At 33.3% G+C, this 72,089-nt stretch overlaps 2 protein-coding genes and 2 pseudogenes across 2 annotated transcripts; 1 reads left to right on the forward strand and 3 right to left on the reverse strand.

Annotated features, from left to right (window-relative positions):
- Nucleotides 1-19,600: 19,600 nt before the first annotated feature.
- Nucleotides 19,601-20,549, reverse strand: LOC110646153 (LOB domain-containing protein 11-like). Its single transcript, XM_058133453.1, has 2 exons — nt 20,151-20,549; nt 19,601-20,041 (listed from the first exon to the last, which is right to left on the reverse strand). Exons 1-2 carry the CDS (start codon nt 20,493-20,495, stop codon nt 19,964-19,966), a joined length of 423 nt encoding a protein of 140 aa, XP_057989436.1. The 5' UTR covers nt 20,496-20,549; the 3' UTR covers nt 19,601-19,963.
- Nucleotides 20,550-29,121: 8,572 nt separating this feature from the next.
- LOC131173006 (NAD(P)H-quinone oxidoreductase subunit H, chloroplastic-like) lies at nt 29,122-30,717 on the forward strand (annotated as a pseudogene).
- Nucleotides 30,718-46,174: 15,457 nt separating this feature from the next.
- Nucleotides 46,175-47,899, reverse strand: LOC110664918 (LOB domain-containing protein 1). Its single transcript, XM_021824804.2, has 2 exons — nt 47,492-47,899; nt 46,175-46,888 (listed from the first exon to the last, which is right to left on the reverse strand). The coding sequence occupies exons 1-2, from the start codon at nt 47,825-47,827 to the stop codon at nt 46,556-46,558; spliced, it is 669 nt and encodes a 222-aa protein (XP_021680496.1). The 5' UTR covers nt 47,828-47,899; the 3' UTR covers nt 46,175-46,555.
- A 23,590-nt stretch (nt 47,900-71,489) lies between these two features.
- LOC131173368 (uncharacterized) overlaps nt 71,490-72,089 on the reverse strand; it is a 3,233-nt pseudogene continuing 2,633 nt past the window's right edge.

The raw sequence follows: 72,089 nt of genomic DNA on the forward strand, positions 1-72,089 counted from the left end.
TACTTGGGATCGGAGGTTTGACGGAAGATGGGAAAGATGAAAGTAGTCGAGAATCACGGAGATCTTCACCAAACCGGTCATTCAACATCCGCAAATACGGAAGAATCACCCGATGATCCATCCATCGATGTCATCCAAGCTGGACTCCTTGTATGAGGCCCTAGTCTCGCCGATGGTTGAGGCGGGAGGTGAACAAGCTGGACAACGGAGGATATCCACATGCTCAATCTCGAGTAAAGTACCTCTTGTTATCTACACTTGATCACTTTGTCCATGGTGACAAGTGTAATACTGTAAATGGACCTTTTCTTATGGCATTAATATTAATGAATTGATAGCACATTTTAAATCCAATACTCTCTTTCTTTCTTTTTTTAATTCCATCCTTATAACATATTCTATTCTTTATTCGTCCAGGACCATTCATCAATTAACACCTAATAATCCAATAGACTCAGAAAATCCTCTGGTTAATTTTGAAATCCCCATAAGCGCCATTACTTCAAGTGATTACGAGGAAGACCTTACGGAAGAAAGCGATGAAAAGATGAACCCTCCCTCTTTGCTTGTGAAAATGAAACGCGCACAATTATCTTAGGCACGGTGGAAGTATAAATGGAACTTAAGGTAGTGGAGAGTGAGGAATTGGGAGATATGATCGATGCAGCAAAGAATTCCTCGGCGTGTTTTCTGGAGCTATGATGATATGGTGGGTTTGGACCCTCGGATAGTAACGCACAAAATTCCCTTAATCCGGGAACAATTAGGTGAAGCGAAACTAAGGAGAATGAATCGACACTGCTGCTTAAGGTTGGGATGAAGTCAAGAAAGCGATATGGCCGGATTCTTGGAAGTGGTCAAATATCCCCAATGGGTGGCTAACGTCGTTCGGTAATGAAGAAAGGCGGGAGAGTCGAGTGTGCGTTGACTACGGGGACCTTAATAAAGCTAGCTTGAAAGGCGATTTCCCTCTCCCCACATTGATGTGCTAGTTGACAATCTTTGCGGGATTGGGTAGGTGTTCGTGTATTGATGGGGCTTGAGGTACAATCAGATCCCAATGGGCGAAGAAGACAAGGATAAAGCGCTTTCATCACTCAATGGGAGTGTTACGCTGTCGGGTCATGCCCTTGGGTTGAAAAATGCGGGGCTACTTACGGTAGCGCAATGGTCACATTATTCCATGACATGATGCATAAAGAAGTGGAGGTGTGCGTGGATGATATGATCATTAAATCCGGGGAGAAGAGAGCCACGTTCGGTGATGAGGAGGGTATTGAAAGGCTCGGAAGTACCACTTGAAGTGAACCTGCTAAATGCATATTCGAGCTAAATCGGGAAAGTTGTTGGGATTCATAGTAGCGAGAAAGGGATAGAAGTAGATCCGGACAAGGTTGAGCTATTCAAGAAATGCCATCCCCAAAAGCGAGAAGGGAGGTGCGATTTTAGGGAAAGTGAACTACATTTCGAGGTTTATTTCTAATCTCATGCCAAAGTGAGCCTATTTTGATTACTCGGAAAAACAACTCTACTCAATGGGATTCGATTTGTCAAGAGGCTTTTGAGAAAATCAAGCGATATCTGTCAAATCCACGATATTGGTCCACTTTGTGGCGGCGGGCCTTCGATCTGTACATGGCGATCCAGTGAGAATTCAATGGGATGTGTTTTGGGACAACATGATGATACCGCGAAGAGAGAGGGCCATTTATTACCTAAGCAAGAAATTCAACGATTGTGAGTCAAGGTATTCTTCCTTAGAAAAGACTTGCTGCAGCGTTAGCACAGACTGACAAATCGCCTCAAGCACTACATGTTGAATCACAAGACATGGCTCATCTCCGGGATGGATCCTATCAAGTATGTATTTGAAAGCCCATTCGTGCGGGAAGGATAGCCAAGTGGCGGGTTATACTCTCGATGCGACATAGTCTACATGACCGGAAGCGGTGAAAGGTAGCGTGATCGACCTCTAGCGGAAAATCCTATCGAGATTATGAAGCTCTGGATTTTGAGTTCACGATGAGCATATTAATGAAGTAGGCTGCGAAGAAGAGGCCGCCGATGTATGGGAAATGTATTTTGATGGAGCGATCAATTTATCAGGAAGCGGAATCGGGTATCTTGGTATCCGGACGGAAAGCACTTTCCGATAGGCATCAAGTTGAGGTTTGGTATGTACCAACAATGTCGCGAGAATATGAAGCTTGTGTGATGGGTCTACAAGCTGCTATCAAAATGAAAATCGAGAAAGTTGGAGGTGTCACGGAGACTCGGCTCGATAATTTATCAAGTCAAGGGAGAATGGCAAACTAAGGATCCCAAGTTGATCCCATATCGAAGTACTTACTGGGTGATCAAGGAATTCGAGAAATCTCTTTCACTCATCTTAGCGAGGACAAGAATCAATTTGCGATGCTTTAGCTACTCTAGCCGTTATGGCCCAAATGGAAGAAGAGCGGACAACTCAAGCATTGAGGGTTAAAGCAAGGATGAGCGACTTATTGCTTTATGATTGAAGAAGAGCCGATGGAAAGCCACAGTATCATGACATCACAGTCTCTTGTAAAACGGAGAATTCCCTTTGGGGGCAAGCGAGAAATGAAAAGAAGATGATTCGGAGATTAGCATTGGGATACTTCCCGGTGGAGAAACCCTATACAAGAGGAGCTCCAACGGCGTGCTTGAGATGTGTAGATGCAAAAGAAGCAAAGAGAATCCTCTTTGAGACACATGAGAAATTGTGCGACCCATGCCAATGGACACATGATGGCTAAGCAAATCATGCGGCGTGGGTATTTTGGACCACAATGGAAAGGATTGCATCGAGTACTTAGAAAGTGCCATAAGTGTCGATTTATGCGGATCAATAAATGTGCCACCTCACAAGTTATTCAACCTCGTCTCACCTTGGCCTTTCGCAATGTGGGGCATCGATGTGATTGGTCCCATCAATCCTAAGGCATCAATGAGCGCAGATTCATCCTGGTGGCCATCGACTATTTCTCCAAATGGGTGAAACAGCGTCGTATGCTCACATCACGCGAGAACACGTTCCTTAAATTCTTCAAAAGCAACATCATCTGCGGCATGGTCTCGAATGAAATTATTCGCGATAATGCCAAGAACTTGAATGGTCCAAAGATTCGGGAATTATGTGATCGGTACAAAATCCGGCATCTCAATTCCTCCGTCACCGTCCCGGATGAATGGGCGATGGAAGCTGCAAACAAAAATTTAAAGAGGATAATCAGGAAAATGACGGTCACATATAGGGATTGGCATGATATGCTCCTTACGCTCTTCACGCATCTGGGACTTAGTGAGGACTTCAGCCAGGGCAACTCCATACTCATTTGGTCTATGGTATGGAGGCGATGTGCCCATTGAAGTTGAAATCCCTTCCCTAAGAATCTGAAGAGTCGAGAATTGATGAGTCGAGAATGGATTCGATCAAGGTTGGATCGATTAAACTTGCTTGATGAGAAAAGGTTAGCGGCGACATGTCATGGGCAATTATATCGGAGGAGAATGGCTAGGGCATTTGATAAAGGCGTTCGCCTCGTGAATTCCAACCGGGGACTTAGTGTTGAAGAAAGTCTTTGTCGAACCAAAAGCGATCCACGGGGCAAATGGTCACCAACATACGAGGACCCTATGTGGTTAAAGGGCATTTTCGGAGGAGCCTTGATCTTGACCCAAATGGGCGAAGAGTTTGAGAGACACAGTGAATGCCGACCTTTGTCAAGAGGTATTATGCATAAGCAGTGAAGGATGAAAACCGAAGAGCGTCCAAAAAAAAAAAAAAAAAAAAAAAACTTGGGGTGAAAACCGAAAGGGCATCCCAAGAACCAAAGCGGAGAAATAAGGAAGGGGTATGAAACCAAGGATGGAGACCGTTCTGACGGGAGGCTTGAGAGAACTGAAATAATGGCGATTAAAGACTTCAAAACCAACTATAAGGATTATGTGAAATCTATCCTTGTACCTTCCCTTTCAAAGTCTATCCATGTTTCTCTTGAAGCCATAATAAAGTCATACTTTATTCATACCTTTTGTTTTCCTATTTACTCACCTTTTAATACTATCCTTGTTTAATGTGCTATTAATTAGTTAAATTTTTGCCATAAGATTTGAATTCAAAAATTGATAACCTCACGTACTTTATTATGAGATTTGCAGGGAATCGTCCGTTAAAAAAAAAAAAAAAAAAAAAAAAAAAACTAGAGGTGAAAACCGAAGAGCGCTTAGTTAAATGGGCGGAAAGAAAGTGAAAACCATGAGCGCTTTCCATAGAATAAGAAGAAAATCGGGAACAGAAGAGGGGCATTTGAAGAAAATGAGGTTATAGGTCAAGTCTTGCAACTTCTTTTCCGTTAATCGTCGGCCTTCGGTATCTTGTTAAGTACACTTCGTCAGGGAAAGAACTTCATGTGTCAGGGTTAGACTTGCCTTGTAAGTTGATTTTAATTTCTTGCAATTCACATTTCTGCTATCAACCTCTGGTTCCTTGATCTAAGTTGATTTTAATTTCCTGTTATCAACCTCTGGTTCCTTGATCTAAGTTGATTTTAATTTCATGCAATTTACATTTCTGCTATCAACCTCTGGTTCCTTGATCTAAGTTGATTTTAATTTCATGCAATTTACATTTCTGCTATCAACCTCTGGTTCCTTGATCTAAGTTGATTTTAATTTCATGCAATTTACATTTCTGCTATCAACCTCTGGTTCCTTGATCTAAGTTGATTTTAATTTCATGCAATTTACATTTCTGCTATCAACCTCTGGTTCCTTGATCTAAGTTGATTTTAATTTCATGCAATTTACATTTCTACCATCAACCTCTGGTTCCTTGATCTAAGTTGATTTTAATTTCATGCAATTTACATTTCTGTTATCAACCTCTGGTTCCTTGATCTAAGTTGATTTTAATTTCTTGCAATTCACATTTCCACCATCAACCTCTGGTTCCTTGATCTAAGTTGATTTTAATTTCATGCAATTTAATTTCCTGTTATCAACCTCTGGTTCCTTGATCTAAGTTGATTTTAATTTCTTGCAATTCACATTTCCACCATCAACCTCTGGTTCCTTGATCTAAGTTGATTTTAATTTCATGCAATTTACATTTCTGTTATCAACCTCTGGTTCCTTGATCTAAGTTGATTTTAATTTCATGCAATTTACATTCCTGTTATCAACCTCTGGTTCCTTGATCTAAGTTGATTTTAATTTCATGCAATCTACATTATCTGGTTTTAAATTTTATGCAATTTACATTTCTGTTATCAACCTCTGGTTCCTCGATCTAAGTTGATTTTAATTTCCTGCAATTTACGTTTTCTGTCATCAACCTCTGGATCCTTGATCTAAGTTGACTTTAATTTTTATTCCCCGATTCTTTGATCCAAGTTAATTTGGGTCTAACCACATTGCCTATTTCTAGGTCATTAACTTAGGTGTGCTTTAGTTCCTTAACTTCAAACACCTAATCGTCCAAAATATGAGTCGGAATCTTTACATAATTCCTATCGGAAAATTTTCCTTTAATAGAAATTATGTAAGAGAGCGGCATTGTCGACACCATATTTTGGCGACCCTAGAATCAATAAAAATTCTTCTTTGAATAGCTAATCACGTTTAGATCCCTCTTTGATAGGCGGTCACATTTCCGATCTCTCCTCACAAAGTTGAATCAATGCTAAGTCCTCATATTCATTAAAGCCTTGCCGATCTCTCAAATCATTTACCGACCTCCCAAACCCGTTGTCGAATTTAGGACACATCAAGTATATTCCTGATCTCTGTTGATAAATAAAATGAACTGGCACTAGATCTTTTCCTACCAGTTTTATTGCCGACCTCCTTTCCGAAGGTTTAAGAGCTAAAGTTTTAGTTCGATTTAATGAGGATTCCGATCTTAAGTGTTCAATCAAGTTCCGTTCAGCATTTCTTCCCTACCGATCTCATGCTTAAAGTGCTTTCCGATCTCTCATACTTAGATTAATAATCACATTTAGTTTTTGTTTTGCTGTGCTCATACAATCAAATACTCAGACAAACAATGGTTTAAAATTTTCCGATCACAATCATTCATTGAACAAAGAGGCATTTCATTTCATGTCATAATCTGTACAAGTTATTGGTGAGGATCACCCCGGCTGATCTATTTGGATCACTCTCCCTCTCTCCCTCACCTTGGCTTCCTCCTCACTATCTTCGCAGTCGCCCTCGGGAGCCAGTCATCCATCCGGGAGAAGTCCTCTTGAGTAGCGCTTTTGGAGTTCGGCCAAGAGATCCTTATGAGCATTCACATAGGCTCGGCTATTCGACACCATCTCTTCATCTTTTCCTTAAGCTCTTTGCCTTTCTCTGTAAGCTCCTTATCCTTCGCGTTAAGCTCCTCTATAAGTTGAGCGACTGGCGGCTTCGTTGGCTGAAGTGCACGGACTTCTCACGAGCCCGTTCTCTTTCGGCCAGTCACGAGACTTCTCGGCCAGTGGTCTTCATGGTACTTCGCCCGTCCCTCGACTTGAGATATATAATCCGGCGGATGAGAGTTGGGATCGGAGGAAGCCAATTCCTGATTTTCTTCCCGACCTCCTTACCGGACGTTGAATCTTTTCCCGAACCATGATGCGGTTCACGGACACTCCACATTCAAGCTCATGGTTGAGTCAAGATATCATCGAGACCATTCGGGATAACTTTGTCGATCCTCTTGAAAGAAGATGGTAGATCCGGGACTTTGGCAAAATCGGAGTTCTCCCTAACGATCCGGTTATTCTTCAAGCGATCGATCGATGTCGGCGCCACGAGAAGAGGTCCTCGAGAAGATTGAGAAGGCTCCCTTTCCGTGCTTGGAATAAGCGAGAGAGGCGGGGCTGCTCTTCCGATCTAGGAGGAGATCGGCGGCCGACTTGGTGGTGGCGGACCGAAGGTTGAGGTGGGTCTCTTTGTATCTCCCGAGGTTCGTGGCCGGGTGTTTGAAAACGTTCGACGCTTCATCTCCTTTATCTTCAGAGATCTCTCTTTCCTTCTTTCGCTTCCTAGAACCCTCACCACCCGCCATACACTTGCAGAAAAAGAGGTTAGTGAGATCGCTAAGGTCCACGAAGCGAGATATAGAAAATACCAATGCAGAGTCGAGAGCGGAAGTTCGCGATCTTGGCGGTGATCGATTGCATGGTCAATGGTGCGATTCAGCGATCACGCATTTGGGCGAGAATATTTTAGAGTGGCGGCGACTTTTGGCTCCATCACTATTAAGCTTTCCTCTTGACTCGAGGTAATGTGCTTGAGCGAGGGCCCCTGGTACCACCGGCTACGAGGAAAGTCCTCAAAGCGGCTCGGATCTTTACTCCTCGGAATGAAGAACCAGGTTCTTCCAATTCTTAAGGGATGAGGGCGGTCGGAAAAGAGTCCATAATGAGGCTTCGCTGAAAGAACCGATGTTCGTCATCCTTTTGGCGAGTTAGTGCATGCGGCTCGGCGAACACCTTAGCCGTAGAGTCTGATTCCCTTAGCTCGGCATAGACCTCGGAAAGCTACCAAGATCGCCACGAGTTGGGGTGGATTTGAACAATGGATGCTCGGTGAAGTTTTAGGACCTCCTTATAGAAATCGGCTAGAGGAACCTCAAACCGGCCTTTAAGCGTTCCTCGTACACCATGACCATGTCATTCTCTTCAAAAGAGTGATCGACACGAAGATCGCCATGGCACTGATCGGCTCATATGAATCAAGACAAATATTGTATTCTTGAACAAGCGATTGCAGATCAGTTCTCGAAGAAGCAAGCGGAAGCTCGTCTATAGGAAGGGTCTCTCTCCTTGAAGAAGGTGCGAGCCTCGATGGTATGACCCGCCCCAGAGTTGGAGCGGAGGCCACAGGAGGTTCTTGTTGAGCAGCTTGGCCCGTGCCTCTTCTTGAGACGATGACCACGAGGCTGAATCGAAGGAGGGCTCGCCGCTCTCTGACCTTCGGCACCGTTCATTTTCAAAAGAAACAAAGAATTTAAATTAAAAAGAGGATCAAAGCCCTTACAGGAGTCTGATCGGCGTCGGAAGAACTTGAGAAAATGAGAGAACTTCGAAGTTGTGAGCAGGGGATTGAAAATGGAATGAGAGAACAACTGGCTAACCCTCCCACCCCTATTTATACTAGTCAGAGCATTTAATGCTCGCGAGGTTCTAAGCGCGCATCGATTGGTGGAACTCGGCGGTACATTACGACACTTCTCTCAAATATCAGAATGTTCGGAGATCGGTTAATTAGAGATCGGCATAATGAGTTAAATATTTTGAATAAAGGATCGGTTAAGTGTCATTCGGGTAAAGAACGGATCGGATAACCACATTAGAGATCGGAAAATAATCAATGCAAAAATAATAAGATGATAAGCGACAAAATAAAGTCTTTATTTTCAAAAGTTCGGATTACATCATTTGGGCGATCTCTAGGGATCGGATTACACTAACATTGGATCACATCATTTCTGTGATCTCTAGAGATCGGATTGCATTGAAAATAAAATACATCATTTGGGCGATCTCTAGGATCGGACTACAATAAAGGTCTAACTACATCATTTGGGCAATCTCTAGAGATCGATTACATTTCAGGATTACATCATTTGGGCGATCTCTAGAGGCAGGTGGAACATCCTATCTAAAAGGCCTATGTCAAAGCCTAGTCTTGTGGTGAATCAAAAGATGTGTTTGACCGGAGGCCATTTGTTGGCATCGGATAGATGTGCGGCTCGGATGGGGTGACTATGACTCCCATGAAGATGAGAGACATAATCGTCCGATGTTACCACTCGAAACCGACCATTGTCGGAACACCCAATGTGGAGGAAAGCGGCTGCCGGACACCCAATGCGATGAGAAGCGAATGAACTTCGGTTGAGCGACTCGAGATCGGTACAACCAAAGTCCGCAATACTGGTCGGTCAAATCCGGTCCTCTCACCATCATCGATAAAGGTCATTCGATCAAGGATCGTGAATTTTCGATCGGTAAGTAAAGAAGTTCATCGGAAAAGATCAAAGCCACGATTATAGCGAACTTCCACCGGGCGGCTAGAAAGGAAAGTAAGAAAAGAAGAGAGGAAAGTCGGATGAAGAAAATGTCTCGTCAGCGGTATATATAGGAAATGGGCATTTAATGCTTTGGCGGAAAAGCAGCGGGCCTTGAGAATCGAGATGTAATTAATGCTTGGACCGAATCAGGTGATTAAGGGATAATAGAGATCGGAGATAGGAGATCGGCATGAGAGATCGGAATAGGAGCTAGGGAGGATCGGAAGACAAAAAGAATAAGACAAATCCCAATAACCGTCGTCGAGAATCGGAGAGGTAGTTAAAGCGTGGCGACGAGATCTCCACATACGCCTAAGAATCGCCTTAATCTTGTGCAGTGCGAGGTATGTCATGACAGTCCTGTACATCCCAATCTCCACCGTTGATCCCACTTGTAAGGACAAACCCGGAACCCTTAGATCAAGAGAGAAGACGACAATACCAGCGTCTTTCACTCTTAGCCCTCGGATCGTTCCGGACAAGGAAATTTGAGACCGTCAGATGGAAAGAAGAAAAGGACAAATATTATGAAGAGTGATCTCAACCATTCATTTTGATTCTCTTTAATTCCTGAACCTCCGATCATGTCCTTCGAGATCTCGACCCTCCATCTCCCTCAAATAAATCCTGACCCTTCACGAAGAGCACCCGATTCCTATAAATACCGGCATAAAAACTGTTCAAGGGACGGACGGAAAAATAGACGAGAGGCTGTTATTATAGCAAGAGGAACTCTGAAAGTTCATTTAGTTTGTTACTCTGCTATTTAGAAGTGTTGATTAAAAAGACTTTGGAAACTAGTTTTCTGAAGTGTTTTCTTGAAGAGATTTTGAATACTGGAACTCTATATTTCCAGTTTGTTCATTATCTGGTCATACTCTCACTTTCTGTCTTTTATCATCTCTGTTTTCATTGCCCAAGATCAACTTCATATCACTCATTTCTTTAGTTAAGTGCCCTCCAGTTCACGAAGAACACCACCCTCAGGCTAATCAGTCTACTGTCTCATCCCTGTTTGCCACCCCGTAACTATTTTAGTAGACCCGGCTCCTCACAGGTAAGAGTTCATACTGCTGTTTACGTTTATTTTCTGCACTTCCTTTGTTCTTCATACATCTGCAACTTTCTTCAAGATTATTTTGTACGAGAGAACCCAAGAAAAATGTTGTTGTAAGAATTCATGCTACTGTTTTATTAAGTGTCTACGTTTATTTCCCGCATTTTCCTTGTTCTTCTCACATCTGCGATTTTCTTCAAGATCATTTCTGCACAAGCAATCCCAAAGAAAGTCACTCTCAAATCATCTTTTATTTGATCAGTTCATTTTATTGATCTCCGTCATTTCCGAAAGCAAGTTTTCTAACTCCTATGTAGTACGTAAATGGTTGGGTAAACGTAGGTAACTGCAACTTAGGGGTCTCTTTTAAAAGAGAGAACATGAATAACACGTCAGGAAGATAGCCAAACTATTAGGCTGACGTAAACAGCAATTCGGCAAGATGTCATAAAGCGAAATAGAACCAAAGTAAACATAACTGAATAGATCGGATGTTAATAGATATTGGTAAAATGAATACATGGAAGGTCGGTAAATCAAGTCTAGTTTTCCCCATCTAGCCAAAAGGTATCGAGAAATCTTATCCCCAACCTCTTTAAATTTAAGGATCCTTATCCTTAGGTTCTTAGGACACCAAAATTCGGGAGATCGGAAAAATCCCTTTCAGGCTCCTTTCTAATTTAAAAGAGATCGGAGGAGAGTTCTTATCCGGTCTCAACTCAAAATTCTAATTTAAAAGAGATCGGAGGAGAGTTCTTATCCGGTCTCAATCCAAAATTTTAATAACTATTAAATAGAGATCGGAGGAGAGTTCTTATCCGGTCTCAACTCAAAATTCTAATAAACATTAAATAGGGATCGGAGGAGAGTTCTTATCCGGTCTCAATTCGGAATATTAATAAATAACTCTAAAGGAGATCGGAGGAGGGTTCTTATCCGGTCTCCCCTCAAAATTTTAATCAATAACTATTAAATAGAGATCGGAGGAGAGTTCTTATCCGGTCTCCCCTCAAAATTTTAATAAATAACTTAAAAGAGATTGGAGGAGAGTTCTTATCCGATTCTCACACCCATTCACTAAGGTTGTCTCATTTACTTATGCATCTGAGTGATCCAAATTTAGTGAAAAATCAAATATTCCTTCTACCAAAAGGATTAACATTGCCGCCTAAGCCCTCCTAACTAATTTATAAAGGACGCAGAATTAAATCTACTTACCCTTATTAAGGGACGAGGTGGGGTGCCTAACACCTTCCCCACCCGTTTACGGACCCCGAACTTAGAATCTCTGTTTTGAAGTGGTTTCATTTTTAATTTAACTTCTCAAATGGTTTTCTTTAGTTTCCCTCAAAACTAAGGTGGCGACTCCTCACTTTTTCCCACTTCGGTGAGTGATCGTCCAGGCGACCGCAAAATCCATTGCGACAAGAAGGTTCGACTAATTCGTGATCGACTTTTGACTGCTCAAAGTCGACAGAGAAGTTATGATGACCCTAAGCGTAAAGATGTAGAATTTATGATTTGTGATCATGTATTTCTTAGAGTTTCCCCTATGAAAGGAATCATGAGGTTTGGGAAGAAAGGGAAGCTCAGCCCTCGTTTTGTTGGTCCATTTGAAATTTTGGAGAGAATTGGAGCAATTGCTTATCGTTTAGCCCTTCTACCTGGTTTTGCACATGTACATCCAGTTTTCCATATTTCTATGCTTAGGAAGTATGTACCAGATTCATCTCATGTTTTACAACCTCAAACCATGCAATTTAGGGATGATATGTCATATGAGGAGCAACCAGTAAAGATTTTAGATCGACAAATTAGGAAACTCCGGTCTAAGGAAGTGGCCTTGATCAAAGTCTTGTGGCATAATCACTCAAGTAGTGAGGCCACATGGGAGGCAGAATCTGAAATGCGAGCCAAATATCCTCACTTATTTGATTCGTCAGGTTAGAATTTTGTCTATTCAAATTCGGGGACCGAATTTTTTTTAAGGGGAGAAGTATGTGGAAGCCCATATACATTTATTATTTATTATTATTTTATTTTAATTAGCTTACAATAATTTAATATATTTATAAAAAATATATATTTTATTGGATGGTTTCCTTATTTATTTTTTAGATATATATATATATATATATATATATATATATATATATATATATATATATATATATATTATTTTTGAAATTAAATATATATCTGCAATCTGAACAACCCAGTTCAATAATAACTCTTATTCCATTCTACACCTAATAGAACTCTTGAAATATATATATACCCTAATCATCTCTTCTGCTAAACTTTGCTCTCAAAACCTGTTTGTCACCTCCTTTTTCTATCAAATACTCTCAACAGAGAATCCCTAAATTTTTACTTCTCTATTCATCACCTTCGATTCTGTTTTCAAGGTAAAAATTCTCATTCTTTATTCAATAATGGGTGAATTTGATTTTATTTTCTTTCCTCGATTTATTACAACTACTCTAGAAATTTATTTCTTCTCTTTGACTATTGGTACTGAATTGGGTTGATCATAATTACTGTGAAACGATAACTTTGAATTTAGATTTTATATATATATGTGTGTGTGTGTGTGTGTGTGTATTATTTTATTTTATTATTGTTTGATTTTTTTTTAATATTTTGGGTGTGTAGGAGATTTGAATATTCAATCAGTCAATTGAAATTGTCTCTCTTTCATTGAAAATAACTATTGTCTTAGAGGTTCCAGGTGAGTGATAATTATAGTACATGGCACCGTTTTAATCCCTTTCAAAATTTCTTAGCATTAAGTTTGTTATTAAATGAAATTTTAAATTAATATTTTAACAATTATTTTATGTGATTTTCTAGAGTTTTATTTTATTATTGAATTTTATTTCGATTTTGATTAAATAATTGACTTTGTCAACTATCTCTGCATTAGACCCATTAGGATTCCGAGAATAGGCCTTTAGTATATTTATATTGATTGATATTTGACTATAAAATTTACCGATGTGTTACTGAATTGATTTGAGATTGATTTAATTTTATTAACTCTCTGAAACTATTGAAATATACTATTGGAATTGCACTATCAGTTATTATTTGCTATCTGAAATTTTTTTTATTGATTTTGATTGATTTGTACAAATTGATTTTCTATTTTGAATTGGTACCTGTGCCCAGTATCTGTTTCTGTTATTTGGCCCCGCCGTGTGGACTATCACGGTATTAGGTTGCATTGTTGAGTCATGCATCATTGCAGTTTATGGTTTGCATTAGTATCATATGCATTGATATCTGTGAAGGAGGAGGAAGGTATCTGATATCTGGTAGCGCGCTTACCATCTGGCCTTTGGTGATGTGGGGTATTATCACCCTGGTGCACTGTACCATAAAATTTTTATTGAATGAATTTCTTTTATATATATGTTTTATGAAGTTATTTTATTAATGATTTTTGACAGCATGAGCATGATTTTATTGAATAGAAAATTTATTGTGAAATTAATCAAGCGTCTGCCTGTTCCTATTCCGTTGTGTGCTATAATTATCATTCATTGAGCATCTAACTCAAACCACGTTTTCTCTGTCTGTTATCTGTTTCAGATCAGTAGAATTCTGCATCTGATCCAAATATTCAGTCTATTTTCTGGAGAGGGACAACTTTGATTTGTTCTCATGGTATGCCCAAATTCATGTTTTCTCGGGCTAATAATTAGTTTAGTTTATTGAATAGTTTGAGTTTTTATTGAAATCTGTGGAGACTCTGCAGTTTACCTATGGGATATTTATGATGTTTATTTAGCATTTTGTTTATTTGGATTCTGTCTATTTTTGGGATTAGTAAGTGACAATATATTCATTCAAGATACTCTGATAAGGCTTGCATGATTTAAGAATACTTAAATTATGCGCCGGTCATGGTTCAAAATTTTGGGTCGTGACATTATCGGACTTAAATCGAGCTTGATCTTATCAAGCTTGTGTTCGAGTTCGTTTTAATGAGTTTATCGAATTTGACACTAGCCGAGCTCGAGTTTGGCTCGTTAATATAATAAAAGAACTTAAAATGAGCTGAGCTCGAATTCAACATACTTCAAACGAGCTAAACTCAAACCTCAATGTTAAAGCTCAAACCGAGCTTAAGCTCGAGCTTGAGCCTGGATCAATATTAACGAACCAAACCTGAACAAGCCAAAGCTCAGCTCAGCTCAATTCGTTTAAACCCTTACAAATGGATGTCATTTTCATCACCGATGAAAAAATCTCATCAAAATCAATCCCCTTTCTGTGGTTAAATCCTTTAACAGCCAACCTGGCTTTGAATCGAGGATGGAGACTGTGTTCTTCATATTTGATCCTAAACACCCATCTATTTTTCAAAGCTCTATTGCCTTTTGACAACTTCACCAACTTAATGTTCCATTACCATGCAAGCATTTCATCTCATCTTGCATGGCCTCAAGCCATTTCAGCTTGTGTTCATCATTCATAGCTTCTTCAAAGCTTTCAAGTTCTCCCCCATTGATTGGCAACACATACTCATCACTAGGGTATTTGGTAGAATGTTGTCTAGTCCTATAAGATCTCAGTGGAACTGGAGAAACCACAAGTGCTAATGGTTAAATGTGAACACCTTCATCATTAATGGAAGCATCATCAGCATCAGCTGGAATATCTTGAATGTCATCTCTAACCTCTCTTAGCATCGTTGTTGGAGGGATCAAATCTAAGTCTGTAGAGTTATCATCTGATTCTGAAATGGCCTTTTGAACCTTATCGACATCCTTAATGGTCTGATCTTCGATAAACACAGCATTACGACTCCTTATAAGCTTTTTCTGGACAGGATCATAAAACCTATAGCTAAATTGATCTTGGCCATAGCCAGTGAATACACACTGTCATGTCTTGACATTAAGTTTGGATCTCTCATCCTTAGGAATATGCACGAATGCCTTGCATCCAAAGACTCGCAGGAATATGCACAAATGCCTTGCATCCAAAGACTCGCAAATGATCATAGGAAATATTCTTTTCCAACCATACCTTTTTTGGAGCTTCATATTATAGAGGAATACATGGTGAAAGGTTCAACACATGTATAGCTGTAAATAATGCTTCACCCCAGAAAGTCTTAAGCAACTTTACATGTGAGAGTAAGCACCTCACTCTCTCCACCAAAGTCCTATTCAACCTCTTAGCCAAGCCATTTAATTGAGGTGTCTTTGGAGGTGTTGTATGATGTCGAATACCATGACTTTTGCAATAGTCATCAAATGGTCCAATGTATTCACTACCATTGTCTATCCAAATGCACTTAAGCTTCTTCCTAGTTTATCTCTCAACTGATGCTAGAAATTGTTTGAAGACATCTAGCACTTGATCTTTTGACTTTAGAGTGTAAGCTTATGTCTTCCTAGAATGGTCATCAATAAAAGTCACAAAGTATTGAGCACTACCAAGTGAATTTGGTATTGGCCTACACAAGTCTTAGTGTACCAGATCTAACATGTTCTTCATTCCGGAAGGAGGGGAACTCCTGAAGGCAACTTTGTTCTGCTTTCCTGCCAGGTAATCAACACACTTCTTTAAGTGCACTTGATTTACTCCGGATAACACGTTCTTTTTCACTAACTGTGTCATCTTTTTATCGCTTATGTGCTTGAGTCGTTTGTGCCATAATTTAGTTGCATTATCATTCTCCACTATACTCACAACATCATTGGACAGCTTTGCCTGCATCACATAAACTATTGAATACTTTATGCCTCTGGCCACCACTAAGGATCCTTTGGTCAGCTTCTACTTGCCATTCATGAAGGTGTTGCAGAAACCTTCATCATCAAGCCTACCTATAGAGATCAAATTCAGTCGCATATATGGAATATGCCTAACATCTCTCAAGACCAATCTTGTGCCATCCTCCATCATCAGGCATACATCTCTTTTACCAACAACTTTTAATAGATTGTCATTTCCCATTTTAATGACACCATAATCTCTTAGTATGTAAGATGAGAAAAACTCTTTCTACAATGTAGCATGGATGGTTGCACCACTGTCAATCACCCAACTGGTTTGATGGTCATCAAATTAACTGTATCATCATCATAGACAACACTGAACTCGTCATTAATGACATTTGATCATTCATCATCACTACTGTCATCTTTGCTTTTGTTCATTTCCTGTTCTTTTACGACCTTATGGCAAAACCTTTTGATGTGTCCCTTCTTCTTGCAGTGATGGCAACATTTGTTTGACTTTTCTCTACTTTTGCTTCTGGGACTTGGACCCCTCCACTAGCTCCTTCCTCTAAAATCTGTAATCAAGACATCTGATTGTGATGAAGATGCTGAATTCTGTGATCTCTGTCTCATCTCTTTATTCAGAACACCACTCTTGATAGATTCCATACTTACTACACCATTTAGTGCAGAATTTGTAAGTGACACCTTCTGAGTCTCCCAAGACTCTGGTAAAGAAGCGAGCACTTCATTGTCAAACTTTATGCCCATTTTTAACAACTGATCCATGAACCTTTGCATTTTATTCAAATGATCTACTACACAAGAACCTTCCCTGTATATTACTTGCATCAATTTTGTCAAGTAAAATAATTTTTGGTTGTCGGTTTTTAAGGCGTACAGTTTCCGGTTTTTAAGGCGTACAGCTCCTTGAGTTTACTCCACAATGTCTAGGCATGAGTCTCGTTGCAAATGTGGTTATACACATTATCTTCAAAAATTGTTGAATGAAACCGCACACTTGCTCATGCTCAAATGCCCATTCATCATCTGTTTTGTCTTCAAGTTTAATTGTACTAAACATCGTTAAATGCAATTTCATCCCAAACAGGAGATCCTTCATCTTGTTTCTCCAGATGTGGTAATTTATGTTATTAAAATTAATCATCTTGGTTGTCTTTGCCTCATACTCCAGGCACGAACCAACGACTCTGATACCAGTTGTTGGGAACAAAACTCTGATACCCCTTATTGGGTCAACACTTTGATACCCTTGTAGCGGAAATTAAATACTATAGCAATAATTAATAAAAATGGCACACAAAAATTTAACATGGTTAACCCTGAATTTGGGCGATGTCCATGGGCCAAGCTCCAAATAAATCTTCCATTATTACAAATAGTAGGTATAAAGAGAGTTGTACAAATGAGATTAGCCCAAAAATAGTGGTACTCAAAGTGTTTCTCAAAATACCCCTAATAATTTTCTCATCATTTTTGTCACTCTCCCTTTTAGGAAACTTTTCTAAAATTCACATAAACTCTCTCTCAAATTTTCTTGAAAGCTATAAGTTTTGAATTACCTTTCAAGAATTTGAGCTATTGAAGATGGTTGAGCTACTACCTATTTATAAGCGAAGGAGTACAATTTCAAATTGAATTCTTATCTCAAACTACGTACCACTAATTCTTTAAATTTCTAAAAATATGTGCAATTACGAATTGCTTGTCATTGATTTGCGTGCTATCGAACTTCTGGTAACAATAAACTTTTACTTTTACATTTTAATAAGTTTTTTTTTTCTAATTGATGGCCGCAATTTGTATGGTGGACGCCCTCCATATGGAGTAGGGGTGAGCATTCGGTTCAAACCGAACCGAACTGAAATGGATGAAAATTTGAATAAAAACGAACCACTCTATTTCGGTTCGAAATTTTTATAAAACTGAAATTTTTATAATATAAAACCGAACCGAACCGATTAAATTTTAAAACCGAACCAATTAAACCAAATTGACTCAGTTCGGTTCCATTTTTTGGTTTGAACAGAAATCTACTCACTCCTAATGAGGAGAGACCCACCTAACTCGACAATTTATTCATCATTAACTATTAAAAAAAGATAAATGCTATAAATCAATAATATGTTTAAGTGTTAAAAGTGATTGTTATTAGAAATGGTCACTAGCATCCTCATGGTTGATTGGCAGGTCCCTCCTAAATAGGTAGTCTTCATTGATTCAAAATATGTCTTTAAGTGAGAGAATTGATATGGTAAGAGATAAAGCAGATGACACCACATCCTCATTGATCTCTATCATGAAAAGTCACCTTATTATCTTACAATTATCACTATCAATTTATAATTATCATCATCATCATTATTATTATTTTAATAATAATTATCTTCATCTATGTATAAAGCCCATAATAGAGTTGGCATGAGGGATTGATAGTATGTCATTTTAGTGACTGAAACACAAAAGTTGAGAGTTGATAGATTTAGGGTATCTTTGAGAGTGTTTCTAATAATTCCTATTATATATATTTTTCATCCTTAATCAATAAAGTGAGTTGTGGAGTAGTCTTACTTCTAAAGTTAAGCCTATAAACCAAATCACACACACACACACATATATATATATATATATATATATTCTCTTTTACTTCTATTTTTTTAATAATTATGTAAACTTTTGATCTACCAACCATCCATTTTCGTATCAAATATCTCTGTCAAATTTGCACGGCTACCGTGCAGAATTAACAGTGGATCGGAGAAATTTTGATTTCTCTATCGACTATTTTATATATGCTGGTGATTTCCATTAAAAAGATTTGCTTTATATAGGCTTCATTTATAATACATCATTTGTAGGCTTCATTTATAATACATCATTTGTAAGAAAAAATTTAATTAAAATTTCACATAATTATATTTAATTTTTATTTTTTAAAATAATTTTTTATTTTTAATTATAAAAAATTAAATTCTTTTATTACAAATACGATAATTGATAAAAAAAGAAATCAATTGAATTAAATTATTATAAAATTTTAGTTTTTAAACAGGGAATAGGGATTGGAGTTTACAATCTTATGACTTTGATATAATGCTTCAATTCAATAACTTGGGCTCTGTTTGTCTCATAAAAAATATTTTTTAAAAAAATATTTTTATATTTTCTTATGTTTGGAGTATTTAGAAAAATGAGTTAACAAAAAATATTTTTGCAGTAAAAAGGAAAAATTAAGTAAAATTAAGTCATTTTTTTAAAAAATGGCTGTCTTTTTTCAAAAAAAAAAAATATTTTTTATTTTTTAAATTTTGATAATCTTATTAATAAAAACACTTATACATACATTACATAAAAACATACTATTAGTTTAACATTGCGACCAAATAAAAAAAAAATAAAGTCTTGATATTAAAAAAAAATCACAAAAACAAATGATATGGTAATAATTATGGCAATTCCGAAATTGAAGTATTTGGGGTTTGAATTCTCTACAAAGTCTATGTGCTTTTGAGTTTGAACTCATTAAAGCAAAAAAAAATATAATTTATTAGTTAAACTCATTGAAGGAAAAAAAATTAAGATATCATTAATTAGTTAATAAATCTTATTAAGACTTAATCTTTCAAATTAAATTAATTAGTTGATGGGTGGACTGATACTCTTATATAAAAAAAATTAATTCTTGGGGAGATTACTAACTTAATAATTTCGAGACCTTTCTTTTGTTTCATTCAGGTGATTATTCCATATTGGAGTGCTCAAATCTTGACCATCTCTCCTGGGATACAATTCCTATCCCTTGCGTACCTGATGAGTTGCTTTTAATTAGGAGGCTGAGGCTTTGGATGGTTGTGTTCACCCCCGTAGACAATTTCTGCAATATACCCATCCAATGATCTTACAACCTTCTTTGTCACTAAACAATTTGGATGTGTGCACCTGTAGTAGCTAAGCGGATACACACTTCCTTTTACTTGCTTTTGCCCATGTTTTCTCCAATTATAAAAAGCTCGGTCCCCATTAGAAGCAGCAGATAAGACTTTCAGATGCTCGAGTACTTGTCTACTTCAGTTCTCCATCTTGATTATTTGTGTCTCTCAACAATAATAACAGTGGAACATATGACGATGAACTGTTATTCTGCAGCAAAATAATATCACTATATAATTCAGTCCCGACTATTTGATAAATCAAATAAAAATAACTCTTCACTGTAGCATTATTTGAAAGAATATATTTTATGGCGTACCTGCAAGAAGCTGATGATATTGGTAGTTCCAAATATTCCATTAACGACGGTGAATTTGTGTGAATCAGTGGGTGGTATGCAGGAAGCTACATAACACCTGTCAGTGCATATCTGACCATGGACTTTGCAGGCAGCGCATGGCCGAAGATTAGCAGCAGAAGGATGGAAAGAAATTGAAGAAGATTGGCCAGTATGTAGGGGAAGACTTGAGGAAGATTCAAAAGGTGAATCTGGACTTGGAGATAACGGAGGAGACGATGACAGTGAATAAGGAGGAGAGGACAATGGAAAATAAGGTGGAGAGGAAAATAAGAAAGGACTGCAGTCATGGTTGTTATTCCCCATTGAAGGGGAGAGAGATCATCTAATGAAAATTGATAAGGGAGAAGCAAAGTGAATAAAAAATTTACATGAAAAGCATTTAATTAAATTTTTATATAATAAATTAAATTTTTATATAATTATATTTTTATTTTAAATATAAAAATTAATAAAAAAAATTAATTGAATTAAACTTTTGTGAAATTCTATATGGGGATTGTAGTCTGCAAATTTGACTTTCTATAAAAGATTCCATATCTGCTCACTAACTTCTAACTTGTCCTCCTTTTGTGATGAAGCTTCATGCTTGGCTTGCATGTGTTAACAGATTCTTCCGTAAGTGGCTTACTAGTGCTTCCTTTCTATTCCTTACAAGAATCACATTCCCAACAAATTACTAAAGAGTGGGAATCACATTCCTCTCTATCCTTTCTTTGTTTCTTGCTTTTAATGCAATATATTGCTGTTAAAAAAAAAAAGAAAAAATAAATAAAAGCATGAGAGTCATGAGAGAATTCAACTTTGGAATACCGATTTTTGAAAATCATAATTTCTAGCCTACTAAAACCCATTTCTAAGCATCTGGGTTTTAATGGGTCCTCTTTATTCTTTAATTTGAACAGTGTTGGCGCTTCAATGGGCCTAGAAAAAATTTATATTGGTGGACACTAAATGGGCAAAGGGCATAGGTATATAGCCCAATATTTGCTATTATATATGGTATTAATAATCGTTACTTTTCGGAACATTTTCTTTTCTATTTTTCTCTCTTTTTTTTTTTCTTTTCTCATTGGTCACTAAGTATTTTTAATGGTAGTTATTCTTTCCCTTTCTTTTCTACTGGTCTTTTTTTTAAATAACTTTCCGATTTATGTCCATTTGAAACAAATTTTGGGCATATATCTCCCAATCTATTATCGTTGATAGATTTTAAGTGAATAAATCTTTATATCCATCCTTACTCATAGATATTGAATTTTTGTGGTGTTTTCTCTTCTTTAATAGAGTTATTTTATATTTTTATTGTAAGATATTTTAGTTTATAAAGATGAGTATTGCACAAGATGCAAATCTTTCTTTTAATAGGATATTTAAGATATCTAAATTTAAAGGTTATCTAATGGGCTTTCTTTTCTATTGGTCTTTTTTTAAATAACTTTCTAATCTACGTCCATTTAAAATAAATTTTGGGCATATCTCCTCTAATCTATTATTGTTGACAGATTTTGAGTAAATAAATCCTTATTCCATCTTTGCTGATAGATATTGAGTTTTTATGGTATTTTCTCTCATTTAATAGAGTTATTTTATATTTTTATTGTCACATATTTTAGTTTATAAAGATGAATATTGTACAAGATGCAAATCTTTCTTTTAATAGGATATCTAATATATCTAAATTTGAAAGTTATCTAATAGGCTTTCTTTTCTGTTGGTCTTTTTTTAAATAACTTTCCAATCTATGTCCATTTAAAATAAATTTTGGGCATATGTCCTCTAATCTATTATTGTTAATAGATTTTGAGTAAATAAATCCTTATATCTATCCTTGCTGATAGATATTGAGTTTTTGTAGTGTTTTCTCTCTTTTAATAAAGTTATTTTATATTCTTATTGTAAGATATTTTAGTTTATAAAGATGAGTATTGTCCATGATGCAAATCTTTCTTTTAATAGGATATCTAAGATATCTAAATTTGAAGGTTATCTAATGGGCTTTCTTTTCTGTTGGTCTTTTTTTAAATAACTTTTCGATCTACGTCCATTTAAAATAAATTTTGGCATATCTCCTCTAATCTATTGTTGTTGATAGATTTTGAGTAAATAAATACTTATATCCATCCTTGCTGATAGATATTGAGTTTTTGTGGTGTTTTCTCTCCTTTAACAGAGTTATTTTATTTTTTTATTATAAGATATTTTGGTTTATAAAGATGAATATTGTACAAGATGCAGATCTTTCATTTAATGGGATATCTAAGATATCTAAATTTGGAGGTTATCTAATGAGATTGTAAAAGGATCGTAGAGTTGAAAAGTAAAGTACGTAGGCCGCCTATAAAACAATTGATATATAGGGGTGTGCATTATTCAATTATAACATAATCGAATCAATGAAATTCAATTGTCTTAGTAAGAGTAAAGTTCGGTTCAATTTTCGATTAGTTTTTATAAAAATTTTTTATTTTTGATTATCGGTTTAGTTATCTTTTACTTGGTAACTAAAATAACCAACTTGTTATTTATTTATATAATTAATAATATAACATATATTTTTTATTTTTTTAGGTTAATTTGGTTAAGACCGATAACTCACCAAATATTTTCAGTTTCAGTTAATTTCAATTTTCTCTCAATTTTAGTTCAATTTGATTACTATTTTTAAATTCGGATAACAATTCAGTTAGTTAAAAGTTTAGTCTAATTCGATTAATCGAATACTTATCCATATTTATATACTCTATCAACATTATCAGACTTTTTAAATTCTTTATATTATTTTTTGTGTAAATAGTTAGATTTAAATATGTAAGATTTTTATTTTATTTTGTACTATATTTGTGATTAATGAAATATTGTTATATTTCAATCAAACCAAATTACTTCTCCAAGAAAAGAAATCTTAATTAATTGCTTGTACGATGAGAATGCATTCAATCATTGAACTAGGCCTGGCGATAAGACCAGTTTGGATTTACAATTCGCGATTCTCGTTTAATAGTTTGAGGGATTGAGACCATACCATATAGGTCATTCGATTTGAATTAATTTAGTTTAATTTTAATTAAATCTATCGATTGAATTTTTTTTCTTTTTTTTTAAATTTAATTTTAATTTCAAATCAAATTAGACTGATTGATTCTAATTGGGTTTAGTTTAGAGTCTATTTAAGTTAAACATATTTCAATTTAATTAATGTGACCAGATTTACATTGAACTATTCAAACTCCTTTATTCATTTAAGAAAAAGATAATTTTCTTTTAAAATTTATCTTTTAAATTTACAATAATAAAATAAATTTATTTTACTTCATCACTAATAAATTCAAATTGACCCCATTTTGGAGATATTGATTGTATCCAACCACTCAATTAATCAAACCAATTTTGGATCTTATTCATAACGTTATAGTTTTTAATGTCTATCAATTGATTTTGTAATTTTTTTTTTTACCTTAAAAAAAAATGAAAATAGATTCTGCTTGTGAGCATAATGGTACAACGTATAAGCTTGTTTCATGATGAGACTAATTATTTATTTTGTATGATGAGAAAGATAATTCATTTTTAAATTTTTATTTGATTATATCACATTGAATGACTGGTTCATTATAAAAACATCGCACAATGTGTAGTGGTAAGAATAATTTAGTAGTAGCTATATATATGTTGAACATGGAAGATCTTTCTATTTTCTTAAACCAAATCGAAAATATGACAGCTAAAAATAAAGAACTTGTCCCTCTAAGGTTTCTTCAGCCTAGGGTTAAATCCTTTTTTCTGCCGCTCTGTTGGTCTTTTCCTGCCCCTCCGAGTAGAGGAAGGCCCTCCCTCTCCTTTCGCTGGATTAGGATGTATATAGTTTTGGGTTGTCTTTGTAGCTGGGTCTTCACTTTTGGATGGTCTTTGTATGCTGCTTGGGTCCTCTTTTTCTCATTTTCTTATTTTGCATGTTGTTGTAGTTGTTGATGGGGAATACTCGATAGTCGCTTGAGCTTCCTCGCATGACATGGGAATCAGCCTGTCCAATGGTAGCTTATGGGGTCATGAATCGGAAGGCGCAAGTGGGACATTGAAGAGCCCCACCACAACTGTCCTATGCCAATTTTAGTGTTGCCTCTATGCTCCAATGGTCCTTTGATGGTGTTAAAGCAGCTTGTCCTTATGTGTTTGATGGTGCCAACATGGTGGTTCTTCTCCTTCTACTTTCTTTAGGCTTGTGTGAACAATGATCTCTCTGAAGAAAGTCTTGGTTTTCCTGGTGCTTCTCTCCCACGAGGAGAGGTGAAGGTCGTGGTGGCACTAGATGAACAAAAGAGTTGCATGTTCCTTGCCTTTGTTACCAAGGGTTTCATTGGGTGCTTGGTCTTTTTCTTCGAGAGAGTAGAGTAGGCTGCTGTTTTTGTTAGGTCAAATTTGAGCCTGTTTGTTGTTCTCTGTTGGGTCGGCCTAGGAGCTAGCCATGCTTGTATTTCTCTAGACACAGGTCCCTTCTAATGAATTAATCTAGATCTTTGATAACCGAAAAAAAAAAAAAAGAATTAAATCGCAATGAAAAGAATTATTATAGAAATATAATTGCATTAAATATAATTTATTTTACTATTGTAGTATTTTAATTTTCATCAATAAGCAAATTAAAATCATATTGAATTTGTATTAAATTGCATCAAATTGAAAAAGTTATATAAAAACTATACACAACTTAATAATATCTTTCATTTTCTAAACTGTTTTTAACAATTTTATTTATAAATATGTTAAATTATTATAGCCGTTAATTATAAGTATGTTAATAAATTACAAAATATTTTTTAATCTTTATATATATATAAAATTAAAAAATAGTCACAAATTGATAAATTTAAATGGTTCAGGAATTGAAACTTGAACCTGAAAGCATACTGTATCAATCAAAACTAAAGCATTGAAAAAGAATTAAATTAAAATTGCAGTATCAAGGAAACGAATTGAATCACAACAGCAAATTCAATTTGATTTGATTTGATTCTGGTTTCTTTTTAAGAACTGAATTGTATACACCATTACTAGTATTAGAAAAGGTGAAAATTACAAACAAAAGCGCGAATAGCAAATATATAAATTGTTTTATTTGAATTTGAGACCCCATTGCCTTATAAATGACTTCATTGATTATTCTACATATTTATCTAATTTATGATCACAATGAACGTACATCTCAATACGTTAGTTAACTTCTGGGCATTAATTAAGGGTATAGTGCTCTTGGTGTTTGGCAGGAGGTTAATAAGAGGTAATTATTATCCTTATGTTATGTTTGGTAGAGCGTAATATAATATAATGTAATCAATTATATAATACAATTAAAATTGTAATGTAATGTAATGTAATTGTCATTATATTTCTCTGTTTGGTTGTAAAAAAAAAATATAAGTAGTAGAATATAATGATAATTTTTATTTTAATATTTAATTTATTTATAATGTTAATAATAAGTGGTAATAGTTGTAGTGATTGGCAGTCGAGTTATAGTGGTAGCTAAGTGGTGATGGTGATAGCGACATTGATAGTTAGATGGTAGTGGCAAGATGAGATAATGATGGTGGTAGTGGTCAGGTAGTGGTAGAGGTGACAATAGCTAAAGGGTGATAACAGTAGTGGTAACAAGATGATAATGATGATAGCGGTTGTGATGGTTATAGTGGTGGTGATGGTGGTGACAGAATAGGAGTAGTAGTGATAATAAAAGTGGTAGCAAAGTAATGGTAGTAGTAATAGTATTGGCAATAAATAAAAAAATCAAAACAAGTAATCATGATCACATTCATTTTTGTTTGTGATGACCATTACATTACTCTTAATCAATTACCTTACGTAATTATCATTCCATTACATCAATTTTTTTTGTGTTATTAAACAACATAATTAAATATGTATTGTAATTGATGCATACATTTTGCATAATCATTTAGGTTTAATTTCATAGCCATTTTATTTGATTATTAGTCACTTTTAGCTAATTTCATTAGTTATTTAGTTAGTTTTTCATAATTGTCAATTTTGGATTAATTTGTAATTTTTACTTTGTTTTATAGGAAAAATAGTGTTTTTGAAGGACTGAAAAGAAATTTTGCCATTGAGGAGTGACTTCTACAGCCAAAGATGTCAAAAACAAGTTTTCAAGTGGAAATATGCATTGACAAAATTGCGCATAACTTGCCGCATAAGCTATGCAGATCCGCATGAGGAGAAGAAACACTGTTCCAACACCTGCCGAATTGTGCATAAGGAGAGTGCATAGCTTATGCAGATTCACGCCTCCCTTATGCAATCTCACGGAAATGTACATAACCTATGCGCCAAGTCATGCAGTTTTGCATAAGTGAACCAGAAACAGCCGAAAACTGCATAAGGGACTGTATAACTTATGCAGTCCACTTATGCAGTCCCACAAAGGTTTCATTAATGAGCTGACAGAAGATTCCCTCAGAAAATTCCTCCTAAAACACACCATTTTAGGGCTCCATGTCAGAAAAATGCTATAAATAGTTCATTTTCCCATTTTAGAAAGGAGGGAAGCAAGTAGAGGAAGAAAAGGAATAGGGGAGGCAGCAGCTGAAGAGTCACAATCATCTCCCACTCCATTTCCAACCAGATTTGGAGATTTCTTTCTTTTCTTATATTTTTCCTACATTTCTAGTGTTTAGTTTCTTGTTTTCTTAGCTTAGATTAAAGCTTTATTTCCTTATCAACTCAAAATTTCTTGTAAACATTATGGATAGTGAGTAGTTTTACTTTGATTCTGGAGTAAGGGATGTAATATTTTAGTTATTTTTGTGGATTTGAACTGGGTTAGTCCCAATTTAATGAATTTATGAGGTTTAATCCATTTCTTGTGTGCTTATTCACATGCTTAATGAAGGGCCCCATTAAGTTATGTTCTTAATCCTTGGTTGAAGCACCGAAAGGAGAAAACCAAGTGATAGTTAATCAAGAAATTGGACTTAATTAACTTAGATCTAGAAATAGACTAAGGGTTAAGAGGGTTTTAATAGATTGATTAAAGAACCTAATGGGTCTTGATTAATTTTAACTCCACAAAAGTAGGATTAAGTTAATTAAGGCACTCTTTGTCTCACTCGAAAGAGTTTTCAAAGGATTTTAGAATTAATCTCCTTTAAACTCATGAATTTCATGGATTGGGCTAGCTAGGAAAAATCCCAAAATGACTTAAATATGAACCCTTAACTCCAGAATCGTCTTTCATCAATTATTGCTTAGAATTTTACTTTTGAGTGTTTAGTTTAATCTCATTTTATTAATTTTCATTATTATCAATTTCTTTATTTTGCGAATTATTAAATTAGTCATTGTTTGAATTTAGTTTTGTATTTTCATACCTTATGCTTCAAATTTCTAAATTTCTTTTATTAATTTGATTAAAATACAATTTTAACATATTTTATTTTACATCAAAAATTCAATCATTAACACAACTCCTCGTGGGAACGATATCTTTTTCTATACTACTTGAATGACCCGTGCACTTGCGGTTGGGACACATCAGTAATCGCAATTACATTACAACTTTAATTATATCATACCAAATATGGCCTTACTTCATTAATATTGTTTGAATATTTAAAAAGACTTGATTAATTTTTGACCTAATTAATATTTAAACCTTCTTGAAAGATTAAATATTAACCTTAGTAAACTAGAATAATAATTATTCTCTTTAAAAATTAAAATTTATATTGGTAATTTTTTAACCTTCTACCAAATATTTTCTTTCCCTTTTCTTTACTACTTCCCTTTTCAATCTGTTAATGAAGAATTTTTTTTTTTTAATTTTTCAATTAAAAGCATCCTAGAATGTTACTCTAATTACATTTTTACAAACATAGATAAAATTTCAACTATACTTAAATTTGGAGTCAAAATTTAACATATTTCACAAACAGTTTCATATAACATATTTTTTTTTTGTATGGTTACGTTATTATTGAATCATTTATGTATATCTAAATTAAATTTATTTTAAAAGTAATGTTTTGAGTAGAAATTAACCTTTCAATTTATTGAGAGAATGCATTTAAATGGCTTATTACTGATCTAATCTTTTTTATTATTTTATTTTCAATAATCATTTTAATAGTAATTTAATATACATCATTAAATTTTTTTTGTTTAAATCTAATTTATCATAGATAGAACAAAGATATAAAATATATGATGAGACTCATCTACTAAATACATTAAACTCACATATTTATATTTTAAATTTATAATAAATTGAATTTAGAAAATAAATTTTCCTACGTCATTATTAGCTGTAGGCAAATTTATTTTCTAACAGGCTTCCCCGTAGAAAGGGGGATGCATTTGACTCTAGCTACAAAATGAATGAAGAAATTACACAAATTCAAATGAATTTCACATGCTTGGAAAAAGAAATAAAAGAACAAGAAATAAAGTTAAAGTTGGCAGATTCTGGCAAATCAACTCAGGCCACATTCCTAAATGTGAATAACCCAAAAATGGAGCTATATCCGGCAAAACAGCTAATTGAGTGTTCAAGACTGAGGAGAAACCATGTGGATTAAATGTAATTTGTCTCATTATTTGAATTTTAAGGTTAAAGAAACTCTTTTCTCATAAAAAATTAAAAAAATAAATAAATAAGTCTGGTTACAATGAAATAGCTAATGGATAAATGTTCTAGTGTTCTGTTTTGGTTTAGTTAGAACATCCTTTTTTGTAAAGTGTTTACCTAAATTTTTTCACTTAAGAAAATCTACTGATTGGATTTTAATTGGATGGCATATGATAAATTTTTCCTAAATTTTATTTAATTTCAATAAAATTAGCTTGCTTATAATATATATATATATATATATATATATATATATATATATATATATATATATATATATATAAAAGATAAATGTTTCACGGTAACAACAAAAATAAGGTAAATTAAGGTATGCATGCGTAAACTCCTAGTCTGGAGCACTCAAATATATATTAAGGTTAAAGACAAAAGCTTATGTGTGGTTTGCCGTAGCTCTCATTAGACAATGAAACTTCATTTCAATTCGAGTCTTTCCCTTTTAATTCCAAGAACGAAGTTCTTAAATTGAAATTTTCATTATTATTTATAATAGATTTGTATGTTGACAACAACAATAGAACTTGAAGTTCTCGTTAGATCAAGTTTGCATATTTTACTTTTTTAAATATACCATTGGTTTGGCTACTATGTTCACAGAAGCAATAACAGTAAATGGTCCAGAACTGTTAGGAAATATTCAAGTGCCTCAAAGAGCTGGCTATATCAGAATAATTATGTTGGAATTGAGTCATATAGCTTCTCATTTGTTATGGCTTGGTCCCTTTATGGCAGATATTGGTGCACAGACTCCTTTCTTCTATATTTTTAGAGAAAGAGAGTTAGTATATGATTTATTCGAAACTGCCACTGGTATGAGAATGATGCATAATTTTTTTCGTATCGGGGGAGTAGCGTCTGATCTACCTCATGGTTGGATAGATAAATGTTTGGATTTTTGTGATTATTTTTTAACATGAGTTACTGAATATCAAAAACTTATTACGCGAAATCCTATTTTTTTAGAACGAGTTGAGGGAGTAGGTATTGTTGGTACAGAGGAAGCAAAAAATTGGGGTTTATCGGGACCAATGCTACGAGCTTCCGGAGTACAATGGGATCTTCGTAAAGTTGATCATTATGAGTGTTACGACGAATTTGATTGGGAAATCCAGTGGCAAAAAGAAGGAGATTCCTTAGCTCGTTATTTAGTCCGAATCGGTGAAATGATGGAATCTATAAAAATTATTCAACAGGCTCTGGAAGGAATTCCGGGGGTCCCTATGAGAATTTAGAAATCCGACGTTTTGATAGAGAAAGGGATTCGGAATGGAACGATTTCGAATATCGATTCATTAGTAAAAAAACTTCTCCTACTTTTGAATTACCGAAACAAGAACTTTATGTGAGAGTCGAAGCCCCAAAAGGAGAATTGGGAATTTTTCTGATAGGAGATCAGAGCGGTTTTCCTTGGAGATGGAAAATTCGTCCGCCGGGTTTTATCAATTTGCAAATTCTTCCTGAATTAGTTAAAAGAATGAAATTGGCCGATATTATTTTTTGTATCGGTAATTCAATAACAGTAACAGTAAATGGATTAACAACAACATTTATCTTATATAAAAAAAAAAAAGATAAATGTTTCATGGTAACAACAAAAATAAGGTAAATTAAGGTATGCATGCGTAAATTCCTAGTTTCGTTAGATCAAATTTGCTATTTTACTTTCCCAAAGGATGCCAAGTTAGTATTCAGAACACTTAAATGGTTGGAACCTTCGTAATTGATCGATGGGAACCTTGAAGTTGTCTTGGGATATTAGGCACTGCCGCAGCATTAATTGTACAACGAAGGGGCACGATAATGAAGATCAATACATCTCAATCCACTAAAAACATTGCCTTGGGCATGCAACCTAAAAGGATAGATTGACTGCTTGCTTAAAGAAAACTAGAGCCTAGAACAAGCCAAGCCCCTTCGATTCGGCAACAAGAGTCAATTATGGAATAGTCTTTTGGTCAAGGAAAAACAACCAATTGGTTTTGACATGCAAAAGGTTAGATTTCTCAACCTCTATCCCCCAAGCCCCTTTATTGGACGAGCTTGGATGCCCCTACTCTCAACAAGTTGTTGGTCTCCTAGAGCTACTGCTCGAAAAGTAATAAGTTAGTCCATGTTGGGTCATAAGGACAATCGTTCTTAATAGATTAAGGGGGGCCAGTCTGAGGGTTACCGGTGATTGGTAATGGCATAACCAGTGGGTAGGGGAGACAAAGTTATGTGATGGCTAGTGCAGCGCATCTGTTTCGGGTATAGAAGCAACGATGGGGCTAACTTGAGCACCCAACCCAGCAGGTCAGAGGCATAGGTTCGAATCCTGCCACCTTTCTTGCGGATCATCCTGTGGTTAGTGTATGATGGGAAATAACAAAGTAAGAAATTTTGAAATGAGCACGAAATGTCAATATATAAATTTTTACATTATTCGTTATTTTGGGGTCTTTTTGTTCTATTCACTTATAACAAGAAGCTCATCTTCAGCTTTCAAGATTTTTCTAGCATCTCACTCATGGCAGCATGTGACTTCATCTCATCGTTCATGCATGGCAGCTAGGATTCTCGGGCATCCAAGATGGTTATAGATCTACTCAAATGTGATGCTTGTAATGCACTAATGGTTGCGATCACGAGAAGGTTGTAATCGAGTTTGGTCCTTTTTCATTTAGCCAAAAATGGTTTTAAGAACAATGAGAGTGAAACGGTGTGTTTTGGCTTTAGATTTTATTATTATTATTATTATTATTATTATCAACAAGGTTTCAAAGTTGTGTTTGGCCTTTGTTCTTCATATGCTTTGATCGTTCTATTTCTATCAGTTTGTGTATTTTATTTTATAAGCAAAATTTTATTAATATTGAAATTAAAATCAAGAAAAACTCATACACTATATGCTAAAACCAAACCAATAGATCTCTTCAGGATGTATTTTTGTATATTTTTTAATGTCAATTTTTTTATATAGTTGACTCTGATTAGGATTCAATTCGAGACCTTGTAATTCTGCAAACAAGTCTAATATCATTGAGTAAAACTTAAAATTTTTCATTGATTTTAAAATTGATAATTACCTAGGAGTTAGAAATTTTTTTAATTCATCTCTTAAGAATTTTTTTTTTTTCATAGGAATTGAAATTGTGGACTCAACCTAATACTTACTACATGAATGACATGTTTTTAATTATTTAATCAAGTCAAACTAATTAGGTATCTCTTAAAAATATTATTAATTAATTAATTAATTAATTAATATTCATGAAGAACATTATTATTTAATTCCTGTATTTTGATAAAATTAATTATTTGATCTCTGTATTTTAAAAAATATACTATTTAGTCCTATATTTTGTTTTCATTAAACTATTTAGTGCATCTGTCAAATTTCTTATTGGTCAAAGGTTTAATGTCAGTTAAATTACTATTTAATTCCTCTATTTGAATTAAACTATTAATTAATCCCTATATTTTAAAAAATACGTTAATTATTAATTTCTATAATTTGGTTCCGTTAATTTTTTAATTTCTCATATTATTTTTTATGCCCAAATTACCCTGACCCTCTCCCTTGTATTTGTTTCTTATCCCTTATTTCTGTCTCCCTCCTTTGCACCACATTCTTCTCCTCCTTATTTTCTCTCTATTTTTCATTTTTTTTTATAGAAATTGATACAAGCTACGTAAGTAAAAAGATTAATTAATTTCCTTAAATCTCTAAGTAATTCATGTGATAATAAAAGAAAATTTTCAAATAAAAAAACAAAAACTGTGCCCAAGGAATTGAATGAAAATAATTTGGATAATTTAAAAAAAAAAGATAAATTCAAATTTAGTTTTTATACAATAAAATCTTCATGCAAGAATATTTTTCGAAATACAATAATTAATTTCATTAAAATAGAAGGACTAACTAATAGTTTAATATGCATTGACTGATAAAAAATTTTACGAATAGATTAAATAGTTTTGCAAAAGTAAAATATAGAAACTAAATAATATATTTTTTAAAATTTAAGTACCAAATAATTAATGAATTATTTGCATTCGGTGATGGAACCAGTGTTAATGCGATGAAGCCGGCTCTTTGTTCACACTTCAAGTTCACACCTTATCATACACGGCAGCCGTTTTTCCAAAACACTCGTTTTGTTCCCATTTCAAAACTGTTTTGGTTTCCATTAATGGGAAGGGAGCCATTTGAACGTGATTAATTCAAGTCTAACTAGGCTCCCCCTTATTTTAGAAAGAAATGCAATTGATTTTATTAATGTGATGCTGCCATATTAATTAATTTGATTTTAGCAATAATTAAGGGAAGATTATAGAATACTCTTGGTGTACATAAAAATAATACTTGACCTTTCATAAAAAGCAGACCCTCTTTATAATATGAAAAATGAGTCATATATAATTATTAAAGATGGTGCATGTGTACCGAGTATATTTAATAATCTCCCAAGATTAAGATTACCGGGTGCACTTAATAATCTCTAAAGATTAAGATTTTTTTTATTAGCTTAATTTATTTTGCGGAAAATAACATGTTAGAAAAAATGTTTTCTATTGTTAGTTGTAATATTAAACAATTGATTAGTATTTATGTCACCTAAGTATAAGTGTTTTCATATTTTAATAAGATTATCAAAGTTAAAAAAATAAAAAATAATTTCATCTTTTAAAAAAAAATTATTTTTTCTAAAATACTTAATTTTTTCTTTAAAAAAAAAAATTTCTATTAACTCATTTTTCTGAATATCCTAAATGCTAAAAAATGCTCACCATGAAACAAATGGAGATTTCAATACACTTACTTAACTATAATTTTTTAAGAGCACATAAATAATTTTCATTTATAAATAGTCATATAATATTTATAATAACGTTTATTTTTTAAATTTAAATATAATTAGAAGTATTTTTATATCACTAATAATTATAATTTGATTCTATTTTAAATTATGATATTGTTTTCTTTATCAAAATTGCATCTTTCTAGAAGGGAAATTTTTATAAAATATTGATGTTATAATATTTTATGAGTTTAATACATTATATTAGTTTTAATAAATTATATAAAATTATAAAATTTAAGCCAATATCTTATAATTAATTATTTTTCAAAGATTAAAAATGCTCTCAATAAAGAAGAAAGAACAAAAATTCTCATTAAGAAAAATAAAAATTTTCTAGAAAAGGAGAATGACTAAAAAATCAAATAATAATAAAAGAGTTACTATCAATGAAAATGATGAACAATAATTCAAAAAAAAATATATTGAACAAATTAACCATTGGGATTTTTCTTATATAATATTTATTAACTATGGTTACTTAAGCTCCAAAATAAGCCCAACTTCTAATAGAACAATGGCCAACACCTTAACTTGGTTGACAATGTCTATCATATGTTTTAATCAGAAGTTTTAAATTTCAATTAATAATACAAATCAAACGTTAAATACTCTTAATTCTCATCAAGGGCAAACTATATATATATATATTCTATTTTACATATAAAAGTCAATCCACAAGTACTAGAACCTTAAATATTTTCTTTCAATAACTATAATGGGAATGAGTATACGTACGACATTTTTTTTAATTAATTAATTATGGGTGTCTATTTTCAAGAATTCCACTTGTTTCACAGAAAATAATTTATAATATGAAAAATGTTTTTCAAAAAAATTATTTTTTAAGAAAATGTTTTTAATGAGAATATTTTCTATTGTTTGTTATAATATCAAACTAATGATATGTATTTACATTATGCGCATATAAATATTTTTATATTTTACTAAGATTATCAAAAAAATACTTCTTCTTTTAAAAAGAGAAAGTAACTTTTTTTAAAAGAGAAATTACAATTTGATCATGAGTTTTGCTCTATATTATACTTTAGTCTCTCAATTTTGATAAATTAATTTTTTAGTCTTTGTGTTCTATACTATATTACACTGAATTTTTAGAAATTAATTATTTAGTTTCTAAATTTTATATTATATCATACTTTAGTTCTTGTAATTTTAATATATAGCATAATTTAATCTTTTTGTCAATACATGAAATTATTGTAAATATTAAAATTATAAGAACTAAATTATTCTATGTATTAATATTAAAGAGATTGAATAAGTCATTTCTCAAAATTTATGGACTAAAATATAATATAGTATAAAGCCGAGAGACTAAATAATTAATTTTCTAAAATTCAGAAACTAAAATATAATAATGGGGTAAATTTCAATTTTAACTCAAAAATTATATAAATAAAGTTAAAGGTAGAAAATAATTTGAAATTTTTTTTATAATTACCCTAATTAACCTAAAAAGCTAATTAGCAACAGGTTCTTCGCAAAATAATTTATATAGAGAAATATTTTTATATTTTTCATTATTTAGTTACTATGTTAAATTAATGATATATATTTATATCATATACGTATTTTCATATTTTAATAAGATTATTAAAATTCATAAAATGAAAATGATTTCCTCTCTCTTGTAGAAGGGAAGTCATGTTTCTTTAAAATAAATTAATTTTCTTTTTAATTAAGAAAATATTTTTCAATGAAATTATTTTCTAAGAAAATATTTTTCATGGGAATATTTTCAATTGTTTGGTTACAATGTCAAACTAATGGTATGTATTTATATTATATATGTATAAGTATTTTTATATTTTAATTTATTTTAATTTACATCAAACTAAAAATAACTTTAATTTAAATAATCAATAATTAAGAATTTAATTAAAAATTAATTTAATGATTTATTTGATCCAATATAAAATTAATTCTTTTAAATTAATCTGATAAATTTCAATTTTAACTCAAAAATTATATAAATAAAATTAATTATGAAAAATTAATATTTTGATTCGAAATGATTTACAACCTGCAAACTAATTTGAAAAAATTATTTTATAATGACCCTAATTAACTTACAAAATTAATTAATAATTAAGGCTCTGTTTGTTTCAAAAAAAAAACTTGTATATAAAAAATATTTTTCGTGGAAAATGTTTCCTCAAAAAAATATTTTCTGTTATTTGGTTGCAATATTAAATTAATGTTATGTATTTATTACATATATGTATAAGTGTTTTCACATTTTAATAAAATTATCAACGTCTAGAAAATGAAAAATAACTTTCTCTTTTAAAAAAAAAAATAATTTTCTTTAGAAATGACTTAATCAAGAAAATATTTTTTGTTGATTTTTTTTTTCTTAATGTCTCAAATACTAAAAATATAAAAAATATTTTCTTATAAAATATTTTTTTGTAAAACAAACAAACCTAAATTACATTTGCGTCAAGGGCTTCACACTAATTAAGGCTTATAATTTCTGCTTTACCTCCTATATGTTTGCCTTCATATTCAAGGAGAAGGAAAATTTTCAATCTACTCGTATGGAGAACCTATTAGACAAGAGTCAATAGGAGAGAGAATGAAAAAATAACAAAAAAAAAAAAAATAATTGGACAATAGTTTGCTAGAGTCAAGTAATTAGTTAGCTAAAATAATTAGTAAAATGGGCTAAAAATTGTCTATTTGTTGGGTTACTTGTTGTTTTCGTTGATTTTTACTTTTAGTTATTGATGAATGACTTAAAAGAAATTAATTAATTAGTTAATATATCATTATCAATCCTCTCTATATCTATAGGCAGCTTTTGTTGAAGATTTAATATTGCATAAAATTAATTTGAGATATGCATATGTACATTAAACATTTGGACTAACTAACAATGAACAAAAGAAATGAAATCATCATTTATTGTCAATCTTGTAATTAATTATTATTTACTTAATTAATAATGATGATGAAAGTTGAATATGTAAGTAAACATCTATATATATATATATATATATATATATATATATATATATATAAGCAAATTCTAAATGTAGTGTGGAATTATGAGGCAGTCAATTAGACCCAACTAATTAATTAATTCAGATTTATGAGTCAGTCAACTATAATCAAGACCCAACTCTAAACAATCCTAAACTTATGTAATATAAGTTTTTCTTCTTTTTATTTTTTATACGGAGATTGAATTAGAGCAGTCAAATTTTTATATGATTCATTAATTTGATTCAAATTTATCCGATTCAAAATGATTTGTAATTTGTTTTAAGTTAAAATTTGAATGATCTGAAGGTTCAATTGTGGGTCAAATTCTTAAAAAAAAAAAATTATGGGTCAATCTAACAATATAATCTGAAATCAATCGTAGAATGGTAATGGGTTGAATTTTTACGGATGTTTGACATGAACAAATTCTAATAGAACGGGTTTGAATAATATATAATTGAATTTAAAATGAGCTCGAATTTGAAAAATAATAACCGTGACAGATTTAGATTTTACATATTGAGTGTCTGTTACCGAACCCATTTATATAAATACTTAATTAAATATAAAATATGTTTTTTTATAATAACATTTATAAATTTTATATATTTATTTTAAATAAAATAGAGTTTAAATATTTTATGAAATTATTAATTTTTTAAAATATAAATTATTAATAAAAATAAAATTTTGTATAAATTATTAATGAAAATATATAAAATAAAATGAGTATAAGTATTATTTGAGTAATAATAATCAGGTTTGAAATTAATTTTTGATAGTTGATAATAAATTTTAATTGGATTTAGGACAGATTTAAATTTTAATAATATTAATTAAATTCAAATTTAAGTAGAGTGATTTTCGCATATATTTTATCCGCTATCATCTCTAAATATGAATTGATTCATTCAACTCGAATTTTGACATGAATCTTTTAATTTGAATTAATAAAAAATAATATTTTCGCTTGAAATAATTTATATCTATTTTTTAGGTTAATTCGAATAAGCCATTTTACATTGTAAATTGATTTGAGTTACTTAACAAATTATTATATAAAAGGGATTCAATTCAAATCAATTTATGAATTGCAAGTCATTTTGAATAAAAATATTAATTTTATTAATTTATTTTTAAATCAAAATTTAAGTTAATTAAATCAATCGAAACTTTTGAGTTCAATCATTTAAATAATCAAGTTGAACTTTAATCAAATTTTTAATTTTTAAAAAATATTTGTATATAATTTATTTCAAAATTTATAGGAATTAAATCAAATTAATGATATTTTAAATAAAATAGACTTATTAAAAGTTTTGGGGTGAAAACAAATTTAAGGCTTCACGCGTAAGAGGGGTTACTTTCATATTTCACATTCACCATTCACCATTCACCATTCACCAGCTATACATGAAAGTGACATTAGATATTAAAGTATGAACTTAATTTTGTATAGTTTGTGTATTCTCATTGTGCATTTAAATTGGTTGGACATGAAAGTGACACAAAGTTTTATTAGTGACCCATTTGTGCATTTAATTATTGGTTGTTGAGGTTTTTTTTTTTTTTTTTTTTCTTTTTCCTAGAAGTTTGTTGAGGAAAGTTAAATGTCACTATCCTACTTAGAATTTATTATTTAATTCTATGACAAAATTTAATATATTATTATTAATATGTTGATTTATATATATGATTTTAATTCCATAGATAAACACAAGATAAACTATGGACTAATTAATATTAATGCAAGAAAATGGTTTGGACTTTATAAGTTGCCCATCTTTAATAACATCTTTCCAATCATAATTTTCATTTGAGGTTGTGATTATAAATAACAATAGCACCTAGTTGTTTTTATTTTATTTTTAATTTCAATAAAATTTAAATATTTTCTTTTAATACCAACAGATTTTTCTTTTAATATTTAAATTTTATATTATATAATACTTTAATATTTATATTTTTAATATATAAAATAATTTAATTCTTTTATTAATGAATGAAATTATTATAAATATTAAAATTATATATACTGAATGATTTTATATATTAAAATTAAAGAGATTAAATAATTAATTTTTTTAAATTTAAAAATTAAAATATAATATAAAATTAAAGAATTAATACTTAATTTTCTAAAATTTAAAAATTAAAATAAATTTCAGTTACCCAAATGAACTTACAATTAATTAAATGATATACATAATAATTAATTAATTAGTAGGTATAATAAAGATGTGACGTGCTCATGGCTTCAACAGTTTGGACTTCAAACTGCCAGTTTTGCTACGGCTAATTGACCTTAAATAAGTTAATTTTGAACAAGTCCAAGACAACGACACTGTTCCTGTTGACTTTGCATAGGATATTAAAAAATATTTTAATGATAAATATTCAAAAATATATTTATTAACTAAAAAAAGTAATGACTATGAAATAAAAAATTAACAAAATGAGTATCCTATCAGCTCATGAGCAACGTTGCTTCAGCTCTGATTGCTAGCTGTTAACAAAACGGTTTTCAACTGCAATTTTTCAAAAAATTATTTTTATTAAATAATAAAAAATAACACTATAATTCATGAACAACTTTAATTCTAGAGTTAATATAAAGTGTAGCTGGTTACTTAAGATCCAACATCGAATACAGTGTGTATGAATTATATAAAAATATAAACTCTATTAAAATTATCTATTAAAATTATCATAATTTTAATAGTGATTCATTTCTATTATTAACTCATGTGTGCATGTAACACCTCAAATTTTTAAATTTATTATTTTATGAGTAATATTAATATTTTATTTTATTTAAATTTTAGAAAATTATTTAAAATTATTCAGATTTTAGAAATTGAGTTTTATTTCTTAAAAATATAAAACTTTGATGATTTTTAAAAATTAATTTAAAGACCACGTGGTAAAACTAAAAATATATTTGGACTCTACGAATTTTTCTGAGTTTTCTAGAATTTTTTCGAAATTTTTGGGCTTCGTTTTCGATCCCAAAGTAGAGTAAAAATTCAAAATTTTGTATCCTAAATTGGACCGACCGAATCGGACCGATCGAATCAAACCAGCCTTTTCTTTTCTTCTTCCTTTCCCCGCACGTCCTAACCTTTCTTCCTCTCTCTCTCTCTTTTTCTCTCTCCTCCCTCCTCCCCACCCCTCGCCGCCGCCGGCGCACTGCCCCAGCCTTCCCCCACCGCCAGCTGGCCTTCCAGGAGGCCAAAAATGACGCGCAAAGAGGTGCGATGCACAACGCGCCGTTTCGGCTTCCCAGTCGAAATCTGATCGATCCGGCCACCGATTGGGTCAGGTCTTGTGTCAAACACCATCTACACCTCGAGAACTTTCCATAGACACTAAGAACACCATAATCCATCAAGCGGTTTGCTCAATTTTTGTCTGACAAATTTTAGCCAATTTCGACTTTTGGGCTAGATTTCTCGCAAACCGTGAACCCCACGAAAAAACTGAGAGTACCAGAGCGCTCCACTCGTTGAGAACTTCGCCGCAATATAAATTTCGAAATTTTTCGACACCATTTTTCGGTGGATCCCACGAAATTTCGTAGTATTTTTCCGAGCATTAAATGAGCTTAGAAAATTTTGTAAAAGTTATATACTAACCCTCGTGTTGTGGGCTTCGTGTAGGTACCTTCAATTCGCGGAAATTCGACAGCTGCCAGGGTCTGTGAATTTCCGCCTGACTAGACAGACAGGTTACCGAAAAAGTCTTGGAATTAGGTCAAGATTTTGGCTACCCCACAGTTGTCAGATGTCTCGAGCGTGTTCCCGAGATCGGAATCGGCATAGGTAAACCTGAACCTTACTTTTTCTTAATTTTCTAGTACTTGAATGGGATTAAAAATCTATAAAATATTCGTGATAGTTCAGAAAATTATGATTCTTTTTGCATTAGTATAGTAATATTGCTAAGGACCACAGGGAAAAGTTTTAAAATTTTTAGAACTCATTTGGGTAATTTTTGCAAGAAGGTTAAATTATGAGGACTAAACTGTAATTTTACATGTTGTGATTGATGGCTGTTTGGATGGGCCCACGATGGGCTGTGTGATGTGATTGAGTTGTGGATATATGGTTTGTGGATATGGAAGTGTGTTTTAAGCCTTTTTGCAGGTTGGGTAGGGCCTAGGTATAGGAGAGACTCTACCGGATTTTCGGTATGACTTATGACATATTTGGTCTTTTCTTAGTTTGTATTGAGTCAATTATATTAAATAATTGTAATAAAATTAGGACATATTTCGGACTTAGGACATATTTCGGCACAGCCTTTCTCCTTCACCCAGCCGCCACAGGGACTTCGGTTGAGTCTATGAGTAAAATATTAATTTTAATTGTAATTTCGATATTATTATATGTTCAAACATGCCCATGCACCACTTATAAATATGTATCTATGTAGTTAAACTCTAGGCACGTTTTATATTGCATTCACAACTGTTAAAGTGCCATGGATGTTGTTGTGGTAATTTGGAGCAGTGTGCGTGAGTTGGCGTACGTGTGGTATGGTGTTGGCTATGGACAGGACGGGTAGACACAGCTTGAGATCTTCGCTGGGACCCGGTCCTTCGGGGTAGACACGGCTTGAGTTCTTCTCTGGGACCCTGATTTGGTTTATTAAGCAAAAGTCCGGCTTGAGTTTTTCGCTGGCACAGGTTGGATTAAGAGAGCTGTATAAGGGATCAGCTCCCATATATGTATTGTTTGACCTTATCGAGTGTGTGAGTGCTTCAGATTACCTTTTTACTATTATGATGTGAAAATATTGACGTTGTTGCATTTCACTCTACAGGGTACATTAGTTTTAGATAGTTATAGAGATTATGGTTAAAATTGATATTTTACTCTCTGAGTTAAACGCTCACTCTTGTTTAATATTTTTCCAGGCTACAAGAGGATCATTGTTGTGGTTAACCTGTTTTTCTTCTTCGCAGGTCGTTTATTTATGTTTGTGTAATTCTGTTAACTCTTAGAATTTTCACATGTATTAGAAATATTTATTTGATTTGGGTCTGTAATATAATTTGCCATGTTGGACCTGTAAACTTATTATATGCATGTATGTTGGACTGGATGAGGGAGCTGAGCTCCTATTTGACTTTATGTTATTATGAGTATGTGGAAGGTGAGCTGAGCTCTCTAATTGATTATATATTGTGTTTATAGGTTAGGTGAGTCAAAAACTCCCCGTTAAAAGGTCCATTTTATGGCCGGACTCTGTCCGGTTGAATTCTTGAAATTGGGCTCAAATGGGCATTAGAGCTGGGTTGAGGAATAGTTAAGCTTACTACGGGCCTCGGGGGCTTTAGGCTAACTTAGGTCCTAGTGCCGGTCCGGCCCATAGGTTGGGTCGTGTTAGTGCATATATTCTATTTATCAACGAAAAAAGAAAGACACCTAAGTAAAAAATAAGGAAGAGTTGAGTATTTTGGTGTGGCTCTGACTGAGATTCACGAGTGAGTCAGGTATGTTCAGAGGCTAATTCTTTAAAGAATCCCACATTAGATATAGAGTATATGTATAAGTTAAAATTGTTATAATTTTAATAGCGATATATTCCTTTTATTAATCTATATATATGAGTATTCTATTCATCGATTAAAAAAAATAATAATAATAATATAAAATATAACCGATAGATATTTTAATAACTATATAGTAATAATCAACTATATTTTTAAAGATTTATTAAATATTTAATTTAATTATTTAATCATTATTAATTATATTTAATAGGTTAATTAAACACTCGCTAAAGCTATGGGCAAAAAAGTTGTCCTTGTAGTGAAAACATGCTGGTTGGAGTGAACCACAAAAAAGCATTTTGACCGTATAGATAGAGACTCTCGTTTTAGCGTAGGACACAAAAAACGTTAAAGAAGGAAAAAGAAACAAAGAAAGGAAGGAGAGAGAGAGAGAGAGAGAGACATGTCGATCGACAACATCTCGTGTTCTTTTGCTGACAAACCAATACACCCATGTGGGACGCACGTGATATGATTAAAGTTCAAAAAGTTCCTTCTAAAGTTGCGTTTCACGTCCCTTTTCCTTTTTCCATTCTTCTTTTTTCTTTTTTAATATTTTTCTTTAATTTCTCAATTGGTTAAATCCATTTCCAGAGAGGCAGACTTTAGGAGTGAGTATTTCGTTCAAACTGAATCGAATCGAATCGAATCGAATTAAATTATAAATATCAAACCGTAAATTTTAGAAATCGAATCGAACCGAAATAGGTTAAACATTGAATTGAATCGAATCGCTTTATTTCAGTTTGATTTAGTTTAAATCGATCGGTTTGATTTTTTATTGATTTTTTAATTTAGACTTGATTTTTAAATTATTTAGTCTAATTTTAACTTTGGTTTGAATCTAATAACCATTAATCAATGAAATTAAACAATTAATATATATAAAATTAAATATAATTCATAAATTTTTCATAAAAATAAATCAATTCAAAAATCGATTCGGTTCGATTTAGTTTGATTTGACTATATAAATTACTATTCGGTTCGATTCTGTTTAAATGATTTTTTTCTCTTCAAAACCGAACCGAACCGATTGAACCGAATTGACTCGGTTCAGTTCGAATTTTCGATTTGAACCGAATTCTGCTCAGCCTAGCAGACTTCTATCATTTAAGAATATGGATGATAATAGGTCAAATATCCATCAAAATTATCTTATTTAAATTTAAGGATTTCGATTAAAATTTATTTTTAATTATTTAAATTTATTTTAAATTTGATTATTATTATTATTAAAAAATAATTAAACTCATTTAATTTTATATATTTTAATTAATAATTTATATAAAAATATTTTTATAAATTGTTTATATTTTAAAATTTTAATAATTCTATAAAATTTTAAATTCTAATTATTTAAACTAAAAATATAAAAATCTATAAATATAATTATAAAAATTATATAATTTTATATTTAATTAAATATCTAACATGCAAAATTCAAACTCAATACAAATATTATATATTCTCTAAATCAAACTCGTTTCATCATGATCATATATTATTCAAATTCACCTATTAAAGTGTGATTAAATTAAGAATCCATAAATACTCATCCCCTTGCTATCCTTATTTTCACTCAAATCATTCTCAAGAGTGCGCTTGTGCATATATATATATATATATATATATATATATATATATATATATATATATATATAATATATCAAAATTATTTATTAAAGGCAATGATGGACATAACACAATAACATCTGCATATATGTTCACTTCTCTCTCATTATATCTTTGTAATAAAAAAAATATTTATTAAACACTTTAAATTTTAATTTCAATTTAATGGCTTTGTTAAAATATGGAGAGGAAATGAAAGGAATTTTCTTTACTTAAATCTAATTTATCATGAATGTATGATGAAACTTACTTAATTAAATATATAAATCCCACATATTTATATATTGAAATAATAAATTAGATTTAAGTAAAAAATTTCCTCGGTGAAATAGCAATTTTACTCAAAGCCTTGTTGATGAGTGTGATTCCACCCATACAAATATTAAAATGAGTAGTTTCATGTTTAATTAGGTAATTAAATAGAGAATTTAAATTATATTTAGCTTTAATTTAATTGAAAAGTCACCAACCGATATTTTAACCTGCATGGACTAGCATAACAATTAATTAATTAATTAATTAATTAATTAATTAATTGGAAGATATTAAGGTTGAATCTTTTACCAAAAAAAGAAAAGGTTGAATCTAATGTGCATAGTTAGACATTAATTTTTCTTAATTAGAATTTGACCTTTGTTAAGAAATAAAATTTATTCTTAAACTATAAATAACAAAAGTTTCTAACTTATATGTTCCATATTCTTAAATTAAGTAGCAAATCCATGCATAATGAAACCACTACAAGGATGATAACAATAATAATAGTAATAATAATAATAATAATAATAATAATTACTGATCACATTGGTAATCTTTAATGTATTATATATTATTAATGAAATGAAATGCCTAGAAAATTAAATATGAAATATTTTTTATCAAACACAATTTTGACAAATTATTGATAGAATTTTTACCGATAAGAAGTATTTTATCTTAAAAATAAGAAATAAGTAAAAAATAAATTTTTAAAATGAAATAAAAATTTTATTGATGAAAATCTTATAATTGACAAGCTACTATAAATTCCATTGATAATTTATCGGTGAATCATAAAAAATATGAAATTTTTATATCATTTTTGAGTGGAAGGGGAAGGAATTATAGGAAAACCTCTCCTCAAATTATGCCAATATGTGGGCATAATCAACATATGGGGTCTGTTTTAGGCCCTTTAGTTGTTAATTTTTAGTTAATTTAAATTTAATAACATAAAAATGAAATGAAATTAAATTAATTAAAAAGTAACAATTAATTTTAAAAAATAATAATAAAATTTTAAAAATAAAGATTAGATTAAATTAAAAAACTAAATTAAATTAAATTAAAAATATGAAAAAAATTACCTATGAAATATACATTGTTACCAATGATTGTGTTATCGATTTTGTTGTGCTAATTCCATCATAAATTATTATCCACCAATGAAAATACCAACTATATATTACTAATTATCGACGAAATTTGCAGTTGATAAATTTATCAAGGAAATAAAAATAATCGGTAATTTTTACTTATGACTTAAACATTGATCGATCCATTTTTGTTGATAATAATTGATAATCAAAGATTATTAATGAATTTTTTTTATTTTCTTTGGTAATTTGTATAACAATTAATTAATTTTCTTATAGTGACACTGGATCACATGTCGTTCATTTTATATTTTTCTTATTTAAATTGAATGACAAAATAATCCTTTTTCTCATAAATTAAAAAAAAAATTCAAATATTTATCATTGAAATATTTTCATAGAAAGTATTGCCACTCCCAATGGTGAAGCTTCTACAATTCTTATTAAATTATTATTGACTTGTGTTATTTTTTTTTATTTGTGATTTTTAAATATATTCAATTTTTTTATCTAAATTATAAATTAAATTTCTAAATATTACCCATAGTATGGTAACTATATAATAAATCACATTTTATAATACTAAAATATTATTTTTAGGCCCTAAAAATTTAATCACTGTCCAATTCTTCCTGAAACAACTATTGTGGGATTTGAAAAAATGAAGGCAATATATATATATATATATATATATCACTCAATTTCGATCTTTGTAGAAGGCATCATTATGATGAGAGATAATCACAAATTTTGAATGGATTAATTTTTTATGGATCGTAAAATAAATAGAGAAGTATATTTTAATAAAAATAAATAAATAAAACTACATATATAACATACAAGTAAAATAAAATAAGAAATTGATGATCAACAGCTAGTTTGACAAGGAACTCATGCAAACAACACAAATAGAAGATGAAATTAGGTCAACAATATCTAAAATTTCTTTGATTCAAGAATAATTAGCACAAGAATCATTCATGATCTAGCTAGCTAGCTCCTTTCTTTTTCTGCCCTTTTGTTTCCTTCAATGTTATGCATATACATATGTATATGCATCTATTTTCCATAGCCTAGAAAATGAATGAATACTAGTAGGACAGCTACCCCATCAACATCAATCAGTTTTCTTTTTCAAAGGTTCCATTAGTCGATTTTAGACTAAATGGAAAATCATCACTGACTAATATCTAACCATAACTAATTAAATCAACTTTATTGAAAAATTTTTTCTTTGAGTTTTTTTTTCCTCATTTTATAATGCCTTCTTTTGAAGGCTTGATCATAATTTAGCTTTTTTTTTTCCATCATGTCCACAGAGGCTCCCAGGATGTGCCCAAATTGGTCTCATCTAGAAAGCAGCTTGTATCAATATATTGTTGCTGCTCAAAATTGGGTTCTTGAAGATGATTAGATTGTGCCATTTTTTCCATGCAAATCAGAGCAACCAAATTGGCTTGCTGACATTGCAGGTTCACTACTTCAGCTTGTGCTGTAGCCAGTTGAGCTTGAAGCTCATTTACTTGCTTTTGAAGCTGGCAGATTGCACCTGCACAACCATAAACTGGGTCTCTAATCCTTGCATTTGCTTCATAAACCATGCTGCTCACTGCATCTGTTCTCTGAGACTCTGGGATTTCCTGAAAATAAATTTAAAAAAAAAATAATTAATTCTTTGAACCAAATTTAGAGAAATAATTTAAAATAAGAATGCATAGTAACAAATAACAAGACTATTGACTTTAGACATGGATTTTGTGTCATATTTTTCCATCCCACCATGTGGTTTGGACTAGTTAAAAAGAATTTATGGGAACCCATTTGCAAGTTATACATGGGTAGAAATTTAAGTAATTGAGAGGTGTAGTTACTATCAAATTAGAAGAAAGTATATATAAATTACAACAATTAATTAATTTGACCTCTTATAACTTGGCCTTGATGACTTAATTTCTGAAATATGATTTGGCCTCCTAAATTAATTTGACAAGAAATAGTGCTGAAACCCAATTCAACCTCTCATGATGACCATTTTCTTTTTGCTTTATTTTGGAGAAACTCACCTGAAAAAGATGCAACCTTTTCCTCCATTTGAAAAGGATAAAATTTTGATGTAACCTTTTTCTTCATTTGAAAAAGATAATTTTTTTTTTTCAAGTCAACCTTAGAAGGACGCCTATGTGCTCATAGTAATCAAATCTTGAAAAGAATAACTAGAAGTGATTAAAAGAAATCAAATAGACCTGCAGGAACTTGATGATGTTGCTGGCACCAAAGACTCTATGAGCAATGGTGAACTTGTAAGGTTCAGTGGGAGGAAAATAAGGAGCTAGAACACATTTCTCGGCGCATCTCCGGCGAAGAATTTTGCAGGCAGCGCAAGGGCTAAGAACAACAGAAGGAGGGGAAGGATGAGGAGGAAGAGAAGGAGTAAGAGTTGGAGAAGACTGAGAAGGAGAAGGAATACCAGGAGAAGACTGAGAAGATGGTGAAGCAGCAGAAGAAGATGGTGAGTAAGAGAAAGGAGAAGGAACAGCAACCGGAGATATGGCTGCAACTGCTTTGTCAAGGTTTCCCATTTCTTTAGAGAGAGAGAAGGAGAAGAAGGAAAGAGAAGAGGTGGTGGGGGCGGCGGCTACGGCGGCGGTGGTGGTGGGGGGTATGGTTAGAGCAAAGACCAAAGGTGAGTTGGAATTTATAGGAAGTGAAGGCTGAAACAGTAATAGTTGGGTTAAGAATTGCTGACGTGTTTCATCTGTCACAGTTTGAAATCACATTACAGGAGGACGAGGTTGCGGCTAACTTTTTTTTTTATTTTAATTTATTAAGATAAGTTAGAATCGGTCCAATTATTTAAAATCGTATCAAAATCTTTTTAATTAATATTAAGTCTCTCATAAATATTTCACACCTTTAAAGGAATGTGCCATTTACATTAATTTTTAGAGATAATTAATCTCTCTCATTTTATTAAGAAAAGGTCAAATCAACCCAAAATTATATTATAAATTTTAATATAATGTTAAGTAATGTATTATTCACTAATGTTGAAGTAAAGTTTACTCTCATTTCAATTAATTTCAATCAAGTCTATTCTTCTCAAATTAAAACACACGCAACATAAAATAAATAAATGCGAGTATGGTATAATTTTTATGTTATCTAAAACGCACTAATTATGTAGAAAATTTTAAAAAAAGTTTTTAGATAAATTTTAATTTAAATATTTTTATATTTTACCGATGACTTTTAATTTAATGTCATTGAAATCATTTTTAAAATTATAAGATTTTAAATTAAAATTTTAGTGAAATTCAATCGTTAAAAAATTTTTTAAAATTTCATCATAAATTTTATTTAATATTTTTTTAATAATTTTGATAATAAATATACTTATACATTATTTTTAATTAAATATATTAACTATTTATCAGTCACATTCATGACCTTTATCCCCTAAACCTTAGTTGTACTATATTGTAGCAATTTTTAAATATGTAATATAGTAGACAATAAGTGTAAATTATTTTTGAATTAATTTTTATATATAACATTAGCCCTCTCCAAAAAAAATTTCTGACTCGGCCTTTGGTCACTCATAAATACTTTATTTAAATATATAACTATTTAAAATTTTAAATATTTATAAAATCAAATTAATTTATTAAACATCCTCTTATATAACACATATTAATTATATTCCCCTAAAATTTATCTATTTTATGTGTGGCAAGCTAATGTGAAAGAAATATGGCTTAATTTCTTATTTTAACACATCATATTATCAATTTGTAGATTTCAATTAAATTAATTTAATAATAAAATAGATAAAACATTCAATTAAACTATTTAATAATTTTTTCTCTAAATAAATTATTATATGCATATATATGTACTGTGTGGGTCAAAATAAAATTAGCACATGGATTTAAGGATTTAACATATGATAAATTATTTGAATTGAATAATCAAAATTTTTGGTAGTTTATTTTTTTATTATTTAATTGGTCGTTATTTGTTTTATTAGAAGATGACCCTTGACATTAGACGAAATTATGGTGGTGCACTTATGATTTTCAATTGCCTCATCTAATTTAATTTCAAAAATTATATTATTTAAATTATATTAATCCACTCTTCTTTTTATATATATTTTTTAAAAAATTATATTATATAAATAAAATAAAATATAATAACCTAAAATTAAAGTTATGACCTATGATAACCTAAAATTATAAATTATGAACAGAATGTATGAAAATATTTAGAATATAAGTGCAATAAAATATAATACTTAAATTTTATAACTGAGTTTTAGCTTAATGATGTAAGAGTCATATTCAGAGTTACAAGATCTTAAATTTGAGTTTTAATCGGAACCACTTATACTCTATTTGGATCATGATTTGCTATCGTTTTATAATGAATGGTTGTTATGGTTTCTCCCTTCGTTTGGAATTGTTAATGGAAAATAGTCATTTTGAACTATAAAATAATTGTAACTTTTCAACTCACCGATTCGGTAAGTTGAGATGATCTAAATTTTATATATTTCTATTTTATCCTTATACAATTTATAAAATTTTAATTATATTTTTTTATAAGATGTATTTGGTGATTAACTAAAAAAAGTATCGTTTATTATTATTATTATTATTATTATTATTATTATTATTATTATTATTATTATTATTATTATTTCATTTAAATAAATATTTTTACATTATTTATATATTTAAAAAAGTAAATGGTGTTTTAATAATATTTATATGTATTTTACTATACTATTTAGTCAAATAAAAAGAGGTTATCAAATTATATTGTATCATATTATATTTTTAAATATATTAACAATAAAAATTGATAAAAAAATTAATAAATTATGCTACAATATATTCAAATAAGGTGTTAAATTATACATTATATCATTGAGAAAATTAATTTAAGTTAATTTTTGGGCTGACAACTTGGCAGATCATGTCTTATCTTTTCTAGGTGATACTTTTTAGTTAGATGAACCTCTTGTTGAAATTCGATATATAATTTATTTTAAAATATATATTTTATAATAATATTTTTTTAATATGTTATAAAAGAAAATAATACTATAATAATAATAAATTATATTGAACTTTGTTATATATTTGTGATAAATAATTTTTTTTCCCCTAGAAATAACACAATTATTTCAACCACTACTTTAAAATATATTTTTTTAATTTTTAAATAGTTTTGTCATAAAAAATATTAGAATCATGTGAGATTTTTTTAAAGGGTTTGGCTTGGTTTATTTAGGTTAATTCGAATTATCTATTGGACATTATATAAAATAGATTTTAATAGAGTCAATTTATGAATTATTTCAAGTTAAAATATTAAATCTAAAAATAAATATCACTCAATTAATTTTGGGGTTAAATTAGAATTACTGAAATTAAAATTAAATAGATCATCTGAATATTTTAACATGTCTCAAATCTAATTAAAATTTATTATTAATTATTTGAATTTATATTATTATCTAAAAAATACTCAAACTTATTTAATTTTATATATTTTAATTAATAATCTAGATAGAAAATATTTTTTTATTAATAATTTATTTTTAAAAATTTAATAATTTTATAAAATATTTAAATTTTATTTATTTAAAATATAACATATATAAAAATTATATTTTATATTGAATTAATTATTTATATTAATAAGTTTGGTTAATAAATACTCTAACATAAAAAAACTCGAATCCAAATCTAACATAAGTATTATTTATCAATTTCAAATTTAATTACATATTATTAAATCTACTTTACTAGGATTCAATCTGATCAAATATTCGTAAATATCTGACTCGTTACCATTGTTAATATTAATATTGTAATTGGCCTCATAAACATCTTTCTCTTATACTTAAAAAAAATATCAAAATAACTTGGTTTAATTAAATATATGTTCATCATCAATAAATAAGGAAATTTTCAAAATTCGTTAATAAATTAGCATTGAATTACGCTTGGATTGTGTTTAACCTCTATTGGGTAGGTAACACTCCATTTTGCCATATGATTCAAATACAAGTAGGCACTAGTCCAATAAAAAATGAACGGTCAAACATAACTTGAACAACCTCAAATAGGAAGAGAAGGGGCCACCTGTCAGTGCCACTCTTCAAAGAATATGAGAAGCAATGCCAAGAAGGAAGTCATCGATACAAAGGCTTCATTTGATTAAAAGTTATATATATATATATATATATATATATATATATATATATATATATATATATACACGCGCAAATTAGTAGTCGCAGTGTTGATCCGCTAATTGTAGTAATATGCTGTGATGCACATTTGGCTTAGAATATTATTTTGTTGGTATGTACCATGGCATCGCTATGCTTCAATTTTATTACGTCATGGATTTGAAATTCAACATGCATAAATTACGTGAGCGAGCAATAAGAAAAAAAATTATTCACATTATAAATTTTCTTACAATATTGAGTCCTTTTCATCCACGTTATGCACATTGATTCTAAATTATTTTTGAGTAATTAATTATTATTTTATCTTTATAATTTATTATAATTAATAATAAGATTTTTATAATTTGAAATTTTAATTATTTTATCCCTTAAATTTAATTTTGCTAATGAGTTCATCAGTCCATGTAATTAATTTGAGATTTCAATTAAAAGAAAAATAATATTTTTTTATTCCCTCATTATGATAGCACTCATCCTCTATTGCAATTGCTAGTGAATATATCATGTGTAATTCGAGAGATTATTCGACACATTCAGTATATGTGCATTATCTCTCGTGATTATGTAAAACTCACTTTTCTTATTAAAAAGGATTCACTTACTTATGATAGAGAACACTATTTTTGTGGTCACCAAGAATATTTTAATCTTATGCATAATTATGTCATGACTCGATTTTTAGGCTAGACCGGCACTAGGACTTAAGTCAGCATAAGTCCTTCAAAACTCATAGTAAGCCTAACTATTTCTAATTCAAAATGAAAGCCCAATAATGTAGTCCAATTTCAAGAAAACAAACAGATAGGTCCGGCCATAAATTGGACTATCCAACGGGGAGCATTAAATCACTCGACCTATAAACAAATAAAAGTAATAACATGGGGAGTTCAGTTCACCTTTACAATCCTCAAATCGCATAAATAAAAATTCAGGAGCTCAGCTCTCTCCATCAACAATAGTAAACATCACATACATCTATGCAATCTTACATAGTTAATTTTATACAACCCAAATGAAAAGTTTAACTATTGGACCATGCGAAGTTCTAAATTTAATTAAAAGACAACTAAAGTAAATCAAGATATTTTTTGCTTAAACCTACAGGGAAAGAAAGTAGGTTAATCACAAAAATAACCCACCTGTCACCTGAGAAAAAATAGTTGAACAGGAGTGAGCATTCGACTCAGATAGTAAAATATTAATTTTAAATGTAATTTCTATAACTATCTATTTCTAATGTATTCTTAAGTATGAAATGCAGTGCGTTCACATAATTTAAACAATTTAGTCAATATTTCCACAAAAGATAATTTAGAGCACGCACATTCTCGTGTATCACATCAATATATATATGAGAGTTGATCCCCTATACAATCCTCTTAATCCAATGCCTGCCAGTGAGGTCAACTCAAGCCGAAATTTTGCTTAATAATCCAAGTACGGGGCTAGTGAGATCAACTCAAAGCCGTGCTCTCCTCTACTTATCCATATATAAGTATCAGATCCTAGCGAGTCAAGCTCCAGTTGTGACTATCCATCCTATCCATGTCCATATCCACACCATACACACGCCAATACACACATACAACTCTAAATTATCTTAAGGCGACATCCACAAATAAGCTTATTAATATATGCAACAAAGGAGTGTGCCTAACATATAACTAATTATATACATATATATAAATGAATGCATGAGTATGCCTTGAATATAAGTTAATAATATTAAAATTATAAATAAAATCAATATAAACTCATAGATTATCCAAATGTCAATGGAGCGGCTAAGAAAATGAGTAAGGTTAACTCTGATCACTTACACCAATTCCGACACCTGAAATGCATTCGGGGCATTTGAAAATACTAGGATTGACTGTAACATTGATTATGTTTGGGACGGATTGCTGGGCATTCAAATTAGGCTGAAAACTCGGTCCCAGGTGTCGGTGGGCTATCATCGAACTGAGTGCATATCTGGGATGCTCATGAGCTGCTAGTGACGGATCCGCTGACGGTTCATCAAAAATCTACTCTGATCACCCAATATTGGATGATTTAGTTTAGGCCATCTGATAAGCATCTTCTCCATTCGATCTTTGATCAAGGCGTAATTGGTGTTAAAACGAAGCTTGAGGAGTGTAGATCATTATCCCTGGGTCTGATCATCCAAAATAGCTGCCGGTTGTCTGAGATCCAGTTGAAAAGTCATGAAAACTCGAAACTTCTCTCTTCTTGATCTCACTCATCCGACCACCGAACGATGCAAAATTGGTATCAAAAGAAAGCTCACGGAACAAACTTTTCAATGCCACTAAAAATGTCTTAATCGGACTTTGGATGAAGTCGAAATTGCGCCTCGAGTTTCCCCCACCTGCACTCATTGAAGGAGACAAACTCCCCATGTGCTTCGCTGCTGGTGCTGCTCTGGTCAGTAGACGGCTTGTCAGCGCTACCTGGGTGGTGGTGCTCCTCGCCTGTTGTAAGAAGAAGAGAGGGAGAAGCAAGGTGACAGGAGAGAGAGAAGAGAAAGAGGGAGAGGGAGAGAGAGGAAAAAAGAGCTACTATTTTTCTTTTTTTAACTTTTAATTACCCTTTTAGTCCTTGAATGTCATACCTTATCCATCTGTAAGGCATAACATGATCTCGTAGTATACCTAATGAATTACCGACTCCGTCTACCGATAACCCATTAAATACACTGCAAGGGATTTTATAACAATTTTTTTACTTTTTGAAAGTGGTGAGCTTTTCTAGTAGGTATTAAAAACATTTACTTGAAATTTAAAGATTTGATAAAATTTTTGTCCATTTTTATTTTTCTGCAAATTTTGAAAAAATTTTAACAGAGTGTCGGCTGTATTTGAGAAAATAAAAAATTTAACCTGTAGAAAACACTTTCAATATAACACTTCATCAAATCACAATCACTATTATAACTCAAATCAGCACAATTTCCTCCTATCTCCACAATTTTAATCAATTTCCAACTCAAATATTTCAGAAATAATACTAAATAGTTTTTCATTCACATTCCATTCAAGAAACATTAATTTACATTCATCAATCTAAATTACATCAGAAAATTCAAAATAACATTATTACAAAATCTGTACAACTGCTTATGATCAATTTATAAATGTATATACAGTCAATTACATCAAAATAAATATGTATAATCAGGGTATAAAATTATACCCGACAAAAGGTCCAGAGGTAGCTCTGAAATCTTCAGCAGCTCACTCCGCTGCTCTACTAGTCTCTCTATCTGCGACAGCAATAAACAACCATCGCTGAGTACTATGACTCAGTGGTGCACAACATACTAAAATAAAATCTTATGCATAAATCAAATTACGTTTATTCAAATATGGTATTGAAAATGAAAACAAATATAAACACAATTTATAATTTTAGTCAAAACAGTCTCATCTCGGAAGTCCCAAAACAGATTTCATAAAAACACACAGTTATATCATGCTATCAATACAATGTTCATCTCAATATCCGGAGGCTTATGAGGAATCTCAAGGCTAACTAGCTCAAACTATGGGTACTTATTCAATTTCTTCCTCTACTGGCACACACCTTAACAATTCAGCCAGAGAGGAAATTCAAAATTCAAAACTAATTCCTCCCACTAGGCATGCTAGTGAGGCATTCAGATATATGATAATGACACTGTGGTTTAAAAACTATCTTAACATTTTACTAACCATTTATTGACAATTCAAACACATACAATTAAATTCCAACAATTTAGGTCAAAAGCATAATATTCATTTCATTCACAAATTTACAATAAAAATAAATCACAATTTATTCATCAAAACAAATTGTCAACATAATTTACAGAAAAATTTTATGTTGTGCACAAACCTTGTGCGAGTCGCTTCTAGGCCTTGACTCGATGTCTCGGGCTCTTTCTTGGTATTCTTTTCAACTGAAACACATAATTTTACAGTGTTTCAGTATCATAACGTATAATAAATTCAATAATAAATTCACAATTACTTATGTCTAGCTCTAATATGCTTAATTTAACGTTCTTTGAATTTTGCATTTCGGGTTTACTATTCACAATACTATTCAAGTCAAATTGTTGACTTTCTTATGCTTAATAGGTATGAAAATTTCAATTACACCCACATACCACATTTTGGTTACCAAATATGTCGGTTTTAGTTGCCCCTTCAATTTTTAGGTCTCCAAATTGCATTTTCAAATTTTTAGATTTGGTATCTTGTATTACACTGTTCCATTGGTCAAGTTGCTATGGTAATTTGGCTAAGTTTTCTTCATAGAAGTTGTTCCTTATTGTCTTAGCTTTAATTCCCTTTTTGAATTACTCCATTCGGAGTTTTTTAGCCCAAGACATGGCCATTTGAACATGGCTGGCCGGATTGGTTTAACCCAGAGTTCTGGGCACCTAATTTGGTTCTGGCAGTTTTGGACCACTAACTTTAGGTGGTAAAATGACTTAGTTATGGGCAGAATTTGGGTTGGTGTTATTCATGAAAATTGTATTGCTATGTCATACCTTTCCAATGCCACAAAAATTAGGTCATTTGGACCTGTCTAGCCCAAGTTATGGCCAAATGAACAAACATTGTTTATTTGGTCATTTTTGTACAGAGGCAGTGCACATTACCCAGATTTAAAATAATTGTTCACTATGTTAATGTCATTTTCTAGGCATGGTTTCTACATGAAAAATGTGTCATTATGTGTCTATTTTTATTCCCAATTGGTCTCACACCATTTGGGTTGGTAAATTTTCAGTTTAGTCCTTGAAAGAGACCTAGGTCAAGCTGTCAGAATAGTATCCCTAACCAATCCGAATTGCACTTGGTTTCTACCAATTCAAACATACTACAAATGGTCCAAATTGACTATTTCTCACTTCAATTAGGGTCATTTGCATCAATGACCATTTCCCAAAATTTCCCCCCAATTTTCAAGAGGTTAAGAACCCTAATTACAAAATTTTGAAATCTAATGCAATTAAAGTGTAAACATGATGCAGTAAGCAATTTTCCTCACTTTTCTTTTCTTTTTCTTTTTTATTTATTTTTCCTTGTTTTTTTAATTTAATTCTCGACTCTGAAATTTTTGTTTCTCCGATTTTATTGGACAGTTAGGTCAGAAGTAAGCTCTAGGGGTGAATCGATCAAATTATCCCTCGCCGGTTCGATCCGATTTATAAGTAATTCATTATTTCTTCCGGATCCCTGACCTAATTATTTGACCTGCTTAACAATTCTTTTTTGTGATTTTCTCTTTTCCACTATGTTCGCAGTAGTCCTTAGGACCACGACATCACATTTTTTTATTCAAAATTAGGATTTAGACTGATCTCGCAGTCACTTCTCAGGAAGGTCGTCCATCGCTGTGACTCCTGGCTCATTTAACCTTTTATGTTCTGTTTTTCTTATCTATACTTAACTATCTAGTAATCACTAATTATTTGCATTCAGGGCTTATCTAGGTGTCTTAGATGTGATTCTAATTCCCTTAATTGTCCAGACTGACACCGATCACCGAAATAGTGAAATATACTAGGCTATGCATATAGGGGTGTTATAATTCTCTCCCCCTTAAAATAAATTTCGTCTCGAAATTTTACTTAGTATTAGTTTCTGAACAGCTGTGGATGTTACCTCCTCACATTCCCAAGTAGCCTCCTGGCCTGAATGATGGTTCCACAGCACCTTTACCAATGGTATTTGCTTGTTCCGTAGCTGCTTCACCTCATAAGCCAGAATCTCTATGGGTTCTTCTTCATATGTGAGGTCTGGATTTACTTCAAGTTCTTTCACTGGTAACACATGAGATGGGCCAGATCTGTAACCCCTCAACATAGACATATGGAAGACATTTTATATCTTCTCCAACTCTAGAGGTAATGCTAAACGATATGCCAAAGAACTCACTCTTTCCAGAACCTCATATGACTCGATGAAACGAGGACTCAGTTTCCCCTTTTTGCTAAATCTCATAATTTTCTTCCAAAGGGAAAGCTTAAGGAATACTTTCTCACCCACTGTATATTCAACATCCCTTCTCTTCAGATCAATATAGGACTTCTGATGGTCTGATGCAGCTTTGAGTCAATCTCTAATCAATCTGATTTTCTTCTCAGTCTGCTAAACAATTTTGGGCCCAATTATCTTTCTTTCACCCATTTCATCCCAACACTGGGGAGTTCTGCACTTCCTGCCATACAAAGCTTCATATTGAGGCATCCCAATGCTTGATTGGTAGCTGTTGTTATAAGCAAACTCAATTAGAGGCAAGTATGTGTCCCAACTGCCCTCAAAATCAATCACACAAGCCCTTAGCATATCCTCCAATATCTGTATTATCCTCTTAGACTGGCCATCTGTCTGTGGGTGGAATGCAGTGGTGAAGTTCAATCTAGTTCCTAGGGCTCTCTGAAGACTACCCCATAATTTAAAAGTGAACCTAGGATCTCTATCAGATACAATCGATACTGGCACTCCATGTAGTCTCACAATCTCATTTATGTACAATTTGGCCAATCTTTCTAAACTATAGTCTATCCGGATTGGCAGAAAATAAGCAGACTTGGTCAATCTGTCAACTATGACCCATACTACATCATGGCTCTTCTGTGTCCTTGGAAGTCCCATCACAAAATCCATAGTTATTCGTTCCCATTTCCACTCAGGCACTGGTAATGGATGTAAAAACCAGCTAGTACTTGATGTTCTGCCTTCACTTACTGACAAGTTAGGCATTTAGAGACAAAATCAACTACATCCCTTTTCATATCCATCCATCAGTAATGATCCTTTAACCCTCTGTACATTTTAGTGCCACCAGGGTGCATAGCAAAAGGAGACTCATGTGTTTCCTTCATAATGATCTATCTCAAGTCAACGTCATTAGGAACACACATTCTGTCCTGGTGTAGCAGTAGGCCATTTTCTCATACTGAAAATTCAGGTTTCTTGCCCTGCTGGACTTCTCTTACTAGCTTCTGATATTTTTTATCATTCTGAGTAGCCATTCTGATCTGATCAATCAACACTGGCTGTACATGCATGCAATTGCTATCTGCCCCTCATCATTAATCTCTAAGCTGGCATGTAATGCTCTCAACTCATGTACCATAGACAAAGGAGAAACTCTCAGACTTGCCATAGTCTTGCGACTTAATGCGTCAGCCACCACATTAGCTTCCCCTAGCTGATAGTCTATCAGACAATCATAGTCTTTTATCAACTCTAACCATCTCCTCTGTCTCAAATTCAACTCCTTCTGAGTACCCAAATACTTCAAACTCTTATAATCTGTGTAGATGTAACACTTTTTCCCATATAAGTAGTGTCTCCAGATCTTAAGAGCAAATACAATAGCTGCAAGCTCCAAGTCATGTGTCAGATAGTTCCTCTCATGCGGTTTCAGCTGGCGTGATGCATATGCAATGACATTCCGATCTTGCATCAATACACAACCTAACCCATTATGAGAAGCATCACTGTAAACTATGTATTCTTTACTCGGTGTAGGTAAAGTAAGTACTGGAGCTTCAGTCAAATATTTCTTCAATTCATCAAAACTCTACTGGCATTTATCAGTCCACTGAAATTTCACATCTTTTCGAAGTAGCATGGTCAATGGAGATGTTAACATAGAGAACCCTTTCACAAAACAGCAGTAGTATCTAGCTAAACCTAAAAAATTGTGAATTTATGTGACATTCCTGGGTGGCTTCTAATTAAGGACAGCTTCCATCTTACTTGGATCTACCAAGAAGGATATTTCCTTCAGCCAAAATTTACACTTCAATAATTTGGCGTATAGCTGTTTCTCCCTCAAAGTCTATAGTATAATCCACAGATGTCTATCATGCTTCTCTGCACTCCTCGAATACACCAAGATGTCATCAATAAACACCACTACAAACTTATCTAAGCATGGTCTGAAGATAGTGTTCATTAGATCCATAAAAGTAACCGGAGCATTGGTTAACCGGAATGGCATGACCAGGAATTCATAATAGCCATATCGAGTTCTAAAAGCAGTTTTTAGGATACTCTGCTCTTGTACTTTCAGCTGATAATAACCCGATCTCAGGTCAATCTTGGAGAATACAGCTGCACCCCTTAACTGATCAAACAAGTCATCAATGCGGGGCAATGGGTATCTGTTCTTTATTGTCACCTTATTTAACTGCCGATAGTCAATACATAAACAGAGAGTGCCATCTTTCTTCTTAACGAACAGCACTGGCGCTCCCCAAGGTGACACACTAGGGCGAATAAAGCCCTTATCAAATAACTCTTGCAACTGCACTTTCAATTCTTTCAATTCTGCTGGTGCCATTCTGTATGGTGTTATAGAGATTGGGTCCACACCAGGCATAACATCAATCTCAAACTATACCTCTCTTTTCGGAGGTAATCCTGACAACTCATCAGGAAACACATCCGGAAAATTATATACTATAGGGATGTCCCTCAATGCTGGACTTCCCACTTGAGTGTCTATCACATGTGCCAAGTATGCTTCATACCCCTTTCTGATCATCTTTCTGGCTAGTGCAGCCAAAATGATATTTGATGGCAATAACTGTCTCTCACTGTGTATTACCACATCATCGTACAGAGGGAGACCAAAAGTGACTGTCTTCAGTCTACAGTCAATCATTGCATGATGCCTAACTAACCAATCCATACCCAAGATGATATCATAATCTTTGAAGGGCATTTCGATCAAATCTGACAAAAAAATATGTTCTTGGATCACCAAAGGACAATCTCTATAGATTATGTTGACCTGGACCTCTTGTCCTAATGGACTAGTTACTAGCACCTCAAATCCCATTTTAACACACGGAACAACAAGGGAACTGACTATGCTAGCACTAATATATGAGTGGGTAGAACCCAGATCAAACAAGACAAATACTTCTTGATCAGAGATAGAAAATGTACCGGCCACAATATCCGAAGTCTCTGCCTCTTCTCGCTGTCTCATCGTGTAAACTCTGGCCGGAGCACTCCCTTGTTCTGATTGGTTAACGGTATCTTGACTGCTTGAAGTTCTGCTTCTACCTCTGCCTCTTCCTCTGCTAACCTGTTGTGAACCTCTGGTAGCAGAACTTTGGATAGATCCTTCTGCAGTAGTAGGACGTGGCCTAAATCTACGGGCACTGGTACAATCCTTAGCTAGATGCCTCGTGCCCCCGCAATTAAAACAGGCTCTTGTAGCCCAATAACATATCCCATTATGTGTCTTGCCACATGTCTCACAAGGGCGGGGAGGGTGAGAACTCCTAGACGTCTGCTGACCAGATCAAGGGGGTCTCTGCCCAGAAAATCTACCTCTACCAGACCTTCCACCCCTACCTGATCTGCCAAATTTCTTTCTTTTTCCAGTATTGCCACTAGAACTTTGATCAACTGCCTTTCCACTTTTCTCTTTTTCTGATTTCTCTGTCTTCTCTGTTTTCTCTTTCACTGGTACCCCTTCTGACTCAATTCTTTCTAACTCAAGTGCTTGAGAGATGAGCTCAGAGAAGTTATTATGTCTAAATCCAACCACTTGCATCCTCGAACTGGACTTCAAACCGGTGTCAAATCTCTTACATCTTTCTCTACTGGTAGATAGGAGACTCTCTGCATAATGGCTTAAGCAGGAGAACTCCCTTTCATACTCTGCCACAGACTGATTCCCTTGCTTCAAACTTAAAAATTCTTATAGCTTCTAGTCCACATATTTATCTAGGACATATTTTTGTTTGAACTCTCTGATGAAGTCATCCCAGGTCAATACTGGAGGTTCCACCAAGCTGTGGGGGATGGTCTTCCACCAGTCATATGCATCCCCTTGCAGCAAAGACACTGAATATTCAAACTTCAATTTATTTGGTCAGTGCAGTTTCTTGAATACTCTATTCATTCTCTCCAACCACTGCTCTGCCTCTAAAGGGTCTACTGTACCCTTGAATTCTGTAGCCCTATATTTCAATAGCTTGTCATATTGTTTGGCTGGAGCATGAGGTTGCACCACAGGTGATTGAAGTGGAGCTTGAGCAGGCATACTTCCAGCCATCTGTTGAAACATTGCAGCCATCTGCTAGGCAAATTGTGCAGGAAACTGTGGCATTTGTGGGGCTGGTGTCACTGAACCACTGACATTTTGAAGAGCTGGGGCTTCCTCTTGTGCCTCAGCCTTAACAGATTGCTCAACTGAGCGATCCCCTTCTTCCATGTCAAATTGGGGTTAGGATATCTCCTGGACAAATAACACAAGGATATTTCTCTCCGTTAGTTCATATTTATAATGTAATGCACTGTATGTATCAAATAAGGACATTGAGCAGTTGTACTTATCAAAGAAAATATACAAATTCACAAGTCAAAACATACTTTAAAAATTTACTCTGATACCACTAAAACATGTCATACCTTACCCCTCTGTAAGGCATAACATGATCTCGTAGTATACCTAATGAATTACCGATTCCGTCTATCGATAACCCATTAAATACACTACAAGGGATTTTAAAATAATTTTTTAACTTTTTGAAAGTGGTGAGCTTTTCTAGCAGGTATTAAAAACATTTACTTGAAGTTTAAAGATTTGATAAAATTTTTGTCCATTTTTATTTTTCCTCAAATTTTGGAAAAATTTCAGCAGAGTGCCAGCTGTATTTGAGAAAACCAAAAATTTAATATGTAGAAAACACTTCCAATATAACACTTCATCAAATCACAGCCACCATTATAACTCAAATCAACACAATTTCCTCTAATCTCCACAATTTAAATCAATTTCCAACTCAAATATTTCAGAAATAATACTAAATAGTTTTCATTCACATTCCATTCAAGAAACATTAATTTACATTCATCAATCTAAATTACATCAAAAAATCCAAAATAATATTATTACAAAATCTGTACAACTGCTTATGATCAATTTATAAATGTACATACAGTCAATTACATCAAAGTAAACATGTACAATCAGGGTATAAAATTATACCCGATAAAAGGTCCAGAGGTAGCTCTAAAATCCTCAGCAGCTCACTTCGCTGCTCTACTAGTCTCTCTATCTGCGACAGCAATAAACAGTCATCGCTGAGTACTATGACTCAGTGGTGCACAACATACTAAAATAAAATCTTATGCATAAATCAAATTACGTTTATTCAAATATGGTACTGAAAATGAAAATAAATATAAATACAATTTATAATTTTAGTCAAAATAGTCTCATTTCAGAAGTCCCAAAACGGATTTCATAAAAACACACAGTTATATTATGCCATCAGTACAATGTTCATCTCAATAGCTAGAGGCTTATGAGGAATCTCAAGGCTAGCTAGCTCAAACTATGGGTACCCATTCAATTTCTTCCTCTACTGGCACACACCTCAACAATTCAGCCAGAGAGGAAATTCAAAATTCAAAACTAATTCCTCCCACTAGGCATGCTAGTGAGGCATTCAGATATATGGTCATGACACTGTGGTTTCAAAACTATCTTAATATTTTACAAACCATTTATTGACAATTCAAACACATACAATTAAATTCCAACAATTTAGGTCAAAAGCATAATATTCATTTCATTCACAAATTTGTAATAAAAATAAATCACAATTTATTCATCAAAACAAATTGTCAAAAGAATTTACAGAAAAATTTTATGCTGTGCACAAACCTTGTGCGAGTCGCCTCTAGGCCTTGACTCGATGTCTCGGGTTCTTTCCCAGTATTATTTTCAACTGAAACACACAATTTTACAGTGTTTTAGTATCATAACTGTCGCAAGGAGTTTTGCGGTCGCCTGAACGAACCCTCACTGAAGTGGGAAAGAGTGAGGAGTCGCCACCTTAGTTTTGAGGGAAACTAAAGAAAACCATTTGTGAAAATAGATTGAAATGAAACCACTTCAAGACAGAGATTCTAGGTTCGGGGTCCGTAAACGGGTGGGGAAGGTGTTAGGCACCCTACCTCGTCCCTCAATAAGGGCAAGTAGATTTAACTTCGCGTTTTTCATAAATTAGTTAGGAGGGCTCGGATGGAGATGTTAATCCTTTTGTCAAAAGGAAATTTTAATTTTTCACTAAATTTGGATCACCCAGATACATAAGTAAATGAGACAACCTTAGTGAGTTACTGTTGTATGTTAATTTTATTTGAAAGGAATATTTTATTAAAATTTAATTTAAGAATTGGATAAGAACTCTTCTCCGAACTCTTTAATATTTATTAAAATTTTGAGTTGAGACCGGATAAGAACTCTCCCCCGATCTCTATTAAATATTTATTAAAATTCTGAGTTGAGACCGGATAAGAACTCTCCTCCGATCTCTATTTAATATTTATTAAAATTTTGAGTTGAGACCAGATAAGTTGAGACCGGATAAGAACTCTCTTCCGATCTCTATTAAATATTTATTAAAATTTTGAGTTGAGACCGGATAAGAACTCTCCTCCGATCTCTATTTAATATTTATTAAAATTTTGAGTTGAGACCGGATAAGAAAATATTTATTAAAATTTTGAGTTGAGACCGGATAAGAAAATATTTATTAAAATTTTGAGTTGAGACCGGATAAGAACTCTCCTCCGATCTCTTCGAAATTTGATCACAGCTATATATCTTAAGAGCCTAAGTTTAAGAGTTCTAGTATTTAAAGATGCCAAGGGTTGTAATAAGGCTTCCTTTAACTTATTGGTATTTTGTGACTAAATAAGGGATGCCGGACTGAATTTTACCGACCTCCCATGTGGTCGCCTTACCAGTATTCCCTCTGTTCCATTTTACTCATCTGAGATTTGATCTTTATTCCGTCTTATGGTGTTATGCCGGCCTATCTTCTACGTCAGCCTAGCGATTCAATTTAGCTATTTCCCCTGACGTGTTATTTAGACCCTCTTTTTTCAAAGAGTCCCCTAAAATACAGTTACCTATTTTCATCCTAACCACTTATATATTATTCAGGACTAGATGACTTGCGTTCCAAAATAATAAAGATCAACAAAAATATGATTTGGCCGACGTAGAAGCCAACTGAAGCACGACCTACCTTTGCATTTTCAAGTGTGATATGACCTTAAAGAAAATAACATGCATGAAAAAGAAAAAGGAAATCATAAAACAAGAACTAAATAAAATGGCAATATGAACATCGACTGTAAGAAGTCGGATTTAGTGAGCTAACTACAGAATCACAGAACGTAATAAAATCGCAAGTTGGTAGCCAGGAGACTAAGGTCCGCCTTGGAACAAAGAGTACTTCACTAAATGCAATCGAGTCAGAATTATACCCGAGTTTAAATGAGATTGAACATGGACGACGGAAATAAAAATACAGATAACCAGGAACTGAAAAATGGGAATGCTCTTTGGATAATGAGCAGTGAAAATGAAAAATTCGATGTTCAAAATCTTTTAAGAAAACACTTCAGGAAACTAGTTCCAAAAGCTCTTCTTATGAAAGCAGAGTAATAATCTGAATTAAATTTCAGAGTTCTTCCACTATAGTAACAATCTTCTTTCTTTTTTTTCGTCCCCCTTGAACAGTTTTCATGCAGGTATTTATAGGAACCGGGTGCTCCCCATGAAGGGTCAAGATCTATTTTGAGGGAGATAGAGGGTCAGGATTTCGAAGGACATGATCTGAGGCTCAGGAATTAAAGAGGATCAGAACGGACGGCTGAGATCCTCTTTAGAAAATTTGTCATTTTCTTCTTCTAATCTGACGGTCCCAAATTCTCTTGTCCGGGGGGATCTGAGGGCTAGGAGTGAAAGGTGCTGGTTTTGTTGTCTTCTTCTTTGATCCAAGGGCTCTGAGCTCGTCCTTACAAGTTGGATCAACGGTGGAGATTAGGATGTACAACGCATGTCAGAAACGTGGGCGATTCTGGGGCGTGCGATTGAGATTTTACCTGGCAATGCTTTAACTACCTCGGCTCTGATTATGGTGACGGCAGTAGGCGCCCTTCCGTTTTCTGTTCTCTCTTCCTTTCCGATCTTCTTAACATGGTCCTTCTCCGATCTTTCATGCCGATCTTCCCTCTTCCGATCTCTATTATTCCAATACTTCCCTTAACCAGGCCCGGTCCGATCAAAGCATTAATTCCCCTCAATTCGGCGTCAAGCCGTTTTACCTTCAAAGATAAATGCTTGATTTCCCCCTATATATACCCCCTGACCCAAAACTTTCTCCATCTGATTTTCCTCTTTTCTTCTTTACTTTCCTATTCTAGTTATTCAGGTGATCGTTAAGTGGTTGTTCCGCAGGATTGTGGTTTTTGATCTTTTTCGATGGACCTTTTTATTCCCCGACTGAAAACTCATGACCCTGGTGATCGAATAATCGTGATGACCTTATCTGATGATGGTGAGAGAACTAAATCAATTAACCGATCTGGATTGCGGACCTCGATTGCATCGATCTCGAGTCGTTCAACTAGCATAATCGGCGAACCGATTTTGACCGAGCAAATTGTTAATGTTCTACCGACCCTTGACGGTTGCTCTTCCAAGTTTATTTGACTTCTCACCACATTGGGTGTTCCGACAGCGGCTTCCCTCCACATTGGGTGTTCCGACAGCGCTTCGGTTCTGGTCGGTGACACCCCTTTGGATCAGTCACAATGTTGACTATTGACACAGGCCTCTTTAGATAGGATGTTCCGCTGATCTTTTAGAGATTGGCCTTTTGATGTAATCAGACCTCTAATGTATTCCGATCTTTAGATCGCCCAAATTATGTAATCTGACTTTTGGAAATGTATTCCGATCTCTTGAGTTCGCCCAAATGATGTAATCTGATCTTTTGGAAATAAAGATTTTATTTTGTTAATTATTATCTTATTAATTATTTTCCGAGCTCTGATATGATTATCCGATCTGATTCTTTACTTGAATGACACTTATCCGATCCGTAATTCGAAACACCTGGATTTGCCGCTCTATAATTAACCGATCTCTTTATGGAATCTTAGGAATATGCGTGAGACGTGTCAGAACAGCTGGCGAGTCCCGCTAACCGATGCAGTGCCTGGAACATCGTGAGCATTAAATGCTCGGACGAGTATAAATAGGGGGCGGGGTTAGCCAGTTGCTCTCTTATTCCATTTTCAGTTTCTCGCGAACAAACCCAAAATCCTCTCGTTTTCTCAAGTTCTTCCGACGCCGATCAGATTCCGGTAAGGGCTTTGATCTTTCTTTTAGTTTAAATTCTTTATTTCTTTTGAAAATGAGCGACGCCGAGGGTCAGAGAGCGACGAGCCCTCCTTCCATTCAGTTCTCGTGGTCGTCTGATGAAGAAGAGGTGGTCGGGCCAAGCGCACGACCAGAACCTCCTAGGGTCTCCGTTCCAGCTCGGGGGCAAAACGCACCATCGAGGCTTGTACCTTCTTCAGGGAGGGAGAATCTTCCTATGGACGAGCTGCCATCGATCTTGCAAGAATCCGATCTGCAATCGTTTAGCCAGGAGTATAATATTTGTCCTGATTCGTACGAACTTATCCGGTGTCACGGCGATCACCGAGCCTATCACTTCTTTGAAGAGAATGACATGGTTATGGTATATGAGGAACAGTTAAAGGCTGGTCTTCGGTTACCTCTGGATGACTTCTTCAAGGAGGTCCTAAAATATCATCGAGTGTGCATTGCTCAAGTTCACCCTAACTCGTGGCGGATCTTAGTAGCCTTTCGAGGCCTGTGCCGAGCTAAGGGAATCAGTCCTACGGCTAAGGTGTTCGTCGAACTGCACAGGCTAACTCGCCGAAAGGACGATGAGCACTGGTTTTTTCAAGCGAAGCCTCATTGTGGGCTCTTTACCGATCTGCCCTCCTCCCTTAAGAATTGGAAGAACCGCTTCTTCATTCTGAGGAGCAAAAATCCGACCTGCTTTGAGGACTTCCCCCGTAGCTGGTGGCACCAGGGGCCCTTGATTCCAAAGCGTATTACCCTAAACAAGGAGGAAAGCCTAATAGTGATGGAACTGAAGAATCAGGCGGCCACTCAGAAGTTCTCCTATTTAGATGCGGTGACTGCCGAGCTGTACCATTGGACCATACAGCTAATCACCGGCCAAGATCGCGAACTTTCGCTTTCTGACCTCGGCATTGGTATTTTCTACATCTCAGATCTCAGGACCTTAGCGATCTCACTGACCTCTTTTTTGTGCAGGTATGGCGGGTGGTGAGGGTTCCAGGAAGCGGAAGAAAGAAAGAGAGATTTCCCGGAAGGTGAAAGAGATGAAGCGTTTGGAACTGCTTCAAACACCCGATCATGAACCTGGGGAGACACAAGGAGGCCCGCCCCGACCTTCGGGACCGCCGATCGCAGAAGCTGTCTGATCTCCTCCTCGACGAGAAGAGCGCCTCGACCTCCTCCGGTTGCTCCAAGCACGAAGGGTCCTTCGACCTTCTGCGAGGCCCCCTTCTCGTGGCGCTCAAGTGCTGATCGCTTCCCTGAAGAATAACCGGACTGTTCGGGAGAACCTCGGTTTTGCCAAAGTCTTGGGGTCTTCTATCTGCCTTCGGGAGGATCGGGACAAACTATCTCCGGACAATCTTGACGACATCCTGACCCGATCCATGAGTATGAATGTAGAGTGCCTGGTGAACCAGCACGTAGTCCGGGAAAAGGCTCACCGCCTGGGTAAGGAGGTCGAGAAGAAGAGCCAAGAAGTGGCATCCCTCCGATCCCAACTCTCATCCGCTCAGGATTACATATCTCAAATTGAGGGGCGTATGAAGTACTATGAGGATAAGCTGGCCGAACAGACTCATGTTCTGGCTGAAAGGGATCATGCTCTTGGAGAAGTCCAGGCGCTCCGGGCCAACGAAGCTGCTCAGGTCGCTCACCTTACTGAGGAGCTTAAGGCAAAAGATGAAGAAATGGTGACAGGAATAGCCGTTGCTTATGTGAACGCTCACAAGGATCTCTTGGCCGAGCTCCAGAAGCGTTACCCAGAGGAGGACTTCTCTTGGATGGCCGACCTGGCTCCCGGAGGCGAGGAGGAAAGCAAAGAGGAGGCCGAGGGTGAGAGAGAAAATGAGCAAAATGTAGATCAGGCTGGGGGTGATCCCCCAGCCGAATGACTTGTACAAATGTTGGTATGAAATCGCTCTTTGTTCAATGATTGGATGTGATTGGAAAATCTCTGAATTGCCTAAGTATTTGATTGTCTGAGCATAGCAAAACAAGAACTAAATGCAATTATTAATCTAAGCGTAAGAGATCGGAAAGCACAATAAGCATGAGATCGGTAGGGAAGAAATGCTGAACGGGACTTGATTAAAATTGGAAATTTAACTTGAACACTTAAGATCGGAATCCTCATTAAACCGGACTAAAACCTTAGCTCTTAAACTTTTGAAAGGGAGATCGGCAATAAAACTGGTAAGAAAAGATCTAGTGTCAGTTCATTTCGTTTGTCAACAGAGATCAGGAATATACTTGACTGGTTCGGAGATTCGACAATGGGTTTGAGAGATCGGTGAGCGATTTAATAGACTGGTAAGGCTTTGACTGATGTGAGGACGTAGCATTGATTCAATTCTTTGTGAGGAGAGATCGGAAATGTGACTGTCTATCAAAGAGGGATCGGAAATGTGATTAGCTGTCACAGGGAGACTTAGTACTGGGGATCGATTTCGAAGTTTTATTGATTTTGGGGATCGACCAAAATATGGTGTCGACAGCTGCCCCTCTTTCCCGTGTAAAAATTATGTAAAGATTCAGACCCATATTTTGGACGATTAAGTGCTCGAAGTTAGGGAACTAAAGCATACCCAAATTAGTGACCTAGAAATCGACAACATAAGTTAAATTAAAATCAACTTGGATCAAGGAACCAGAGGTTGATAACAGGAAATTTAAATTGCAGGAAATTAAAATTGGCAGGAAATTTAAATTGCTGGAAATTAAAATCGACTTAGATCAAGGAACCAGAGGTCGATAACAGGAAATTTAAATTGCAGGAAATTAAAATCAACTTAGATCAAGGAACCAGAGGTTGATAACAAGAAATTTAAATTGCAGGAAATTAAAATCAACTTAGATCAAGGAACCAGAGGTCGATAACAGGAAATGTAAATTGCAGGACATTAAAATCAACTTAGATCAAGGAACCAGAGGTTGATAACAGGAAATTAAAATTGGCAGGAAATTTAAATTGCTGGAAATTAAAATCGACTTAGATCAAGGAACCAGAGGTCGATAACGGGAAATGTAAATTGCAGGAAATTAAAATCAACTTAGATCAAGGAACCAGAGGTTGATAACAGGAAATTTAAATTGCAGGAAATTAAGATCAACTTAGATCCAGGAACCAGAGGTTGATGGCAGGAAGTTTAAATGCAGGAAATTAAAATCGACTTAGATCAAGGAACCAGAGGTCGATGACAGGAAATTTAAATTGCAGGAAATTTAAATTGCTGGAAATTAAAATCGACTTAGATCAAGGAACCAGAGGTCGATAACGGGAAATGTAAATTGCAGGAAATTAAAATCAACTTAGATCAAGGAACCAGAGGTTGATAACAGGAAATTTAAATTGCAGGAAATTAAAATCAACTTAGATCAAGGAACCAGAGGTTGATAACAGGAAGTTTAAATTGCAGGAAATTAAAATCAACTTAGATCAAGGAACCAGAGGTTGATAACAGTAAATTTAAATTGCAGGAAATTAAAATCAACTTAGATCAAAGAACCAGAGGTTGATAACAGGAAGTTTAAATTGCAGGAAATTAAAATCAACTTAGATCAAGGAACCAGAGGTTGATAACAGGAAGTTTAAATTGCAGGAAATTAAAATCAACTTAGATCAAGGAACCAGAGGTTGATAACAGGAAATTAAAATTGGCAGGAAATTTAAATTGCTTGAAATTAAAATCGACTTAGATCAAGGAACCAGAGGTCGATAACGGGAAATGTAAAGTGCAGGAAATTAAAATCAACTTAGATCAAGGAACCAGAGGTTGATAACAGGAAATTTAAATTGCACTTACAAAGCAAGCCTAATCCGGACACAAGAAGTTCTTCCCCAATGAAGTGTACTTAACAGAATCCCGAAGGCCAATGATGAATGGAGGACGAGTCGCAAGACTTGACCTATGGCCTCATTTCTTCAAATGCCCCATTTCTGTTTTTTTGACTTTCTCCTGAAAAGCACCCTTGCAGGTTTTCACTTCCCCTTCGTCTATATGACTAGAAGCGCCCTTCCAGGTTTTCACCTCTAGTTTTTTTTTTTTTTTCGGACGCCCTTTCGGGTTTTCATCCTTCACTCATTTTACAGAAAGCGCCCTCTCGGGTATTCACCCTCTTTCACACATTTTGCTAGGAGTACTCCTTTTTAGGATGCCCTTTCGGGTTTTCATCCCCATTTTCCTTTTGTGTACCCTTTTCCTGGTCATTCCCTGTAAATCTCATAGTAAAGTATGTGAGGTTATCAATTGTTAAATCCTAATCTTATGGCAAAAATTTTAACTGATTAATAGCGCATTAAATAACGAGATTGCAGAAGGTTAATGTTAAAGAATAAATATGAGGGAAAGATAGAAGCATAGGGAATGAAGTATGACTTTATTACGATTTTAATAAAAACAAAGATAGAGTTTCAAAGAAGAAGGGTACAAGGATAGATCTCACATATTCCTTATGGCTGGCTTTGAAATCCATTAACTGCCATTATTTCAAATTCTCTGAAGCCTCATATCACGACGGTTTATTTCCCTTCTTGGTCTCATGCTTCTTTCCTTATTTCTCCCTTTTGGTTCTTGGGATGCCCTTGCGGGTTTTCACCCCTAGATTGTTTTTTTTTTTTTTTGGATGCCCTTTCGGGTTTTCATCCTTCACTCGTTTTACAGAAAGCGCCCCTTTCGGGGTTTTCGCCTTCTTTTGCACATTTTGCTAGGAGCGCCCTTTTGGGTTTTCACTCTTACTTTTTTTTTTTTTTTTTTTTAGGTATAGTATCTCTTGACGGTGTCAGCATTCACAGGTCTCGGAAACTCTTCACCGTCCATGTGGGTCAAGATCAAGGCTCCTCCAGAAAATGCCTTTTTAACCACATAGGGTCCCTCGTAGGTTGGTGACCATTTGCCCCGGGGATCGTTTTGATTCGGCAGCACTTTCTTCAGAACTAGGTCCCCGGGTTGGAATTCGCGTGGGCGAACGCTTTTGTCAAATGCCCTAGCCATTCTCCTCTGGTATAACTGCCCATGACATGCCGCTGTTAATCTTTTCTCATCCAGCAAGTTTAACTGATCCAACCTTGACTGGATCCATTCTGACTCATCAATCCCTGATTCCTTCAGAATCCTTAGGGAAGGAATTTCAACTTCTACAGGTAATACTGCTTCCATCCCGTAAACCAGTGAGTACGGAGTTGCCCCGGTTGAGGTTCTTACAGAAGTCCGGTATGCGTGAAGAGCGTAAGGAAGCATATCATGCCAATCCCTATATGTGACTGTCATTTTTCGGATTATCCTCTTTAGATTTTTATTTGCGGCTTCCACCGCTCCATTCATCTGGGGACGGTATGGGGAGGAATTGAGATGTCGGATTTTGTATTG

This window comes from Hevea brasiliensis, chromosome 14, assembly GCF_030052815.1.
Source record: "Hevea brasiliensis isolate MT/VB/25A 57/8 chromosome 14, ASM3005281v1, whole genome shotgun sequence".
Taxonomy (NCBI): domain Eukaryota; kingdom Viridiplantae; phylum Streptophyta; class Magnoliopsida; order Malpighiales; family Euphorbiaceae; genus Hevea; species Hevea brasiliensis.

Excerpts from the sequence above, each read along its gene's own strand:
- LOC110646153 (XM_058133453.1), bottom strand. The coding sequence starts at position 20,495 with ATGGGGAATAACAACCATGACTGCAGTCCTTTCTTATTTTCCTCTCCA. Across the intron at positions 20,042-20,150 it reads ATATCATCAGCTTCTTGCAG|AATAACAGTTCATCGTCATA; the intron begins GTACGCCATAAA and ends ATTTTGCTGCAG.
- LOC110664918 (XM_021824804.2), bottom strand. The coding sequence starts at position 47,827 with ATGGGAAACCTTGACAAAGCAGTTGCAGCCATATCTCCGGTTGCTGTT. Across the intron at positions 46,889-47,491 it reads ACATCATCAAGTTCCTGCAG|GAAATCCCAGAGTCTCAGAG; the intron begins GTCTATTTGATT and ends ATTTATTTTCAG.